This window comes from Typha latifolia, chromosome 1, assembly GCF_019914945.1.
Source record: "Typha latifolia isolate L0001 chromosome 1, TyphaL0001v2, whole genome shotgun sequence".
NCBI lineage: Eukaryota > Viridiplantae > Streptophyta > Magnoliopsida > Poales > Typhaceae > Typha > Typha latifolia.
Window position 1 is genome coordinate 14,240,943 of NC_133086.1, and position 72,089 is coordinate 14,313,031.

The 72,089-nt window shown below is 37.0% G+C and overlaps 3 protein-coding genes and 1 long non-coding RNA gene across 5 annotated transcripts; 1 reads left to right on the top strand and 3 right to left on the bottom strand.

The window, feature by feature from the left end:
• Positions 1-24,328: 24,328 nt before the first annotated feature.
• On the bottom strand, positions 24,329-25,263 carry LOC140795743 (uncharacterized). Its single transcript, XR_012110349.1, has 2 exons — positions 24,875-25,263; positions 24,329-24,783 (listed from the first exon to the last, which is right to left on the bottom strand). It is a non-coding gene; the product is annotated as an uncharacterized lncRNA (long non-coding RNA).
• An 11,738-nt stretch (positions 25,264-37,001) lies between these two features.
• On the top strand, positions 37,002-37,463 carry LOC140791757 (uncharacterized mitochondrial protein AtMg00860-like). The gene has a single exon (XM_073142438.1). It carries the CDS (start codon positions 37,002-37,004, stop codon positions 37,461-37,463), a length of 462 nt encoding a protein of 153 aa, XP_072998539.1.
• A 3,388-nt stretch (positions 37,464-40,851) lies between these two features.
• LOC140783871 (protein RER1B-like) lies at positions 40,852-45,141 on the bottom strand. 2 transcript variants are annotated; one of them, XM_073130974.1, is made up of 4 exons: positions 44,968-45,141; positions 44,478-44,862; positions 41,510-41,690; positions 40,852-41,142 (listed from the first exon to the last, which is right to left on the bottom strand). In XM_073130974.1, exons 2-4 carry the CDS (start codon positions 44,825-44,827, stop codon positions 41,092-41,094), a joined length of 582 nt encoding a protein of 193 aa, XP_072987075.1. In that variant the 5' UTR covers positions 44,828-44,862; positions 44,968-45,141; the 3' UTR covers positions 40,852-41,091. The 2 variants fall into 2 exon arrangements, with proteins under 2 accessions (XP_072987075.1, XP_072987067.1); XM_073130966.1 differs by having other exon boundaries at positions 44,948-45,141.
• Positions 45,142-46,122: 981 nt separating this feature from the next.
• LOC140783884 (proteasome subunit alpha type-1-like) lies at positions 46,123-55,908 on the bottom strand. Its single transcript, XM_073130986.1, has 2 exons — positions 55,406-55,908; positions 46,123-46,739 (listed from the first exon to the last, which is right to left on the bottom strand). Exons 1-2 carry the CDS (start codon positions 55,754-55,756, stop codon positions 46,311-46,313), a joined length of 780 nt encoding a protein of 259 aa, XP_072987087.1. The 5' UTR covers positions 55,757-55,908; the 3' UTR covers positions 46,123-46,310.
• Between the last annotated feature and the right edge of the window lie 16,181 nt (positions 55,909-72,089).

Sequence of the window (72,089 nt, forward strand, 5' to 3'; positions counted from 1 at the left end):
TTTTTCTGCGCCTCGTCGCGTGCCGGAGAGGGAGAGGGGAGGGGCTACATGTGCAGAGAACATGCACCCTCCTCTCTCAACCCCTAATTAATTTTTTTTTCTCTGGTTCTGACAGATATGGCCTTAGGTTTGGTGGTGTAGCCTCCGCTTTTAAGTGTATATGGTGGTCTTGAGTTCTATGTGGAGGTAATTGAGTCGTTTCAGTGAAGACGTCTGAGTACTGAGAAAGAAGCTCTCTAAAGGGCTTTTTGATATGTGAATCTCTATTTGTGGTCCAAAATTCAAAGCAAATAGTTGCACAATGTAGGCACAATGCCCCTTCTGAATTATTTTGTGAATAGAAGACCCAGACACTACTTGACAAGGGAATTTTGTTTCACTATTAATGTGACCTCTTGTCCATCTTTGTGAAAAGAGAGCTTGAGCCGGTTGAAATCAAATATGTTGGGAATATAAGTCTTTATCCAATCCACCCCCAACACCACATCGCAACACCCAAGCTGTAGAACCCTCACATCTGCATTGAATTTGTGTCCTTGCATAGTCCAAGGTAGGCTAGTACACAGTGAGGAGCTGACCAGCCTTTGTCCATTTGCCACTGTAACAAAAAGTGTTGTTGTCAGTTCTTGAATGCATTGTCCTTCTCTTATTGCAAGTGGATCAATAAAGCTATGTGAACTCCCACTGTCCACTAGGATACACAATTCCCTCTTGTTAATGAATCCATGAATTCTTATGGTATTTAGTGAAGACAACCCTTCCAATACATGTAAGGATATGCCCATCTCCAAGTCAGTTGGTTCTAGACTCTCGAGGTCAGCAATTTCGGGGGTTTTTCTTGCATCTAGTTCTTCATCCTGCAAGTTAATCATATAATGTTGTTATTTGTTGCAGCGGTGGCCCCTCCTATAGACTTCATCACAGTTATAGCATAGCCTTTTGTCCCTTCTTGCTTTTATCTCTGCTTGTGTCAACCGATTAATAGAAAGTCCTAAAACTGCTAGAGAGCTAGCCTTTGATTGTGATGTCGGTAGGTGTTTGCTGGAAACCGAGTCTGCTGATGAATGTTGAGTAAACAGTGGAGTTGAAAGTCCTTTATTAGTTGAATATCCTGAAGAACTTGAGCTTGGGTTGTTCACATCATGGCTGAAAGATGATACAATTAGTTTAGCAAGTGCTGAAACCCATGTCGACATTCTTCGCTTCTTATTAGTTGACTCCACCACATTCTAGTTCGTATTAGTCGACTCCACCATATTTTCCTGCATTTTAGCAATGAATACAGTATGCTGAAAAGTTTGAGGGTGGAACATGCATACCATTGGTCTTATATCCTCGATCTTATATCCTCCCTTAGCCTACTAATAAAACTTTGGATGAAGTACTCCTCCGTGAAGAACTTGTTTTTCAGTAACATTAGCAATTTAAGCTCCTCAAAGCGCTCTTGGTATGCTGTCGCGATGTTGTCCTATTTCAATTTATCGAATTCACCAATAATACTTTCATATCCCTAGTCATCAAATCGCAGGCATAGATCTTCTTCAAATTCCTCTAATAGGGCGCTACAGATCGATTCCATCAAGATCTGAATTTATTGCAAGAAGCAGTCCGCACAATTGAGGGAAAATATTTACCAAATATTCTTCCATAGTCGAAAAATTACAAGACTAAGTGGGATCGATCTATATCTTCCTCATCTACGTTTTTTATATTTATGCCCTTCGCATATTTGAACTACAACTGGGATGAAATCATGATATAATGGGGATGAAGGTGGTGGTGACGGGTGGAGTGGATGTTAGGGTTATGGATGATAATGGAGATGAGGGTGGATAGTTGGTGTTGTTTAAGGGATAAAGACGAAATGGAAGAAGTGGTCGAGATCCCAAGGAAGAGGGAGGATTCGATAGATGAGGGAGATTAGAAGTTAGGAGAGACCTTGCCAATGGTAGAGGTGGCTGAATGGTGAAGAGGGAGGAGGGAGATTATGGTAGAGAGACTAGAGAGAGAATAGAGAATGCAAGAAACTAATATTCATTCTGCATTATGATTTTGGCTACCATCCACACCTTTATAGAGGCAAGCCAACAAGCCAAAATAACAATTATTAACCCTAATTCTAGTGGACTCTCGCCAATCGTGTTCAAATGCGCCCAACCACGTTTGAAAGCACATAAGGCGTTCTCTATCGATGCGAACCTGATACAGACATTCGAACGCGCCCGACAGCATTCAAACACACATTTTGTGTTCTCTGTTTTTGTGAACTTGATGTAGGCATTCGCAAGAGCATTCAAATGCGCCCTTTTTTTGCGTTCGAACACGACCTGTAGAAAATTTATTTTAATAAAAATAAATAACTAATACAATGAGAAAATACTCTAACAAGGTGTATCAGTCTACCACGCTTCCCCAACCTTGTCCTTAAGGTGTAAAGTCGGAAAAATGCTCCAAGATGTCTGTCTCCAACTCCCATGTCGCCTTATCGGATGGTACCATGACGTCGTCGGTGCCTAGCAAGTACACAAACTAGCTCTATGATTTCTGTCTCCTCCAATGGCACTGGTAGAACTGATCCAACGACCTCATGATCTCCAATCAGCTCTATCATCAATAAAACATGGAAGACATGATGCACTATCGAACCCTCAGGCAGCTCCAAATAATACGCAACTGGATCGATATGCTCTAACACCCGAAACGGACTGAAGTAGCGATGTGCTAACTTCTTGTTTCGCATCGGACGCAAGGCCACCTGTCGATACGGTTGCACCCTCATGAACACCCAATTGTCGATGTCGAACTCCTGCTCCCCATGGCTGCGATCATAAACTTACTTTATGTGGTTTTGAGCAAGTTTAAGATGGGCACGCAACCTCCTTAGTATGGCGTCTCTATCCTTCAAAGCTAGGTCCACCTTAATTCAATCTGCAGATGCCACTAGGTCATAAGCGCGTAATGTCAGAGCTGTGCGCCCAGACACCACCTGAATAGAGTCATGCCGATGCTGCTGTGGCGGGTGGTGTTGTAAGACCACTCCACTCATAATAAGAACTCCAACCATCGTCTTAGCATCTCTCCAATAAAGACACCGCAAGTAGTGCTCAATGTCTCGATTGACCATCTCAGTTTGGTTGTCCATCTGTGGATGATAGGCTGAACTGAAGTTCAATCGAGTCCCTTGTAATATGAAAAATCTATCCAAAAGTCGCTTAGAAATACACGATTACGATACGAGACAATCATGCGTGGCATGCCATGCAATCGATCAATATCTCTAATAAAAATTTCAACCACTGACTTGGCTGAAAATGGATGTGACAATGTAGAAAAGTGTGCATACTTGCTTAATTTATCAACTACCACAAAAATAACAGAATAACCACGTATTAGTGGAAGACCTTCTATGAAATTCATAGAAATGTCTTTCCAAATATGGTCCGGTATTAGTAGCGGAGGAAAGTGACGTTGAAGAATCATCAACAAAGAGTCAAGGACAGTCCCCTAACGAGCTTGCTCAGCTCATAAAACATTCACGGTCGAATGGAGATCCTACACTTGAGTACTAAGCTGATCAAAACGGTCAGAGTACTGTGGTAACTCCCCCTCAGAGTGAGATGTGTCACCGTCAGAGCTATCATCAGAACTGTCGAGGTGCGATGAGCGACCAGCGGCGGAAGATGACGGCTTGAGAGGAGACAACTAGTTGTGAGCTTGACTCCGCTTAAGTGTAATTCGATCCAATGGTTTATGCGAAGTAAGGGAAGGTTCCGAAGCATCCACACGCATCCCACTCTAAGTGCACAAATTTGTAATAAAGATGCCAAATGGTAACCCCTCATGAGGTGCTTCTTTCTAGGCAGCTGTGAGAATCGAGTCATAGATCACCGCAGCCAAATCAACAGAGACTCCAGTTAACATTGCATGAAGAAGGAATGCACGATCCAGACTAATACCGGAATGTCGAGTCTTGGGGGTGACGTTGTACAGACAAAACAGGTGAAGCATGCGAGCCACTAGTGTCAGCTTCGCATGCGGCATCATGTTTCCCTTCCAATGTTCCCCTTTGATCAGTACAGTGCCAGCATATTCATCGACATCAGGAAGTGGAGCAGACGTGGGGTACTAGAATTCACCATCAGGAAGACGAAGTTCAGTGCGAATAGCATTTGAGTCCAACTATACAGACACCCCACGAATAGTAGAATGAATACATCGTTCTAAAACCGTGGCATTACAAAAAAATTTCCGAACAACTTCCACATAAGCAATCCCGCTCATCCGACACACCGATAACCATCCTCGCTCAATAAATATCTGTTCTATCCCCAAAGAAGAAAAATCAGAAATTACCACGGGTCATTCACAGATAATAGGACGGGTCCCAAATTTATGTTTGTATCGCCCGGCAGCCGTTGAAGTAGAAAACTTTGGAGCCGAAGTAGGTGACGATGGCGGCCTAGGTTTCTTGGAAAATGCAGCTTTTCTAGGCATTCCTGAGAAAGAAACAAGATGCAAGATTCAATACATGCCCAAAGCAAACAAAAACATAGCAAGAAATAAAAAAAATTCAAGAAACCATGAAGGCCCTCATCCACTTGAAAACGCTAAGATATCACGTTCAATCACACAAGAAACATCAAGATAGTAACTTTAACGTGATCAAAACTCGAAAACGCACGAAATCAATCAAGATCAAGAGACTTAATTGAATAAAAAACAAGAAAATTGATGGATGATCATACCTTGCAAAAGTGAATAAAAACTAAGAAATTCGGCCGAAAGATGCTAGATCCGGAGGAGAACGACCCTTTAAAAGGGTTTGTAGTGAGAAATTTGATGAAAAATACTAAGATCTTGAAGATTTGAGAGGGAGAAAATGAAGGGTTTCTAGTGTAACACCCCAATTAAAAAAAAAAAAAAAAAAAAAAAAACCCTGACTGACGCATGTGCCGATCACGTGCGTCAGTCTGTCAACCTGCCACCCTGCCCTTCCCTTTCTTCTTCTTCTTCCCTTCCTTTGCCGTGCACGCCACCCATCTCCCTCATCTCTTCTTTCCCTCACCGCAGCCCCTCCGTTCTCCTCTCTCTCCCTCGTGGTTGCCGCCAGCCGCCGAAGCCGCCGAGCTCGCCGACCCCCCCCCCCTCCGGTAAGCTTTCCTTCCCCTCCTTCCTTTCTTCCCTTCTTCCTTCCCCTCCTTGGCCTCGTGCTGTGCCGAACCCATGCCGTCGCCGTCCCCGCGCTGCGCCGCCGGCCTCGTGCCGCGCCGCTGCAGCCCATCAGCCTCTCCGCCTTCCCTTCGTCTCCTCCCTCGGATGGGGAATACCGAGGGGTGGGGGGGTTGTTTAACCCCCCGTGATCCCTTTCCCCCTTTTCTTTTGTGGGCTGCGGTCATACGCAGCCCACCGGGCTCCAGGTGGGCTGCGGTCGACGCAGCCCCATCGAGCCCGGTGGGGCTGCGGTCCGACGCAGCCCACCGAGCCCCTTGGTGGGATGCGGTCCGGACCCCCGGCCCACAGGCTTGGGTTGGGTGGGCTGCGGCCAGCCCCACCAACCAAGCCTCTCGTGGGCTGTGGTTGGACCCAGCCCACTTCGGCCAACCTTGTGGGTCATGCAGCCCAGTGCGGCCCACCTTGGCCCCTTGCCTGTTAGGTTAGGTTTGAGCCTAACCCAATACCCCTAGCCCAGCCCTTTGGGGACCATTTGGACCCTATAACCCCGTTTACTTTTTTGCACCTGATTTAATTAGCCTGATCCAGTATCATGTGAATTGTAGGATGACATAAGACCCGCCCTAGGGCACCCTTGACTCATGTAATTGCCAACCATAATTACGCTAATAAGATAATTGATTCTATTAGTTGGCTAATCTTACATATGACTTTACTTGCGTGAATTAATAGGATTGACACCGCGTGAGGAAGATTTTGGGATTCCAGACTAGCTGACGAGTTTTACCATACCGTGGAGACCCCCCAGGCGAGTAGAGTTATACAAATCTAGAATAACATAATTACAGTCATTATACCTGTCATGATATTGTAGAAAATGTCGGTATTAATGCATGCAGTTGGTACTCCCTATTATATCTTTTGCATACGTAGTTATTTATAACCTGTTCATCATAGTATTATGAGAATGTTAATGTGACATCAACATTAATATGATAATGCTTTACATGTGTCCGGTATGGTATACCATTGCATAGATGTATGATTGCCAGAACGTAGAATGTAATGATCATGATGACTATAACATGCTTTATGCACTCATAAACACCGCACCACTTCCACCTATCATTAGTAGTCGAATTCGACTAGGCGGTACCCTACTCACTCGGCCCGGGGTTAAGGGTAGAGTGTATCTTATATGACTATACTATTAGCGGCCTACACCCGAGGTCGGGAAGCACGTGTGGCATTCGGTAGTTATACCGCATAGTTAGGACTAGATTATGATGATAGAAGAACATGATTGTGAGGCGGGGATATATCTCTAGCGGTACCCGACGACGTAGGGTTAGGGCGTTCGTTGATGAGCCGAGGGCTCCCGATTCTCCGCCGAAGGCGGTAATGATTTAGAGAGAGTGAGATATGGGCTTACGACCGGGGTCCTGAGTCCGATGGCCACGTACAACCGGTCACATGTAGTGTCGCCATACACGTGTAGGTGACATTACCGCTAGATGTGTATATATCCCCCCTCGATGTATGAGATGATGGATGATTGTTTCTTAAGAGTATTTACCCTATGTGGTGAATAGCTCGGTGAGCGATGATAAGTATGATTATTGCCTTAGTAGACATGAGATGACTAAACTGCTATTTTATTGCTATGCATAACATGTAAAACCTATGATTGAGATGTGTATGAAAAGAGATTGTCTCAAGCTTTATATCTGTATGAACTTATCATAATACGTTTAGGAACTAGCATGTTCCAGGATAGTGATTGGTAATCTTTATCAATTGCATTGACTTAGTAAATTGTGGTAAGTCATTTCAATAAGCATATCGTTATCGTTAGCAAATATGGGCATACATTGGATATATACATGCGATGTCATTAATTTAGATTGTATGGATCCTACTCGCTGGGCTGTAAGATCACCCCTCGTGGCGGTATTATTTCAGAGCTAGGGAACGTAGGTGCGGGTAGCGAGGAGTAGCCGCTTTTCTTTCCAGTACGTATATTAGTGTATTAAGCCCCTGCGAGGGTGTGATGATGACGTTGTATTTTTTGGACTTTAGCATTGTATTTTGGATGTATATTTGGAAGGCTTGTTGTGGCCTGTGGACTTGTATCCGGACTCTTATAATTGAGTTTATTTATGGTGAAATTGTACTGTTGTGTGCCTTGTGAAATCCTTGTACTGATAGGTCATGTGATACACCGCGTGGGGGGATTTACCCACGCGGTTTACACGTGTATTTGGAGGTTTGGGTGTTTCATCTAGGGTTTGGAAGATAGAAGATGAAAACCCTTGGGTTCGGACGTAATATATAAATAATCCTCGAGTGCGTTCGAACGCACCAGTCTGCGCGTTTGAACGCGCCAGTCACCGCATTCGAACTCAAAAATTTGCGTTCGAACGCCTTTTTTTTTAAGTAAAAAATCTAAGAAAAAATCAAAAAAATCTTTTTGGAGATCTACCTCTAAAAATTCAAAATAGATTCAAGACATAGAATATGACAATCGAATGAAATAAGTCATACACAGATCAATCAAATCATCAAAAACATATTATAATCAATTCTAATACATCACTCAAAAAATTAAATTAATCTTGATTGATCATAACAATATACATATAAAAGGTGAGCATAGATAACATGAAACATTCTTCTTAAATAAACTTTCCTATTTAAACAATGATACAACATAGTAGTCAAACCGACTTAGTATTTAAATTTGCACTTTTCGACTTATTCTCCATAACCAACAGGAATTTTTCCTATAATATTTTTTATACATAAACCATATAGGTGCAATGATGACTTTCACATATGAGTAGGTAGCCCTTTTCTTGTAGTACATATCAAACAATGTGCAAGAAGATATCCACAAACATCAAAAATTTTATTTAATTTCAAGCAATGTACTGAGTCAAACTGGACTCTAAACAAGATGGCTTTCACACAAACTCATTGTAGCCCTTTTCATTGATATTTTATGAACACATTTGTGATGACTAAGCATGAGGTCAAACTGTGCAAATCAACGTCAATAGTGAGCTATTTAAAAAAAAATTTCATGATGTCATGCTCACACAAGAATATACACACGTTATGAGTGCATTAATTTCAGTATAATTATCATAGAAGTTGAGAGAGTGAATAAATCAGAAATGATACAATATACTAAAAGATGACAAAATTGACTATAATAACTCATAATCAAGAGAAAAATTATATTTATATGTCAAGAGAATATTGTTGAATCTAGGAGTGCATCAAATTTTTTTTATATGACAAAAACTCTCAAGAAATCTGAAACTAAAACAAAAGAAAATTTCAGAGTAAAGAAAACCTAAAAAGAAACGAAAAGAAATAATAAAAAAAACACGCAAACCAAACAAAAAAAATCAATCCAAAGCACAAATCCCTAAAGAAGTACGAAGATACTCAAATTTCTGTAAATCCAAAGGTTTTGTAAATAGATCACCCAACTATTTCTCTGTCTCAACATGTTCTAGTGCTATTGTTTTGTTTTCAACTAACTCGCGTATAAAATGATGTTGGATATCAATATGCTTTGTACGCGAGTGTTGAACAGGATTTTTCGAAATATTAATAGCACTCATGTTGTCACAATAAAGCACCATAGTATCTTGTTCAATACCGTAACCTTTGACCATCTGTTTCATCCATAGTAACTGAGAACAACAACTTCCCGTTGTAATGTACTCGGCCTCCGCAGTAGATAAAGATATCGAGTTTTGTTTCTTACTGTGCCAACCAACCAAGTTGTTTCCAATATAAAAACATCCACCAGAGGTACTTTTTCTATCATCACATGAACCTACCCAATCAGAATCGCAAAATATGGAAAAATTTTCATTTTTAAATTCTCTACCATGATCAGAACGAATTATAACTGAGGTAATAGATTTTTCATTCTGCAATTTTAAGCATAGTGATTAAAAAATTTCAAAGGTTTCAGACTTCTCACGTAGAAAGGCAACCCAGGTATATCTGGAGTAATCATCGACCATTAAGAATATATAGCGTTTACCTCCAAGACTTTCCATTTTTGTTGGACCCATCAAGTCCATGTGAACTAATTGGAGCACACGGTCGGTGGTAGCTACATTTACCTTATTGTGTGAAATCCTACTTTGGTAGCTACATTTACCTTATTGCGTGAAATCCGTGTATCTAGATATGATAGCTCCCAAGTAATACGTAAACCAGATATCTAAGTCAACTGTGCCACCAACATATTTTATAATACGTTTCACAGCAAACAAATGTGTCTCCTTATGTTCAGACTGAAACCTAGCACACACACCGACACTAAATGCAATGTCTGGTCTACTAGCAGTTAAGTACAAAAGACTACCAATCATGCTCCTATACAGTGTCTGATCGACACTCGTGTTCATCACTTTTATTCTTGTAAATCCATTTTGTTCCGATGACGTTCACATTCTTAGGTCTAGGAACTAAATACCAAACATCATTCCTAGAAAATTGCTCTAATTCCTCATGCATAGCATTAACCCAAGACTCGTCTAACAATGCTTCCTTCACATTTTTAGGTTTAAAAGAAGATGTATAGCAAGTAAATGATACCTCACTTTGGATTTGTCGTCGTCTTAATTGGTTCATTTACGTCTCCGATCACTTGTGACAGTGGATGATCTGATTTCACTCTGGCAGATGGTTTCGATACGTTGCAGTCATCTTTGTTCATTTCAACTTTGTCCTCGTCCTGATTCTCAATTTCCAGATCAAGCTTATTTTCTATTTCTTCGTCATATGTATCTGCAAAAACAGAAATAGAAGTAGCTTTAGTTAAATCAGTAGTGGATTCATCTATCATAACATTAGCAGATTCCATAACAGTAGAAGTGTCAAGATTAAATACTCTGTAGGCTCTGCTATTATTCGAATACCCTAAGATGATGCCTTTGTTACTTCTAGTGTCAAATTTAGTCAAATATTCGTTACTTCGTTACTTCTTGTTAGTTCACAAATGCATTCGAACGTGGGTACTGCGTTCACACAGACAGAGAGCTGCGTTCACAAATGCGTTCGAACGCGGGTACTGTGTTCACACAGACCGAGAGCTGCGTTCACAAACGCGTTCGAACGCAACCTGAAGAATTCAAATTGTCGCGTTAGAACGCACTCAGGCCCGTTCGAACGCACCTGAGATCAAGTCATGCCGTTCGAATGCACCCGGGCCGCGTTCAAACGCACCAATGAAGTTTGATAAAATTAGACTTTCGTGAGTACGGATAAGACTTGGATTTGGCTCTATCTTGGAGATCATATATAAGGATTGTGATGCCCTATCTCTAAGGAGGTTGAAGAAGCATTATTGAAGGAGACTTCTTGAGGCTACATCGGTTCTTCAACTATCAAGGTTCCACTCATCTACAAAACTTAATCTTTCGAATATAGGTGTGAGCAATAACAGTGTCAAATAGAAAAAAAAGAATTCTGAGAATAAAGTTCAATATTTTGAATGTTCTAGTTTTGGACACATAGCACAAGAATACCCTAATCGCCTTAAGAAGAAGGGTAAAGCTATGAAAGTTACTTGAGATGACTCAGATGAATCTGATGATGATTCTGGAAAAGACGAAGAAAACTTTGTTGTTTTTGCCTCTTCTCTACTTAATAGCGATTTTGTTATTGATACTGATAGTACAGATGATCAGGATATGTTACCAGCTGAGGAAGATGAATCTAAAATTCAAAAGGCATATAATGACCTGTACCTGGAGTCGTTTAAACTCAAGAAAAACAATCTTAGACTACTTCAACGACTCAAGGTAATCGAACTAGAAAGAATTCAATTTGAGGAGAAGTACAAATTGGAACTTGAACGTGTCAAAGACCTTTCTGAACAACTTGACAATGCAAAAAATAAAATGAAGGCTGATGAAATTGAACTAGAGCGACTGAATAAGGAAGTGACATTTCTAAAAGGGAAGAACAAACTTGACGAGATTCTAAAGGCTCAGATCTCTGGAAAAGATAGGTATGATGTTGGATACACTAGTAATTCAAATAATAATAAAACTGTCTTCGTTTCTGCACATATACAAAAGGAAGAATATCTGAAGTCATCAACCGCATTTACAAAGCAATCCTGGATGAATGCTTCTAAACTGAAGGTGAATCTACAAATTGGTGAATCGTCAACGGCACCAAAGGTAAACTTTAGTCACACTCCTCGACAAAAGGTGAGTAGAAAAGGGTTTATTCTGACATGCTATAATTGCGGCATTTTAGGGCATATTCGACCTCATTGCAAATGTTTGCAAAAACCTAGAACTGCTTTCATTCATGGGATAAAAACAAAGGCCATATGGGTCAAGAAAAGTGATTTGAAATGTTATGTTGTGCATACAGCCTTGAAAGCTTTAAAGAAAAGTCATTATTCTCTAATCTTGAAAAACATGAAGGGGGAGTTGTGACATTCGGAGATGGTAATTCATCTAAGGTAATAGGTAAAGGAAAGGTAAGTTCTCCGGGGGTTCCTATTCTTGAAAATGTTCTTTATGTTAAGGGCTTGAAAGCAAATCTTCTAAGTATCACTCAATTTTGTGATGAAGATTATGAGGTAAAATTCTCCAAAAATGATTGTACTATTCTAGATCATGGTGGTAATGTTATATGTTATGGATCTAGAACATCTGATAATTGTTATATTGTTGGAATGTCACATAAACTGAAATGTAACAGTGCCTCTTTCGACATTGCAGATCTTTGGCATCAACGTCTTGGACATGTAAATCACAAGTAATTATTTACTCTGTCCAAACAAGAAGTGGTAAGAGGAATACCTAAGATGAAAGAAATGTCAAAAAGGGTGTGCGGTTCGTGGCAAATTAGAAAACAAATTCAGATCTCACACAAGAAGATAAATGCAGCTACCACCGACCGTATGCTTCAATTAGTTCACATGGACTTGATGGGTCCAACAAAAATAGAAAGTCTTGGAGGTAAACGTTATATATTCTTAATGGTCGATGATTACTCCAGATATACCTGGGTTGCCTTTCTACGTGAGAAGTCTGAAACCTTTGAAGTTTTTAAATCACTATGCTTAAAATTGTAGAATGAAAAATCTACAACACTAGTTAGGATTCGTTCTGATCATGGTAGAGAATTTGAAAATTAAAATTTTTCTATATTTTGTGATTCTCTTGATATTCAACATAAGTTTTCAGCTCCTATAACTCCACAACAGAACGGGATTATTGAAAAAAAGAACTGAGTTGTGCAGGAAATGGCTAGGGTTATGCTTCATGCTAAAAAGGTTACTCAAAGGTTTTGGGCGGAGGCGGTCAATACAGCGGTACATGTGATAAATCATGTTTATCTAAGACCAGGTACAAATATGACTACTTATGAAATCTGAAAAGGTAAGAAACCTAGTGTTAAATATTTTTGAGTTTTTGGTAGTAAATGTTATATCTTGCGTGATCGAGAATATTTGACTAAATTTGACACTAGAAGTAGCGAAGGTATTTTCTTGGGGTACTCGAATAATAGTAGAGCCTACAAAGTATTTAATCTTGACACTTTCTACTGTTATGGAATCTGCTAATGTTATGATACATGAATCCACTACTGATTTAACTGATGCTACTCCTATTTCTGTTTCTGCAGATAAATATGACGAAAAAATAGGAAATAAGCTTGATTTGGAAATTGAGAATCAGGATGAGGACAAAGTTAAAATGAACAAAGATGACTGCAACGTACCGGAACCATCTGCTAGAGTAAAATCAAATCATCCACTATCACAAGTGATTGGAGACGTGAATGAACCAATTAAGACAAGACAACAAATCCAAAGTGAGGTATCATTTACTTGTTAAACATCTTCTTCTGAACCTAAAAATGTGAAGGAAGCATTGTTAGACGAGTCTTGGGTTAATGCTATGCATGAGGAATTAGAGCAATTTTCTAGCAATGATATTTGGTATTTAGTTCCTAGACCTAAGAATGTGAATGTCATTGGAACAAAATGGATTTACAAGAATAAAAGTAATGAACATGGCAATATAGTTTGAAATAAAGCTAGACTCGTAGCACAGGGATATACTCAGGTTGAGGGTATAGATTTTGATGAGACATTTGCTCCTGTTGTTAGATCAGAATCTATTCGTATACTGCTTGCTATTACTTGTCACTTAAAGTTTAAATTGTTTTAAATGGATGTGAAAAGTGTTTTCTTGAATGGTACTCTGAATGAAGATGTTTATGTGGAACAACCGAAAGGGTTCGAAGATCAAAAATTTTCTTCTCGTGTGTTTAAACTGAAAAAGGCCCTCTATGGGCTAAAACAAGCTCCAAGAGCTTGGTATAAAAAGTTGACCACTTTTTTAGTGGATGCGGGGTTCACTCGAGGGGGAGTGGACAAGACATTGTTCATTAGACGGTCAAACAAAAATTTAGTTGTGGCACAAATATATGTGGATGACATTGTCTTCGCGACAACTAGTCGATCATTAGCTAAGGAGTTTGTAGATCTTATGCATAGTCATTTTGAGATGAGCATGATGGGTGAGTTGAAGTTCTTTTTGGGACTTCAAATTACTCAGTTGGAAAGAGGGATATTTATCGCTCAAACCAAGTATGCTAAGGATCTTGTGACTAAATTCGGTTTAGAAAATGCAAAACATGCTAGAACTCATATGAGTACAACTACTCAACTAGGTAAGGATATTTCAGGAAAAAGTGTCGATCAGACACTATATAGGAGCATGATTGGTAGTCTTTTGTACTTAACTGCTAGTAGACCAGACATTGCATTTAGTGTCGGTGTGTGTGCTAGGTTTTCGTCTGAACCTAAGGAGACACATTTATTTGCTGTGAAACGTATTATAAAATATATTGGTGGCACAGTTGACTTAGGTATCTGGTTTACGTATTACTCGGGAGCTGTCATATTTGGATACACGGATTCTGATTGGGCAGGTTCATGTAATGATAGAAAAAGTACCTCAGGTGGATGTTTTTATATTGGAAACAATCTAGTTGCTTGGCACAGTAAGAAACAAAACTCGATATCTTTATCTACTATGGAGGCCGAGTATATTACAGCGGGAAGATGTTGTTCTCAGTTACTATGGATGAAACAGATGGTCAAAGATTACGGTATTGAACAAGATACTATGGTGCTTTATTGTGACAATATGAGTGCTATTAATATTTCGAAAAATCCTATTCAACACTCGCATACAAAGCATATTGATATCCGACATCATTTTATACGCGAGTTAGTTGAAGACAAAACAATAACACTAGAACATGTTGAGACGGAGAAACAGTTGAGTGATTTATTTACAAAACCTTTGGATTTACAGAGATTTGAGTATCTTCATACTTCTTTAGGGATTTGTATTTTGGATTGATTTTTTTTGTTTGGTTTGCGTGTTTCTTTTTTATTATTTCTTTTCGTTTCTTTTTAGGTTTTCTTTACTCTGAACTTTTCCTTGGTTTTAGTTTTAAATTTGTCAAGAGTTTTTGTCATAAAAAAAATTTTAATGCACTCCTAGATTCAATAATATACTCTTGACATATAAATATGATTTTTCTCTTGATTATGAGTTATGATAGTCAATTCTGTCATCTTGCAATATATTATATCATTTCTGATTTGTTCACTCTCTCGACTTCTATGATAATTAAACTAAATTTAATGCACTCATAACGTGTGTATATTATTGAGTGAGCATGACATCATAAAATTGTTTTTAAATAGCTCACTATTGACGTTGATTTGCACAGTTTGACCTCATGCTTAGTCATCACAAATGTGTTCATAAAATATCAATGAAAAGAGCTACAATGAGTTTGTGTGAAAGCCATCTTGTTTAGAGTCCAGTTTAACTTAGTACATTGCTTACAAATTAAATAAAATTTTTGATGTTTGTGAATATCTTCTTGCACATTGTTTGATATGTACTACAAGAAAAGGGCTATCTACTCATGTGTGAAAGCCATCATTGCACCTATATGGTTTATGTATAAAAAATATTACAGGAAAAATTCATGTTCGGTTATGGAAAATAAGTCGAAAAGTGTAAATTTAAATACTAAATTGGTTTGACTACTGTGTTGTATCATTGTTTAAATAGGAAAGTTTATTTAAGAAGAATGTTTCATGTTATCTATGCTCACATTGCATATGTATATTGTTATGATCAATCAAGATTAATTAAATTTTGAGTGATGCATTAGAATTGATTTTAATATGCTTTTGATTATTTGATTGATTTGTGTATGACTTATTTCATTCGATTGTCATATTCTATGTCTTGAATCTATTTTGAATGTTTAGAGGTGCATCTCCAAAAATATATTTTGATTTTTTCTTAGAGTTTTTATTTTAAAAAAAAGGGGCGTTCGAACGCAAATTTTTGAGTTCGAACGCGGTGACTGGCGCGTTCGAACGCGCAGACTGGTGCGTTCGAACGCACTCAAGGATTCTTTATATATTGCGTCTGAACCCAAGGGTTTTCATCTTTCATCTTCCAAACCCTAAAAATCCTTCATTTTCTCTCTCTCTAATCTTCAAGATCTTGGTATTTTTCATCAAATTTCTCACTACAAACCCTTTTAAAGGGTCGTTCTCCTCTGGATCTAGCATCTTTCGGTCGAATTTCTTAGTTTTTCTTCACTTTTGTGAGGTATGATCATCCATCAATTTTCCTATTTTTTATTCAATTAAGTCTCTTGATCTTGATTAATTTCTTGCGGTTTCGAGTTTTGATCACGTTAAAGTTACTATCTTGATATTTCTTGTGTGATTGAACGTGATATCTTAGCATTTTCAAGTGGATGATGGATTTCATTTAGGGCCTTCATGATTTCTTGGATTTTTTTATTTCTTGCTATCTTTTTGTTTGCTTTGGGCATGTATTGAATCTTGCATCTTGTTTCTTTCTCAAGAATGCCTAGAAAAGCTGCAGTTTCAAGAAACCTAGGCCGCTTTCCTCACCTACTTTGGCTCCCAAGTTTTCAACATCTACGGCTGCAGGGCGTTACAAACATAATTTTGGCACCCGTCCTGTTATCTGTGAACGACCCGTGGTCATTTCCGATTTTTCTTCTTTGGGGATAGAACAGATATTTACTGAGCGAGGATGGTTATCGGTGTGTAGGATGATCGGGACTGCTTATGTGGAAGTTGTTTGGGAATTTTTTAGTAATGCCACGGTTTTAGACCACTGTATACGTTCTACTATTCGTGGGGGTGTCTGTATACCTGGACTCAGATGTTATTCGCGCTGAGCTTCGTCTTCCTGATGGTGAGTTCCAGTATCCAACGTCTGCTCCACTTCCAGATGTCGATGTATATGCTGGCACTGTACTGATCAAAGGGGAACGTTGGAAGGGAAACATGATGCCGCATGCGAAGCTGACGTCCGTGGCTCGCATGCTTCACCTGTTTTGTCTGTACAATGTCACCCCCAAGACTCGACATTCAAGTATTAGTCTGGATCGTGCATTCCTTCTTCATGCAATGTTATCTGGAGTCTCAGTTGATTTGGCTGCGGTGATCTATGATTCAATACTCACAGCTGCACAGAAAGAAGCACCTCGTGAGGGGTTATCCTTTGGCATCTTTCTTACAAATTTGTGCACTCAGAGTGGGGTGCGTGTGGATGCTTCGGAACCTTCTCTTACTTCGCACAAACAGTTGGATCGAATTACTCTTAAGCAGAGTCAAGCTCATGACCAGTCGTCTCCTCTCAAGCCGTCCTCTTCTGCCGCTGGTCGCTCCTCGCACCTCGACAGCTCTGACGATAGCTCTGACGGTGACACATCTCACTCTGAGGGGGAGTTACCACAGTACTCTGACCGTTTCGATCAGCTTAGTACTCAAGTGCAGGATCTCCATTCTGCAGTGCATGATTTACGAGCTGAGCAAGCTCGTCAGGGGACTATACTTGACTCTGTGTTGACGATTCTTCAATGTCAGTTTCCTCCGAGTTCCTAGTCTTTGGCATTTGTGTCAAAAAGGGGGAGAGTGTCTAGGTGTCTAGGTGTGTAGGGGGAGCATGGTAATAGGGGGAGTTTATTAGAGTATTTCTGTCTTTCTAATCTTGCTTATAACTTTGCTTGGAGGAATTGTGAACTTTGTTTGTTTAAGTATTTTTGAACTTATGCTCCATTGATAACTTGTGTTTGGATTGTTTATTCATTTCAAGTTATTTTCACTTGATCTTGGATTGGTATATGTTTATTTGCAGGGATTAATATGCAAAATATTCTAGTCTTGTTGATTGCTCAATTTGAAGTCTTTGTAATATCTTGTAACCTACGTGTTTGTCACAAATTGCCAAAGGGGGAGATTATTAGGTTTTTATTTGTTGGCAATTGTGTACAAAATATTCTAAGTGTATTTTGTCATGTATATGAGCTTTACACAAGTCTAGAATATCTCTGGTTTGAAGAATTGCAAGATTATTAGAGAAAAGCCGTTGAGTTCACACCGCGTTCACAAACGCGTTCGAACACGGAATCTGCGTTCACATAGACAGAGAGCTGCGTTCACAAACGCGTTCGAACGCAACCTGAAGAATTCAAGTTGTCGCGTTCGAATGCACTCGGGCCCGTTCGAACGCACCTGAGTTCAAGTCATGCCCGTTCGAACGCACCCGGGCAGCGTTCGAACGCACCAACGAAGTTTGATAAAATTGGACTTTCGTGAGTACAGATAAGACTTGGATTTGGCTCTATCTTGGAGATCATATATAAGGATTTTGATGCCTTATATTGAGGGTGGTTGAAGAAGCATTATTGAAGGAGACTTCTTGAGGCTATATCAGTTCTTCAACTAACAAGGTTCCACTCATCTACAAAACTTAATCTTTCGTCTTAAGGGCTATCTAGACGAAAGATCAATCTCGAGGGTTACTGAGATTGGACTTCAATCACGAGAAGCAGTGAATCGTGGGTTCTAGCCAGCAAGACTGAGAAGAACAAAATCGTTTGGATCGACGAGTTATTTTGTGAGTCAGTCTTGTAACTGCTACTATTCTAGTGATTGGTTTTGATCCGAGTTTGGATCCGTGATTTTTTTCCGTTTGTGTTTTTCCACATTAAAATCTTGGCGTTCATCTCTGCTTTCGTTCTTAATATTTCTACGAACTTTTACTTAAGCGAACGAGTGTTATCATTGCCTAGTATTTAGATACATACTTGTGTCTATGGGTTTTTCAAATATAATAGGGTTTTAACTCTAATTGGAGTTTAGCATAGCCAATTATAATTTTGGGTTAGATTAGTTTTATCAAAGGAGTCGGTAATTTGAGTGTATCTGTATTAATTGTTCATATCAGAGAATTAATATAGATCAGTGTAGGGAAATGGTAGTAAGCAAATTGCCCTATTAAATGAAGTTGATTAATTAAATATTGACTATGTTATTTACTGTAAATCAATAATAATGATATGAACGATAATTTGAGGTAAGTTATTTTAATTATGTTTAATAATGCGTTAGGCCTTGGCAAAGTCATGCCAGTCCTACCTAGCTGATTAAATAAGAGAATTCTTAAATAGACCTGCCCAAGCCTATATCGGACGTCAATAGGATTATTTAATTAATTAGTGGTAGTTATTTGTGCTTATATTTTTTATTACTTTCCTTATCGAGGTGGACTCCATACCTTATGAGGATAATCTCATGGCACAGTCGCAGCTAGTATTAGGAAAATAACATCACGCAAGTGAAACTTCTATAAATAGGAGTAGTGTAGAGAATGAAATAAGTTACCTTATGATATCATTGCATTCATATTATACATGTGCATACGTTTTCTTTACTATTATTACTGCATGTCATGCATGTTAATTTTATTTTGTTATTCAGTAAGATTTTGTGTATTATGATTTCTACGCATATTTATTAGCATGAACGTGTATGTTAGCACGCAAAATATAATAATGATGTGTATTCTATTATGCTTGTTGTGTTGTATAATATTATACCACTTGTATACATGCATGACCATAAAGGGGGTGGTTGTTGCATCTTGATAGTACTTGACACCTCTCAATCAGGGTTAGAGGCAAGAGATATTATTATAGTTATATATTAGGGCATATGCTTGATGTCTCAGTTTGTTGATTATAGATAATTAGGCAGCCGTTTCGTCGGGTGATAGGTTGTTTATAGTCGATCGATGAGAGTCATACCCTGTAGGGTATTTAAGATAGAGAGAGAGAGAGAGGGGTATGATGATGTAGACTTAGCAGTACCCGATGACGTAGGGTGAGGGTGTTTGTGAGTGATGACTCATAATTTTCGCATAGTGATGCGATGATGTAGAGTCGAGGCTCGAATGGTAGTATTGATATGCGATACTGATCTATGTGATGGGCTTATGATTGAGGTCCTTGTTCTGTGGTGATGAACAATTGGTCATGCTATTTGCCGGGTGACGGACTGGCGAGTTACCGCTAGGATCTATCCTCCCTTTGAGTTTTTGTGGCCAGTTATGAGTGTTGATATGGCCTACGGGCGTAACTCTACATGAGCCTATATTATAGATTTGGTAGTTTGAGATGATACATATCATGTGGTGTAGGCTTATAAGCGGAGCTTAGTATGAGCTCAAGCTTGAGGACTCGATAGTTCAGATTGATGCACGGTAGGTTATTGGTTGCTAATGCATGTGCGCATTAGATGAATATGTTAAGTATGGTTTACGGATGCATTGATTTGATTATGAAACACATATTCATATTTGCTTAATATTGCATCATTTATTAGACTATAGTAGTAAATATTTACTTGATTTTATGCTCATCACTTTCTGGTGGAAATATTTTTATATTGGTGGATGGACTCGAGCTCGTGGAAGATTTGGCAAAGACTAGTTTTCATTTTTTTTCATTTATTTTTATTTTTGTAACGTAAGTTAGATAGCTTGTAGCCCTTGTTTGGATATTAGGATCTATCTATGGTTTGTATTTTGGAGCTTGTTGTGTTTTATGGTATTTTAGGCTTTCTTCTAGTTTATATTATTTGTGAAAGTATTATCTTTCCTCCTATTTATTGTATTGAAACATTGATCAATATGTTACGTGGACATCACTACCCACATAAGAGGCATCTGTATTTAGTGGGGAATGTTATATATATAGCTAGAGTTACCAAATTTTTGCTCTAAAAATTTAATATTGTGATTATACTCTGATTTTTCTTTATTTCAAATTGACTTATAAAAAAAGTCACACTATGCTCTTCATATTGAGGCCATATCGATTCTTTATAGACTCAAAGAACTTATGAAGGTCATCTCAACTCTAATCAGGCTGGGCTTTTTAGTGACTCCCTCACGATAGTCAAATCAGCTAATAGGGTTGGCAAAGTCATTGGACTAGACTGTGCTCTTGTTGATACAAAGAAGCATCTTAGTTGCTATCTCTAAACCCTTCCATTTATATCTGCTTAACCAATAGAGGTAGCAATTTGGCCGCTCACAATCTCACCAAATACATCATCTCAAATCAAGTTTGTAAATTTTGGTCTGATCCTCTATGGAAGGGTCTTTGCAATCTTGTTATCTATTATAATATGGTCAATTAGGCGTGAAAATAGGCTAGACTAATTTACAATTTGAGAATAGCTCATTCAAGGCTTAATGAGAGCTAGGTTCAAATTGAGGCACATGAACAACTTAGTCTTGTCTATGACTTGAATCGAGCTGAATCTAGATAGAAATTCCAACTCGAAGTCAAGCCTGAGTGAAAGTCGGCTCACTAAGACTCGGCTCCCTAGTTCAGGTGAACCCACAAAAATACCAGCTAGGAAATTCACTAGTAATATAGACCAGTTCCATAAATTTGAACAATAATCAAAGGTCTAAAAGCCTAGAGGCTATCCAAAAGTAGGCAAAATGGGTTTTGGATGAAGTGTTACTTTGAAAACAAAAACATCATCATTTGGCTTGGTAAAAAAAAAGGAAGGAAAAGAAAAGTTCCTTTATTTTGACTAAGATGCCCTAAGAAACTTTTGCTTCTGCTAGTATTGCCGACACAATTCCATACCACACCCAACCAATGTTGGGTTCCATTAAAGGATGTTCTCCAACTCTAATTTAATTATTTCATGAGCTTTCACTGTTTCTATAAGGCTTCAACAACTTAAATTTTAGCCCTACTTCTCAAGTTAAGAAGCAAAGAGAGAATAATCCAAAGCTACAATTTGCTCATTGTATTTATGCTTATAATCAAATTGTAACTTTTATTTGTATCACTTTGGCCTGATGTGATTTAGTCTAATATAAAACTATTAATTTTTACATCCAAAAGTAATAAAGAAAGTGGGACGAATTTTATTTTTAAATTACTAGGAAGAATTTTCCAATCGCAATAAATATTAAAATATCAAAATTGTCCCTCATCTTCTATTAAATTTACTAGCTTTATCCTATTTCTTCAAATTTAAATTAAAATGCCCGTTATTTCCCTATGGTTTATACTAATAATATTATTAACTTTTCCATACAAAATAACAATGAGAGTGTAGCTCAAAAAATAAAAAACTTATTAGAGAGATTTTTTTGCACCATAATAAATATTAAAATATCATAATTGTCCTTCTTCTTCCATTAGATTTCTATCGTATTTCTTCAAATTTAAAATAAAATACACTTTCAACATCTTGTGTCTTCTCCAATCTAATAATTAGAAGCATCAAATCTTTGTCAATATCTTTTTATCATATTATATCCCCTTAATATACAATCATGGAAGAAAAAATTTCATTCATCTTAAAAATATGAGTAAAAAATTCATAATACCGTATTGCATTATGGTAATTTAAATTTTCTCCAATAGCTTGCACGAAAAGGTTAACAGTTTTGATTAGTCTAAACTCATGGGGCAAAATAATATAAATGAAAGTTGATAAGATAGTTTAATTTAAACATAACTAGAAGGGAGTAATCTGTAATTTATCCATGATAATATTATACTGAATTCGAGCTCCACTAAAATTTTTGACTATTTTTTATTGTACTACGATATTAGATATAACATTAGATTAGATAGCTTTTATACTATTTTTAATAGTTTAAGCAAGTATGAGATAATCTTTTTTGAATCTAAGTTGTGTTTACTCATGATTAATTAGATTTAATTAATAGAAGAATAATTTTAAAGTACAGAATGATTTTCATGGTAAAGAATGCAGTTGTAATTATAATATTCTAAAATATTTTAGTGGCAATTATATAAAAATCCCTTTAATTTAATAGATTATAAATTAATCAATTAACGAATCTCTCTTCAAAAGAGGCAGCTGGCCAGCCATATCTATTTGCCGACAAGTTGCAAAGTTAGCAAATAATAATAATAATAATAATAATAATAATTGCTCCTGCTGTAGGTTATCTTATTTCTGCATGAAAACACGAAAATCCCTTTAATTTAATAGATTATAAATTAATCAATTAACGAATCTCTCTTCAAAAGAGGCAGCTGGCCCAGCCATATCTATTTGCCGACAAGTTGCAAAGTTAGCAAATAATAATAATAATAATAATAATAATAATAATTGCTCGTGCTGTAGGTTATCTTATTTCTGCATGAAAACACGACTCATTTGCCTCTTCGTATAAAAAAATTGATTTGCTTGTCAAATAGTCCTTTCTTAATCTAGATTCAATTGAATTATATTAGTTAGGTATAGTTATATTTAGTTCCCTAAATATCAAACTTTTTTATATACACCCTGAATTTTTATTATTCATATAGAACTCCTAAATTAAGAAATATTATATTAACTCCTCAACTAAGAAATAAATTCTTTGAACTAATAATTTTTTTAGGTCAGAAAAAAAGTTCAAAATGTATAAAAGACAGTAATAGTTCAAAAGCCTAAGTGTAATTCACTATTAATTATAATAGTGAATCTACTATCAAATCGATTTAGTTTGGTTATAGTTCTGGAGAATCAATTGACCCATTAAAAATTAGCTAAACCGATAGTTCAACCGATCGAACCGTGCAATTTGGATAGATTTTTTGCAAATCGACAAGGTTGCTCATTATTTTCATAATTACCTAATTATCCTTATTATTTGAATATTCCAGTTTTTATTACCCTAAGAGTAATTTATTTCTAGAATTAAAGTAATATTGCTTTAAAATTTTAAAAGTGTAATTTCGATATGATTTTATATAAGTACTGTGATTTTATGTACTTATAACTAAATATTATTATAGCTAAAATAATAGAATAAATACAATTATATTGCTTTTTTTTTAGTTTTTAGAATTGTTTAGAACTATAAATATATTACTTAAATGTATAAAATACGTTTAGATAAATTAGCAGTCCAGATTTGGTGACTCATTAATTGAATCAATAACCTAGTAGCCCAAACTGTAATTAGGTCAACATCCGGTCCGGTTTTGATATTATGAATATACTTGGCGGACATTTGAGAATTTTCCAATGGCCATAACGTAAATTTCCATTTTTTTTTTAAATTCATTCTCTGAGTAAATGCCATTAAATCTGCGCCTGTGAGCATTTATTAATTATTATTAGATCACTACATTCGTGGTGTTTTATTTACCTACTCATCCTCATGCAATGGGGCCCAAATAAATACAAGTGGAGAGAAAGCTCATTTGGGCCATACCTGTACGACATATTAATTAATTCAACAGAATATTTGTAGGACAAAATTACAAATAATGCATGTATCTACTTGCATCTTTTTGCCACATACTAAATAATTTAGATGGTAGAATGCCTGAGAAAATAATTATTATTATTACGACTAATTTTATACTTAGAAAGTTATAAGTTTCTCGAATTAAAATATAAAATATAAAAATTATTATATTTAAGCTTTAGAAAAATTGGTGAGTTCATATCGCTATCTTTATTGATGCAAATGAAACAACCGGAAAAAAATAGATTGATTTCACAAAAAGTAAGCGACTTTTAATTGTTGCAATAAATTGCTCATTACCTTCCACAACTTCTACGTGCAATTGCTTATATTTGTCTCAGAATTGTAGGAGAAAAGTGTGACAAGATAAAAGAAATTCCTAAGGATTTCTCTTTCTAATGTTTACGTGTTACAAGCTAAAGAAGAAAAGATCAAAGGACAAAGAATTTTTTTCCTTTTTCTTTGAATTTGAATCGTAGTTATAGCAATCGACTATAATGAAACTTTACAAACTTTACAAGCAAAATTTACTCCAAAATGAAGAACTGAAAGGATAAAAAAAAAAAACAAAAACAAAAACAAAGAACAAATCTCCTCCTCCCCAATGGTCTATGCATAAGATCTATGCTCCTGTTCTTGTGTATTATCCATCTCCGAAAAAAAATCTCATCTTCCTATAAAGAGTTAATTAAAAATAAATAAAAAAGAAATTCTCTCTGCTACCTCACTGTATCAATCCCTGTCATCGGTGGCGGTGCCGGGGCCGAAGCCGGCGCTGGCAGCGGCAGCGACAACGCCAATGCTTGTGTTGCTCTTCTTGTTCTATTTCTCATCTGAACATTCTCCGCCGAGCTCATCATTCTCCTAGATCTTATCTCTTTTGGAGCCTCACCTATCACAATAAACAGAGCAAATTAGCATTTAGCCAATCAAAAAGAAAAAAGAAACAGAAGAAGAAGAAGAAATGGCCTCAATTGCTCTACCTAGAGAACCCAGATTGGGTTTTGCAGACGCTGACCAAAAGATGAGGGTTGGAGTGATGATGGTGAGGAGAGCCCAGAAGACAAAGATGAGAACATAAGCTCTCGGAGGCATCTCCTTCTACTGCTAGCTCTTACCCCCTGTGCAGAGCTGTGTTCCACAGTGATGGAAGAAAATGGAAGAGAGGAAGGAAACAAAGAGGAGAAGACCAACAGGGGAATCTTGCAGATAATAGAGCCGAGAGAGAGAGAGAGAGAGAGAGAGAGAGAGGAGAAGAGGGAACAAAAGAAAAGAGCTAATTGGAGCTCCAGAACTGCTCTCATTTTTTATGACTAGTCTTAGAAAAAAAAAACAAGCTCCAGAACTGCTCTCATTTTTTATGACTAGTCTTAGAAAAAAAAACAATTAGTATTAAGTTAAGAGAGAGAGAGAGAGAGAGAGAGAGAGAGAGAGAGAGAGAGAGAGAGAGAGAGAGAGAGAGAGGGTTTTGCTAATTGCCAACTAAGTAGTAGTAGGTGAGATGTTGTTGTGATTGAGAGAGAACCTCAAGTCCCACACCTCTCATGGCATGTGGTGGGTTGGACGTACGTGGATGGTTATTTATTGGATGCATGACCATACGATTTTGTACAAAAATTGATATGTTATTTTGTACATTATTTTATTTGAGTTGATAGAATCATTATCAATTTCCTACCAAATTAAAACATCTCTAATGTTTCAATATTACATCTGTGTGCAAGAGTGGGAAGCACTTCCCATTAGCTTGTCCTTGTCCTAAAACTGCAATTGATGAGGAATGTGATTTGGCAAACAATATGAAGAGAAGAGAACTTATTATATGTCCATTGGCTAGAATTTTGGGCCTAGCTTCGCACGTTAGAAACCAAACAAAATGAAAAAGAAAAAGGAAATAAAAAGCTTGTCACGTTAACAACCTGGCATATGTATTGCTTCCTTACACAATATATATATATATATATATATATATATATATATATATATATATATATATATATATATCTCAAACAATACAATAAGGTTTTATATACCATGCCCTCTTTATAATATACGTTAGCTAGGCTGAGCACTACAGCCCAGAAGTCATATTTAGTGAATTTTCTACTGTAGAGTTATATATGCATGATTTAAGTTTATTATAGTGTGTTTCTTAACTGAGTTAGCTCAGTTATCTACTATAAATAGCCTACAAATATATTATCTATGATAATAATAATAATTGGACTATAGTGAGATTAGTGGTGGTCCATTATTTGATTTAGGGTTAGGGTTCATATAGGAAAGAGAAAGGCACTATAGCGTGTGTGAGTTGGGAAGAAAGGAAGAGGCCATTGCAGGAGGCTTTGGTAGGAGGTACCTTTCATGTCACCTATCTTCTAAGACCAAGCAAGAAAGAGAATTGAAGAGAATACTACAAAAGTTGTGTGGGCTTTTAAATAGAGAGAGAGGTAGGAGCCCCATGAGAGGAAGAGAGAGAAAGATTTTCTCTGTATATTTGATATAAAGATAAAAGAAATTTGGATTAAGAAAAAAAAGTAATTATACAGACCTCTAAATAATAAAAAATAGATCTATGGTAAAAAAAAGTTAAGAAAATACATACAGAAAATAATGATAATTAATAAATTAGATTTCTATTTTAGTAGGTGGAGTTAGGTTAGTATGAGAACAAGAACAACAGTAATGAAGTGAACGTTTACTTCTCAACTGTTTCTGTGCTCAAGTCTTTTTCAGTACCTCCCTGAATCCTTTTCCAGAAAAAAAGTGACTGTCTGAAATTATTGCAGCAATTATCTAGGAAACAGACTGGAAATTTCAGCTACTTTGCTATATGCATGTGTTCTACTCTCATCAGTCTAGAAGGTTAGTTAAAATTAAATACAAAAGAGTGTTAAAACTCTGGTGCATTGAAGTTATCATAATTATTTTGCAAGGATCTGATGATGAAGTAATATCACACATACATATACTAAAAGGTATCATGTATTAAGACACAAATATATATTTAAAAAGAGGGAGATTTATGAAAATTTTATTACCTTTATTTTTATTATCATTTATAGTGTACCATATGAGATTATTAGGCTTAATGACATCTTCATTAAATCTAATAACCTCATTAGATCGTAATACCCTCTGAGTAAATAAATTGCTCCATTCAACTATACGACAGTTTTGTTGTCCTCTTTGGTAGACAATTTTGTTGAGTATCTAGGTAATTTTGCTTTTTATTTCCCAAATTAATAAAATATTTTTTATTCTGCTAGCAACTATTAAGTTATATTAAACTGTCTTTTTTTCTCCCACTCGCATTTGGAGGTTGACAGACTTATATATCAAAGGGAAGTCCTTTTTATTTCTATTCTTCAGATCTCCCTCTCGGAGAATTGGAAGCAGCTTTTCTTCCCCGTCACTCTAAGATAACCTTTGATGAGTTTTTTGCCTAATTGCCTTGTAAAGCCTTTATGCCTTACCCTTCCACTTTTCTACCTCTTGTTTTTTTTCCTGTCACATTTTCTTTGAACAAATAAAAGCAAAATACAGTGTTTGAAAGTAAGAAAACAATATATTTTACATTCACCTATATGGTAGGCACCGAATGAGAATAAAAGAAAAATATAAATGTCGAGTTGCAGGTCTCTTATGGAGTCCAAAATATGGTGGGGTTGTGGTGGATGATTCAGTTGGTAATGAGAGTGGTCTAGGGTGAGTGAGTGGTGGTGGAAGATAGAGAAAGAACAAGGATAGAGATAGAGATGGCGGTGGTGCTTGCGGCTTGGTAGTGGTGATCAGCTTGATAGAGAGAAGGAAGAGGAGAGAAAGGTGGTCGATGTCCAAGGGAGTCCAACTAAGGAAGGGAGGGAGGAGGCAACGCCTAATAATGGCTTTATGGTGAGGGCGAGGGAGAGCTTAGGTCTTGAGGGGAGAAGAGAGATAAGGAAACTTGATCAATTCATCATTATATGATTAATCCAAATTGCTCTCTATAATTTATATTGGAGACTAATCGGTTAACTCAAACCATAATTATTAACCAAACCACAAATTCATCAATAAAATGACTCGACTAACATAAGCTGAAAATAATTTAAACTAAATACTGAAATTAAGCCTCTAACTAGATAAGTGCTCAAGCCATAAGCATAATGTTTACAAGGTAGTCCAGCCTGACTTGAATCACATCATAAGCACATTTTTCACCAAGAAGGAAAAAAATTAAAATAATTTAGGATGTTTTTAAGACAGTAAAAACAAAGCAGTGTTCAAGAGTAAAAAAACATTATATTTTTCACTCACCTACCATATATGCTAGAGTGCAAATAAGAATAAAAACAAAATATATAATTATTCTCATAAAATTAAATAAAACTATTTAAATAATATTTTAATGGATATATTTAATTAAGAAATTTTATAAATCACACCCTATATTTTATCTATTTTGTGATTCACACTCCATCTTTAAAGTTTTTGTAATCAGATCCTTACTTTTTTCTTATAATTCTCATTTAACATTCTCTGTTAATTTAAATGGTACCAACAAAGAAATATTCCGTTATAATATATAAAATAATCTATAAATGCCTAATATGATAAAGGTATATTAGTAATTTGATTAATATCAGCTAATTAAAATAATTTAAGGTGTTAAATGAGAATTAAAGAGAAACACGAGGAGTCGGGTTATAAAATCGTCCGAAATGAAGTGTGAATTATAAAATAAATAAAATATAGAGTATGATTTATAAAATACCAATCAATTAATTGTTCCATACAACAACTATGCCTGCGAGTCAATGCAAAAAAAACTCTAGGATAACAAAAGACAAATGATAAAAACTGGCCTCATATAGTTACTCGTGCAATCAAGATTAGTTTGAATTAAAAAGAAAAAGGAATAGTATGTTTGCTTTCTTGTCCTAGTCGATATTATATGTCTGTTTTTGTCTGTGTGCTAAAACAGCTAGAATATTCCCGTGCCAGTTTGAACCACTATGCGGCCTTCACTTCCTCGCAAGGTTCACTTATTAGAATATTGCAACTGGATGTTATGTAAATTCCTTTCATTTGCTGAGGGAAAATTATGATTTATCTCCCTATAGTCTGGCTTAATTTTATCTCACCCTTATATTTCTTTTAAACCTAAATACTTATCATAATAAGAATATAGTCTAATTTAATTATGGTAGGAGGAATTTGGTTGTTTTGCAACTTACTAATGACTATAAAATATTAGCGCTAATGAGGTACTGTTAGTTCTGGATGGCAAGTATAATATTTGAATTTGATCTTAACCATATGGGATTAAGTGCCTAAGTTTAAAGTACATATAGATAAGTTGAAATTGAGACAAATCATATGGAGTTTCGTTATAATTTATCTTTGCTAAAAAAATATAACAAGATTTAATGAAAAATCTATAGGCAAATAAATCTATTAGTTTAAATAAGTTTTTGTAAGATTTATAAGCATTTGAAAGGGGAGATAGAATGAAACAGCTCCATTATCGGCACCATAAGAATAAATAAGTATCAGACCTAGAGGGCGTATAAGATTTTAAATGATATAACACCGAAAATGTATAAGTATAAGCTAATTATAGCTTATCATGATTGGCCATAGATCTTAAAGCAATATAGTGATTTTGGCTCCTACAAAATGCTAAAGAGGAGACAAATAAATAAAGATAAAAGCCTGACGGCTACTAAAATCACCTCTGGCGTCTTATTACCTTTCTATAGAAGATGATCCTAGTAAGGGGGGGAGGAGTAGCCACAAAAATTTCATCACCACCTAAATTGATTGAGCCCCCTGGTGCTATTATGAAAAATACTTTGAGCAAGCTGAGGGGGGTGGCGACTAGCCACCTCGTACAATGAGAGGCTACTCAAGATGGGAGATCCGAGAGGACGGTGCTCCTCGGGCTAAGGCACCTCATTGAGAAGCAGTAAGACTAATTTATCAACTGAAAGATGAGAAGCGTCGTAAAGGGAGGCGAAAGAAGCCTGAGACAACTTTAGATTTACCATTGGCATTGGTAGAAAGGTAAAAAAATCAAGTAGAAAAAAAAAATCTAATAATGAGAGAGACATCCTCCCCTCCCTCAGTCAAGAAAAAAGAAGAGGAAATCCTAGTTCTTGGCCAAAGATTTATAAGGTTTCTATTAACTCCTCTCTTTTGCTACCATCTTGAAAAATGTTAATATCAAAATTTCCTGGCACAAAGACAATAATGAAATTAAAAAGATTTGAGATTTGAGCTCTAGCTTCGGAATTAGAAAAAAAAAAAAACTTCCCTAACATCTATAAATTAAAACTTTTCTGCAATTACTTCTAGAAAGTAATGTGGCAGCAGTTAAGCAAATGTTCAAGATCTCATAATCTCTCAAATCTCGAAAAATAAATAAATAAAATGATTTGCAGCAATAATACCAAGTAAAATAACCTTATAATACAAACTCGAATGAATTCAAGCCAATTGTGTTCATATGTTCTAAGATTCTCCTAGATGCTAAGGTTTGCATTAATTGAGCACATGGTTGTGAGCCCCAGCCCTATTCCAAGTCCACACTAAGGAAAGGTTGCAATTATTGTCCATGGGATTAGTTTGGTGAGTTTGGTCCACAGATCTGCAACATTAGAAATTATTCTAAACAAGCAAGTCAATGCCTTGGGATATATGCTTTTCTTTTTTCTTTTTCTTGTTTTTCTTTTTGTTTAGGAGCTCCAGATGCCTTAATTTAGTCTTTCTATCATTAAATGAGACATTGCAATTTGTGTTTTCTAAGTCGTTCTTAATTATGAAGCTGAGTTTTCTAATTATATAATTACCGCTGAAAAACTCTTAAAATATTATTATCGCTATTAAAATATTTTGACTCTTTTAGAATTATCATTAGATCAATTTTTAAACAGAAACTTTCTAGCCGCTTATAGTTAAAGTTAATAAATAAATATACATAACTGAAATACTCTTCTTTCTTAAAATTTAGAATAGAAAATTTTTATAAATAATTTTAGTCACGCATAAAAGAAGATATTTTTTTTTTGTTATAGTATGATAACGGGTGAAATATTGGATAGCTTTAAAACCATTTTAAAATAATTTAGGCGAGGGCAAAATAGTCTTTTTTGAATCTAAATTTGGTTTTAATATATTTAACTAATGGAATATAGTGGTAATTATATATGATAGTTTGAAAGTCTTAAGTGGTAATTATGCCGAAAATCCCATTGATAAATAGAGATATATACATGAGTAATTGGTGAGTCGTCACTAATTGCTTTAGTTACTATCAAAAGTAAATAAATGTGAATAGGGTTAAATATATTCTATCCTACTGTGCTTTGGATTTGGATGGAAATTCTGTCTAGATTCCAACTGTTACATTTTTTTTTTATCTAAAGTTAACCGCGAACGTGCTTTTTTTAATAGAAAAAAATACTTTATGAACTTCTCTCAGAATATATATTTTATTTTAAAAAATAAGAGTTATTTATTTCATTTCACTATCTCAGCGTTTATATAGTTACACAAATAAAAGTTACAGTGGTACAAAGATGAGTCCTCAAGCATAATATACCTTAGAGCTAATGACTATAATTCCACTAACTGGCTGGGATAAAAATGAAAGAATATATTAAAAATATCCTGCAATATTTTTTATTATCGTTTACACTTTACCCTATCAGTACTTACCATTCAACCCTTATTTATAGTTTTAATCCTCAAAATACTTTGAGTTAAACTTAATTTGACGGCAGCTATTGGAATGGAGCACATTTTATTAATTTTAATAATAAAAAATTTAAATATCTAAATTATCTCTCATTTATATTAAAACTGTTGGTCTCGAAAGAAAAGAGGAGTAAATTATACAAGAGCATTTGGTTATTTTTTTCGTAAATTAATATATATGGTTACTTTCGGTAAACAAAAATAATGTTGGGTTGTTTTTTAGAATTAAACCCATAATTTAGGGGTTGAAATAAAAAAACAAAATGTAAGATATTTTTGATTAATTCCAAAAAAAAGAGTGCATCTTGCTACTAATTTACACTTGCGTTTTCTTGTTAATATGCAAGTTGGCCTAACAGCCTCTTGTCTGGTTTTGCAAGAACACAGATTATTTTGCCCTCCAAACCTGGTATCATTTGTAAGAGATTAGAGTCGTTATTTATTTTGAAAATTTTGAGTTCTAATGATTCCATTTTCCTTGGATCTTTCTTTCTCTAATAGGTGGGACCTAAAAGTTGGGCATTCTCTTCTGTAGCAATGTAGTTTGAGAAGATTATGGACGTTAGTATGCAAAAAGCAACATGGGGGTTGAAAGAAGCTTAAGCATGTGCTGATGTTTGTGTTATTTTCTTAAGAAATTAGTACATATGAGGTTGGTACATGTTTTCAAATTTGATTTTAATTTTTCTAATCCATGTGGATGGATGATCACACTTCAGATCCATGGGGTTTAATTACATACTTGCCTCCTTAATTATAACTCGATATTAATTGCATGCTTTTATTATTCATTAATGATGATCTAATATACAATTTGAGAGGAGAGATTAAAATATTAATCCTTCTACACACAAGCCTAAAACTTAATTACTATATTTATTGCGAGATATCAAGCCCTAGGGCAATAGGAAGCATAACCTAGTAGATACACATGTAAAAGAAATTTCTGCATCTGGCTTTGTTGTGATCATAGTTAGATGTATGTCTTCCTGTGAATCTTCAAAATGCTGGTGAAAAATCTTTAACCAACAATAAAAATTTATATGAAAATAGAAAAAGACAAAACACACAAATGAGTCAGGAAAATAAAAGAGACGAACACCCTAAGACCATAGGTGGGAAGAGTAAAACTAATATTGATGATGGAGGAGATGAGATAACTGGGTTGATCTTGGAGGTAAGAGATTGATCAAAGGAAATAAAGCCATCTAAGGTCAAGCAGGGATTTCTAACAGAGATAATGTGATATTAGCTCATAGTGTGATGAGTGATTTTTTTTTTTTTTTTTGAGAGAAAAGACCGTAGTTATATCATTAAATTATAATAAACCAAAGTTACAAAGATGGAACGCTCTCTACCAAAGAGATCTTTTTTAGGAGAGCAATGAAAGCTAGTTCATGCGCACGACTAGTATATATGTAACAACCTTTGGGTACAAAGGGTCTTCAAAAGGGCACTATAGTACATTTGTTCTTAATTTTATTAAAAGAAATTTCCGAGGGACAATATAAGATCCCAAGTATAAAAACAATCAAAAATAATTTCATGAAATTTGGAGAGATTGACAAAGCTAGGTAGTCTGACATGATTGTGCAACTAGAGACAACCAATGGTCGGTCAATTTGCAAAACATTTCTGAGACTGAAGGCGCGTTCCTTCCATATGAATTAAGGCTCAACAACACAGACAGTAGTGACCTTTTGTTGATCCAGATTGTGCCAAAACTTTTGGTTATAGCTTTCTAGCCCAACTAGTACCACGTCATTGGATAAGAGGAGGCCATGACTCCTATATGACCTGGTAGAATCACATGACTATTTACATTTAGGGGATGACAATTTTTGACCAAAAGTTTTTCTAATGAGTTTGGATTTCATATAATTATTTTGAGTCGTATATCTCAAATAATTAAATCGATTGTGATGGTGTTTATTATCTGATATGATTCGATCCATATTGGCTCCACGTGTAACATTGGGTTCATTGGAATAAGCCTATTTATCTAATTGAGTTTGTTATAAGCAATAAAATTATTTTTGTCAGGATGCGTTAGAACGTAGGGACTATGTTCGAATGAGGGTGCAAACGCCTGCATCACGTTCACAAAAATAAAGAACGCAAATGGCGCGTTCGAACGGAATCGGGTCATTCGAACACCTGCACAACGTTCGCATCAACAAAGAATAGAAATTTTGCATTTGAATACGATCAGGCGCGTTGGAACGCACCGCGGCGAAAATGTGGGTTTTGTTAGGATTTGATAGGGTTGTTTGGAGTTGTTTAACTTAGTTGAGGAGTTCTGAGAGTGAACCTCTATATATATGTAGAGGAAACCCTAATTGGAGTATTATGATGATATTGAAATTGGCGTTGGCTTTTATCTCTTTCTCTACTTATCTCTAGCCATTGGCGCCTTCTCTCACCTCCCTTCTTCAATTGCCGAAGTCTTTGGTCGGCATCTTTCAGCTTCTAACCACCCTCTTCTATATCAACTTCACCCCATTCACATCAAGGAGTAAACCTAGCATCTATCTAGTCATTGGTGGGCTATCAAGCTAGGATCTAATTGACCTTCGACCATTGTTTAGTCGATATCTTAAAATCTAATTGATCTTGGATTCATTGGAAAGCTCTCTCCAAGAACTGGTGGGTTATCAAGCTAGGATCTGCTAGTTAGATTGTTCGTAGATTCCTTCAAAATTTATGAGCTTTACCGAGTCTAGAACCGTTGCAGATCGTATTAGGCCGGTTCGTAACGACTGGTATCAGAGCCAACTTTCCTCGATCCATTATGGCTACCACAAGATCCAAGGCAGCTAAGCAAGTAAGTGATCAAGGTGTGGAGACGGACCACATGGCTATATCAAGATCTCCATCCCCTTAGAGTTCACGAGGACGGACAAAAGGCTTGCTTGATCTCGCGCAAACCATAGCACTTATGGCACAAACATTGTTGGAGATTAAGACCACCCTTGCTGATAGGAATGAATACCCTCCAAGGTATACCCCTGAGCGTCATCGAAGACATGAAGAACTCCCCTTACATAGAGAGGGGAACCGATGAGGACCAATCCTGGAGGCACCATGGCAACAGCGCGACGAATCGCACGGGCACACACCGACTTACCTCCCTTGCACCCGAGGGAACCTATGGCCCTACATCCATAGGAGGAGCCTTGGAATGAATGGGAGGAGCCCCCACATTAGCCAAGGGTCCAACAACAAGAGCTGCTTCACCGAGGACTTGAGAACGGACACGACCAAATGTTACAACCCCGCACCGTTTGAATCGATTTTCCTAAGTTCAGCAGTGGTGACCCATTGGATTGGATTTATACGGTGGAGCAATTCTTCACTTATCAAAGGACACCTAATCACCAAAAGGTGTTTCTGGCCTCATTCCACCTTGAAGACGTAGAGGTGAGATAGTATCAAGCAACGCATTGCGCACGCCCTTCGCCACTTGGGAGGAGTTCGCCGATGCGCTTTGTGTGCATTTCGGACCTTCTGACTATGAAGACTTTCAAGCCACCTTGACGAAACTAACCCAAAAGATTTCTGTAAGAACCTATCAAGAGGAGTTTGAAAGAATCGCCAATAGAGTTCACAGGTGGTCGGACTTAGTCCTCAAAAGTACTTTCATCTCTGGGCTTCGTCGTGATATCCAAGCGGAAGTCAAAGCTACTCATCCTACCACCTTGCTAGAGGCCTTCTTAGTGGCTCAAATGATGAAAGAAAAGATAAAAGAATTGAAGGCTACTCACCGTCCCACTTGGAGCATTACCGACCCACATGTTAACCCTAGACCACCGATCTCGGGCGTGGCACGTTCGGGGTGGGTATGGCCAAACCTTAATCGGCCAAACCCACCACGAATAGGCCCTGACCCTAGGGGACAACCAGGGGTGATAAGGCGACGCCTCACACCAGCAGAGGTCGAAGATCGGCATTCAAAGGGTTTATGCTTCTATTACCGAGCCACAAATGTGCCAAACAGCCTGCAACCACCATGCTCATGGAAGAGATGATAGAGGATGTGAGCCACATAGAAGATGACAAACCGCTTGAAGTTCAAGCCGAACTCTCCTTTCATTCGCTTGTCGGCGAATCGACTCAAAAAACTCTTCGGGTCGAAGGTGTGATTAAGAAGAAAAAGATACTAATTCTTATTAATTCAGAAAACACCCACAATTTTATAGATTTACGGATGGTGAGGCGGTTGGGATTAGAGTTATAGCCTTCTAATGGCTTTGATGTGATCATTAGAGATGGCACCATGTTGAGAACTGAGGTCATATGTCGCAAGGTCCAGCTGCAAATTCAGGGCCATGACTTCCGAATTGACCTTTACCCATTGGCTCTTCGAGGAGCCGACTTGGTGCTTGGGGTGCAATGGCTTCGGAATCTTAGACCGGTCACCTTCAACTTCACCATCATAGCGATGGAGTTCAATTATGAAGGCAAACTGATCCAGTTAACGGCTGCATCAAATGTGGAAATATTTGGAGCTCTGCAGTCCCTAGAAGGGTTGCCGAAGCTCGGGTGCCACAGGTTCCTCATGCAACTCATCGAAGGGGCCCAAGACATGGATAATCCAACACCCTTATCTGCTGATTTAAAGGCTGTTTTGTAGAAATTTGAAGATGTATTCCAGCAACCTCATAGACTGCCACCACCTAGGGCACAAGACCATCGCATCGAGATCATGCCCGGGACGAGTCCAGCCAATGTGGGGTCATACCGATATCCATTCATCCAAAAGAAGGCTATAACAAAGATAGTCCAAGAGATGTCCAACGGGGTGATAAGGCCAAGTAGAAGCTCCTATTCTTCACTGGTCTTACTCGTGCGAAAGAAGGATGGGTCATGGCAGTTTTGTGTAAACTATCGAGCTCTCAATTCCATCACCGACAAATACTGGTATCCCATTTCGGTGATTGAAGAGTTGCTGGATGAATTGGCGGGTGCATGTTATTTTTCAAAACTAAATTTTAGGGCTGGGTACCATCAAATTAGAGTCGAACCATCCGATGTGCACAAGACGACTTTTAGAACTCATGATGGACACTACGAGTTCCTCATTATGCCTTTCGGTCTTACCAATGCTCCCGCCACCTTTTAAAGCTTAATGAATGATATCTTTAGGCCTCATCTGATGCAATATGCGCTGATATTCTTTGATGATATATTGGTATACAGCCGGACATGGGAGGAACACTTGGGGCATCTTCGAACGGTACTTGACCTCTTCGGCAACATGAGTTAAAAGCAAAGGACTCCAAGTGTTCATGGGGGCAACAAAGGGTCGACTACCTAGGTTACATCATAACTAAAGATGGCGTGAAAGCTGACCCTAAGAAGATCCAAAGCATGGTGGATTGCCCGTTGCCAAAGACTACTAAGGAGCTATGTGGTTTCCTTGGTTTAACTAGCTACTATCGCCGGTTTGTAGTGAACTCTGGCAAGGTTGCGGCTCCCCTCACATCATTGCTACGAAAGGGTGCATTCTCATGGACGGACAAAGCAAGGGGAGCACTTGAAGCCTTGAAGAAGGCAATGATCTCAGCTCCGGTCCTTGCTTTAGTAGATTTTATCAAACCATTTACCATTGAATATGATGCATCCGAAGTCGGTGTGGGGGTTGTTTTAATGCAAGAGGGTAGACCTGTGGCCTACATGAGCAAGGCTTTTTTCGAAAGATCACAGCTACTATCTACCTATGAAAGAGAGATGCTTGCCATCATTCATGCTATCACCAAGTGGATGCCTTATCTCATCGAGCGATGCTTCACGATCCGCATGGATCAAAGGAGTTTGCCATACTTTCTTTAGCAACGCATACACACACCATCCCAGCAGAGGTGGGTGTTTAAGCTACTTGGATATGACTATGAGATCGTTTATAAAATAGGGACTACAAATAGCGCCGCCGACGCCTTATCCAGATGCCCGAATCCACCAGCCGAGTTGACAGCAATTTCAGCACTAGTTTTTCCCTTCTTTTAGCAGTTGTGGGAGGCCTACAAGAATGATCCAGATACCACGAAGATAATGGACGACCTTGCTGCAGATCCCAGCTGTAGACAAGGAGTGTTGGTGAAGGACGGACTCTTGATAGACAAGGGTAAAATCATTGTTCCAACTGACCGTCAATTGTGCTTGGAGTTGATGCGCCACTTCCATGACTCCCCTATGGCTGGACATGAAGGGTGTTGCGCACCTACAAAAAGTTGAGTTAGAGTTGCATATAGGTTGGGATGAAGAAAGATGTATAGGCCTATGTCAAGGCTTGTAAAGTGTGCCAAAGAGCAAAGATGAAGTCGGCAAAACCTGCTAGATTACTTTAACCACTTCCGATTCTAATGAAGGTTTGGGAGGATGTCGCCATAGATTTTATTGACGGTCTATCCAAGGCCAAAGGATATTTTGTTATATTGGTGGTGGTAAATTGTCTCAGCAAGTATGCGCATTTTTCAGCTTTAGTGCATCCTTACACAGCAAAAGGGTTGCCAGAGGTTTATGTGCGCGACGTGGCCAAGATGCATGGTATGCCAAAATCGATTGTTTCAGATTGTGATCATATATTTGTGAGTCAATTTTGATAGGAATTCTTTGCGCTCCAAGGGACTACCTTCCAGATGAGTTCAGCCTATCATCCTCAAACTGACGGCCAATCTGAGGTGTTGAACCGTTGCTTAGAGCAGTACTTGAGGTGTTTTGTTGGCGAGAGACCGCGATAGTGGATATCTTATTTGCCATGGGCTGAGTGGTCATACAATACAGCTTTTCATTTGGCCATTGGCATGACTCTATTTGAGGCCAGTAGCCACCTTCCACCTTGCATACATACTTACCATCGGCCTGAACTGATCAAACCGAAGTGGATGCAACTTTGCGAGATCGTGATGAGGTGTTGAGGAGACTTAAGATACACTTAGTGACTGCCCAAAATAGGATGAAGCAAGTCTATGACCAGAGGCACCAAGAAAGGTCCTTTTCGATTGGGGATTGGGTCTACATCAAGCTCCAACCATATCGGCAAAGCTCGGTTAGACCTATTCCCAATCAAAAGTTAGCTCCAAAATTTTATGGACCGTACCAGGTGATTGAGAGGATTGGGCTTGCAGCATACCGCCTAGATTTACATGAGGAGGTGCGAATACACTTAGTATTTCATGTCTTAAATCTCAAGACTCGAGTTCCCCCTATCGAGCCCATTGGAGTTCTTCCACCCGAGCCAATGATGACGGAAGTCGATGAGTCTGAATCTGAACCAAGTACTCCTACTTCAGTTCGAATCCTAGCTTGCTGACGCACTCGAGTCTAGGACAAGTGGGTGATTGAGATTTTGGTGGAGTGGCAAGGACGCACAGTGGATGAGGCGACATGGATGCCTGAAGCCGACTTCATGGACCGATATCCCGAGCTGACACCTTGAGGGCAAGGTGAACGGAAGCGTGGTGGAGTAATACGATTCGATCCATATTAGCTCCACACGTGACATTAGGTTCACTGGAATGAGCATATTTATCTAGTTGAGTTTGTTAGAAGCAATAAAATCATTTTTGCCAGGGTGCGTTCGAATGCAGGGACAACATTCAAACAAGGGGTGTGAACGCCAACATCACATTCGCAAAAACAAAGAACGCAAATGGCGCGTTTGAACGGAATCGGGTCATTCGAACGCCTACACAACATTCGCATCGATAGAGAACAGAAATTCCGTGTTCGAACGCGATCGGGCGCGTTCGAACGCATCGCAGCGAAAGTGTGGGTTTTGTTAAGATTGTTTGGAGTTGTTTAACTTAGTTGAGAAGTTCTTAGGGTGAGCCTCTGTATATATGTGGAGGAAACCCTAATTGGAGTCTTATGGTGATATTGGAATTGGCTTTGGCATTTATCTCCTTCTCTATTTGTCTCTAGCCATTGGTGCCTTCTCCCACCTCCCTTCTTCTACTGCCCAAGTCTTTGGTCAGCCTCTTCCAGCTTCTAACTACCCTCTTCTACATCAACTTCTCCCCCTTCACACCAAGGAGTAAACCTAGCATCTATGATCTATCTAGCCATTGGTGGACTATCAAGCTAGGATCTAATTGACCTTCAACCACCATTGGTCGATATCTTGAGATCTAACCGTCTGAATCCTGTGATATTGGATTCGTCGGAAAGCTCTCTCCAAGAGCAACAATATATTCAAAATTCAGGAGAATCTATTGGTTAGATTGTTTGCAGATCCCTTCGGAAGTTACAAGCTTTACCGAGCCCAGAACGGTTGCGGATTGGATTAAGCCGGTTCATAACATTATCTCAACTCATTTATCTCGTTTAAATTTACTCTGTTTATTGATGACGTAACAACCCATTTATAACATAATAATTTATTTATCAAATCTATTTATAATCTAAATAATTTATATAAACACAAATAAATTTGTGTAACGCTATAAGTCATTTATGATCCCTGTAACGACACAATTGTGATTTGCAGCAAGAGAACTCCTTGAAAATGATAACCATGGCCGCACTCTGGGAAACAGATGAAGGATCTACTCTTCCAACTCGCTCATACATCATTCCAGGCAAAAATTTCACTACATTCAGTATCATTTGATACAACCCAACCAAACACCAAAATAAGTAAATATATGCATTACCAGACTCCGGGCACTGCACGGCCAGAAGAGGCAATAGCTGATTGGGCAGCCCACCGGGGTAGATATGGATCCAATTTATGTATGCTTGGGCCTGATGGTCCATTCCCACCAGACCAATGTAATATTTTGTTCCTAGACTCCGAACACTGCACCGCAGATCCGGAGGCTATTTCAGCGTAATACAAGCTCTATTTATCCAAGAAAAAAAAGACTCCGGGCACTGCACTGCAGGAATGGAGGCTATTTAAGCTTAATACAAGCTCTAATTCATCAAAAATAAATAAATAAATAACTGTATCAGATAATACACTTCATACCAACAAACACCAACCTGCCCCTCTCGAATCCCCCCATCCCTTTCCCTCTTTATCCCCCTCTCTTTTTCTCTTTTCTCCATGCTAAGAGTTGACAGGTCGATACACGGTACTTTTCAATTGTCTATTGAGGCTATTATCAACAGCTTGAGAAGTTATTTAAATTCCGATAGCTAGGTAGTCAGCTTGTATAGAAAATTTCATAAAAGTGAATCATTTGATATTAGGTCATAGTTCAAAGAGGAGAACAAGTAATGAAAAAAGATATATCTAATTTAAATGATTGGAAAAGATTCACAACATATAAGCACCGATAAAGGCGTGCTAATACGACAAATACTCAAGAAGAAAGCAAAACGAATTAACAATAGAAGTAATATTCTTCCAATTCTAAACTAAAAATAAGTATGTCTCACTTCAATATTTGACAACATCAAATATGAAATGCCTCCTCATGCCCATCATTCTCCTGTGTGAAACAGGGGCTGGAGACTAATCTTTGGATAAACTGCTACCTGCTGCATTTTTCTTCCCACCATACCTCTGGCAACAGAGTATCAATGATTAAAATCGCAAGCAAATGCTATGTGGTGACAATATGATATTTGAAGCAATACAAGTCATAATTAGCTAATGTCAACAAAATGAAGTCATAGGATGATGCATCATCTAATTATGGGGAAACACCAGTTGACACTGGTCATGTGGAGCCAGCAAACAACTTGTCCTGCAGCCTGAGCTGCCAACTATAATTGTAGCGCAAGAAGCTAATAATAGCCACGCGCTGAATTTGCATTTGCCAATAATTTTCATCACTTTTAATGCTTAATTATACGCATGGGAAGTTTAGCATAGCTATAGTGGGCATTTTCTTGAATATAATATCAATGTAGTAAAATTTGGTACTCACCTGCTTCCCAATGTTCAATGGCACATACTTGTATTTGATCATGTGTAGAATTTGACGCTTCATTGTTAGGAAGAAGAGAACAATCCAGTAGCATAGCAATATGGGCCAGAATACCGGAACATCGAACACTGAGAAGAATGTCATAACAAAGGCAACACAGAAAGCTTTTGTGATGGCATACCTGAAAATATGGAAAGTTTAAAAAGTACATGTTAGTATATTGATCCATTTTATCACATTCTTCTAGAAGGCTAAAACAAGAAGAAACTAACCATCTCCAAAAGCAAACACTTCCTCGAGCTATGCAATAAAATTTAACAAAAAATTCTTTAATGTGTATGCATGCATAAAAAAGCAATTAATATGTGTGCTCAATTAGAGGTTAACAAAAGAATCTTCAAACTGTACAATATAAAATGACTGACAAAAATCCAAGCTGATATGCTTGGTATATACACAAAAAGACAAAAGAACAAAGCATTGCTTATCTGAATGGATTAGAATGGAGCAAAAAAAAAAATCATGTCTAGCAAAAATAAAATCTTGTAATTCTGGATATGATCACTATACTACAAAATAATTGGTATCAATATGAACAAACCACTCTTCCCAAGTACCATTATGGAAATAAGAGTTTGAAGATATGAAAACAGAATACTGCTTACTAGGGGATTCATCTGTATTTGGTCCAAAAGCCATGCCTACCCAACATTGATGGCTTAAAACTTAGTTTTTAACTTTAACGTGTAAAAGTACATCACTAGTTATTCCAAAGTTATTAGCAGAAGTGTACAATACTGCCTAAATAATCATTGGCGGTCAAACTTCATAACAAAAACACAAGCTACAAATGGATCATTAGAGAAACAAAGGAATCATATATTTTGGGCGCCTTTTGGATGAGGTAGAACAATAGAAGTTGCTTGTAGAAAACCGATATAGTGAAAAAAAAGTAAGCAAAGCTTGATTATTATATATACACGTAAGATTCTATGCTGAGGGAATGACATAGTGGGGCTCATTTCTATGGGTTTCACTTAGTAAATATTAACAGAATAAGGCAAAGATCCTAAAGGACGAAAATGTAAATTATCAAAGTCAACAGTTCTCCAATTATACTTATGTACCACAAACCTAATTAATAAATTTCATGGTTTGCAGAAAGGAAAGATGAAAATGGTTGAATATGACAACAACCATTTTGGTTTTTCATGCAAATAACCCAAACTAGTAATGTATAATTAACTATTATCAGGAAAAATGTCTAGGAGCATGAATGGCTTTTATGTCCAAATGAAAATTATGAATCACCGTGAACCAAGATACAATCATAAAATTTTGTTTCCAAGTTGACAAGGACATCATTTCTAATTCAAATATTTTTTCCCCTGCCAATCCACTTTCATTTATAAAGTTTTCCATTCTTTCAATGGGCAAAACTGCTACCTAACACCAGCAAAAGAACACGGTTTGGAAGTTTGAGCTGAAACTATTCTATTTAAATGGAGCCACATCTGTCTGTAGTAGTCGATCCGAAAACACAAAAAGAAAGAAAGATATAAGTAAGTAAAAAATGACAACATATTGTATTAAGGCTTATTCAGCTCTGTTTCAACTAAAACTTACTGTTTCGGCACAAATTGAGCCCTTTAGTCTCATTACAGCTAAGGATTTTGTGTTTCTACATAAGCACATGCACATGAACGTGCCAAAGAATTCTCACTTGAGTCAAACTATCATGAGCTCGAGTCTTATTTGATTTATGTTTATATTCCAAATTCGATATTTTGGTTCATTTATAACCCTATTTAAGTCAAACCATGTAAGATAGTCCTATTGTACTAATAAGATAGATTTAAGCCAAATTACATTTAGACCCCTGAACTATGACTCAGTATCACTTATAGCCCCTAAAGAAATAAAATGAAACACTAAATCTCCTAAACTATTCAAATATTTCAAAATGCCCCTTTTGTTAGCCTATAGCTTGCTTTTCTCTAGAATTGATATGTGAATAATATGTGCCCAAATTTTGCTCTCATTTGTGCCGAAATTGTCTTCATCTTCCTCCCTAAACCTATACAAATACATCTACTCTTTTTCCTAATCTTTGTCAATCCTTTCCCTCTCTTCTTCTTCCAACATTTTCCTCTCCTAATAGTGGCCTCCATGATTTCTTTTACTCTCCTCCCTCTCAAATTTTCAATCCCTCTCAACTTCTCTCTCCATCCGTTTGGGCTCATTTCTTTCTCAAACCCTACCCAACCCCAAGTTCTAATGTGATATTATTTCTAATTTCTCTTCTTCTCAATCTCTTCCAATCTCTACCAAACTGTCCCTTCTCCTACATCCGAAATGTCTAGAAGAATAGAGGATATTTTTGTAAAATCAACTTTTCCACCAATCGTGTAAACCCCATGAAATTATGACAGTTAAGGGGGATCTTAGTTCTTTTTTTTTTAATTTAGGGGGTATAAGTTATACAGAGACATAATTAAAGGATCCAGGTGTACTTTAGCCTTAGATTTACAAATAGCTTCACATTTCACGCTTGCCTTTGAGGAATGTGGAATGCCTATATGTCCACCATACAAAGTAAATGAATCATAAATATAAGAATCCTTAAATATTAAGAAAGAAACTACTTTTCAACTAAAGCATAAAAACATCCCCATCAATTGGCAACTCAAATAAGCTAAGACAATTGCAAGAGAAAAGAGAAATTCCAATTATCCACAGTACGAGAACATACAGATTGTAGCCAAAGTACTGCGAACTCAAATATCAAGATACAGAGATCATTACCAGAACTTTGAAGAAAGTCAAACCAAACGCATTAAAACCAAATCAATCATGAATTTTGAAGAAAGTCAAACCAGTAAAAATTAAGACTCACTCCAAGTAACTCTAAAAAGCTCAAATTACCAAACGCATTAAAACACAGTAGATTAATGCCGCAAGAAATTACCAGAACTTGAACTCAGGAAGACGTCGAATGAAGGGCTTGAACTCATCGGACCCCCTCGTCGGAAGCGCCGGCCCATCGGTCACTTCCAGCTCCGGATCCACCATCGGCGATAGGAATCCGATCAGGAGATTCAACAAATAGATCCCGAGGCCGTAAGTGACGATGTAGAAACCCTGAACGAAATAAACACGGAGAACATAGATCGCCGCCACCGCGAGAGTCCCGAGCCATCTCCCAACCGTGTGGGGCGTAGATCGATCCAGATAGTACTGGAACGCCCTCGAGAAGTCGCTCCTCCACTTGGCCAACGGCACGGAGCCGGAAGAGTCATCCGAAGCAGCTCCCTCCATTAGAAACTACTTCCGCAAAACGCCTCCTTCAGATCCTGGGAAAGATTTAGGAGATTTGAGATCTGAGATCTGAGGAGCAAACCCAACAAATCCGGAATAGGAGGAGGGAGGAGAGCAAACTTTAGATCCGCCGGCGATACCTTCTCCGGCAAGATAAGGGTTTCGGGGGTCTGCGTAGGGTTAGGGTTTCCTGTTTCACGAGAGAGAAATGGTTGTTGGGAGACCAAGAGGGAGAGACGAAAGGCTTCTTTCTGCTGACGGAAATTGAAGAATTGTCTATCTGAGGAGGTCGTGTGAATAGTTAGCTGACACGTAAGTTTGAAAATTGAAAGCGAACTACGTGGATTAAAATTTTGGGGTTCGGATGGGTTTCGTGCAATGCAACGAGCAATAGATAATTTGTGTGTTGGGCAACTGGAGAACCGAGATGGGGAAGCCGTAATGAGTCAACTCGCTAATTTGGACGAGTCAGATGAGTCGGAGCTAATCTGTCGGTGACTCGTGTTGCACAGTTGGCATAATACGGGTCTTCCTCAGATAAGTAATAAGCCGATTAAGCCCAATTTTCTACATTAATGACAAAGTTAAGGATTGGTAGGTACTGAAACATTGTTATAATATATACTGGATGACTACCACCTAGCATTCACTCCAGATGAAAGCCCTTTAGAGCATTTTTCTAGTTATGCTTATTAGGGCCTTAATCCCATGGAGGACATAGGAGTTTCGCCTACTAGGGCACTTTCATAGTATGCCAAAAAGACAGGATTTAGCAACATCCAGTAATAGCATATGAAAATGCCAATGCATCGACATGGAGTCGCCCTTAGTTAGGAGGGGGTCAAGACTTCGAGAGTCCGAGGTGAAGCAACGCTCACACAGATGAAAGAAGCATTTCTAACGATCTGCATGGGACATGCAATAATTTGTCTAAAAAGTTTGGAATTTCAAGCCTTTCAAATTTCTCATATGACAGAGGAACCAAACAGCCCTAGACAAAAAGCTAAGGATGAGATGACAAATAGTTTCAAGTTGAACCATGGGGGAATACATATTTCTTGCAATGGGCTGGGAAGGATAAGCCTGCCCTAGATCATAATTCGGTTCCCACATACTGAAATTTATGGAAGTGGTGATAGAAACATAACTAACATCTCCCTCGAGGAATATTAGTAGATAAATTGAAGATCTCATGCATGAGCTTTTTCCATGTAACTGACCAATCTGAGTAGTAATTTAATTCTCTTGGTGGTCCTTTCACATGTTCAAAGCAGTGTTACTTTTGCTAAGGATAATTTTAGGAAAATGAGAACTGCAGTAGCATATCTGAAGTTATCCAACATGAAAGATCAACAAAATCTCTAAGTGAATTCGTACACCGCTGAAGCATACCATGTGAAACAGCAAAACTACATCTTTTTTCAAAGTACAGAAAGTCACATATTGCCTCAGTTTCTAACCTTGATGATGGAGTTTGAACGATCTAAATATCCATGGGTGCAGCTTCTGCCTCCTCTTGCACGGCATCAGGCTCCGCAGGAGCTTCTTCAGCAATCTCCATTGAATCAATCATTTCCTGTATCGTTTTCTGATCAATTATGTGAAATGATTCTCCTACTCCCACAACAGCGACAGTGCAGATGGAGCAGGTCAGTTTCTCGCCTTGTAGAGTCTCCTTGATGGCAAAAAGGGCATCCTTAATCAAATCATCACGACTGTGATTGTTGAAGGCCTCAAATCTACGCTCCAAGTAAGTTTTTGCTGCTTGAGAGCGGGATCCTATAGCAAATGCCTGGTACTCAAAGTAGTTCCCACTGGGACAATTGTAATAGAGATGAGCTCCAGTCTCATCCAGTCCAGCAACTAGGAGGCCGACACCGTAGGGCCTTTTCCAAGAACGCTGTGTGCAGACCTGTCATGACATCATATGCAGCAGCAGAGCATATTACTTGGAAGAATTTCTATCCCTAAAAACAAAATAAGTCTCTAAATCTTCATAGAAGCTGCAGTAGCCCATAGAGCACAAAAAAGGAGCAGGGTAAATTCTATGAAGCATAGACACTGATGCAGGATATGAATGAACAAGACATGGAAACGCGAACATAACAATCTTGAAAATAGAGGATACAAGACAACAAGGAAAAGAGTAAGGAAAATGCATCAGGATTTATTCATTCAGCTATGTGAAACTCACATCCACCATGCCAAAATGAAGTGAATCTCCATTTTTTGTCCATATCTTTGGAAACACTACCCTACACCACAAAACCTTCGCATTGAACTGCAGTGCTGCTTCTTGATGTCTTACTAAGCAGTGGAAGGTGCACAGTTGGACATAGAAGCCCTATCACCCTCTAGACTTCTTCAGGTCACAGGACCTCCAGATTGAAAACTCCTGTTATGAGGGAATAGGAAGGACTTCTCTTAGTGTCCAAAAGGTTTAGAATAATCTATCTTTTATATTAGATTTCAATACAGTCCTAAACCTAGCAAACACAATAAGTCATTGGGAGCTACATCTCTTTCTACAACTCTCTAATCTCATCCTAGTCTAAATTAGTTCATGATCAAGTGTCTAGATATGTATTTCAACTGAGGTACAAATATATAAGAATTAGGATCGGGATTGGTCGCTTGAAAATTTATTACGTGTTACTCATTTCGGCCATTTTGGCCGCCAATATCGAATTTTAGTATCAAACTATTTTTAATTACATAAAATTCTAAAAATTATTTTAAATATAGAAATTTTTTTCAAAATTTTAGAAATTAATAATAGATAAATATAGATAACTTTCATATAATATCTAAAAAATAAAAAAGGTACTACCTTCTCCACCTCTCCCGCTCACTCTCTTTCTCACAAATAACATAATTCTCTCCCTATTGCCACGTCTCCCTCCTATTTCTTTTTCTTTCTTTCAGTCACAGCCTCCCTCTATTCTCTCTCTACCCTCTTCCCTCCTCTCTTTCTTCCTCCTTTCTCAGAACAGCCCCTCTCTCTCTCTCTATTACTATAGCAAAAAGATTACTGCAATAGCAAAGTCCTTAAGGGAGGGAGAACGTAAATGAAAGAATGAGAGAGAAGAATGAGAGAGAAGAAAGAGAGAAAAAGAGAGTCTAGAGAGAGAGAGAGGGAATGGAGAAGTTGGATAAAAAAGAGGGAGGAAAGAAAAAAAAATACATACTCAAGCCTGTCGGAGATGGTTGTGGTAGCTGGAACTTTGTCAGAGAAGCTCATGGGATGTTGACTGAGGCCGGATCTTCATCGAAAGAGCTCATCGTACATCGATCGAGGCCTGATCTGGTTGGATGGCTTAGGAGAAAAAGATAAAGAAGCTCTCTATCTCATGCTACGTCTCGAATCCGAATCGAAATTGGTCGATACTGCGATCCATGATTTCAACACTATTCCAATATTGTTTCTCTTCCTAATTAGTTCCATTTTCACAAATCTAATCCTGCATCCTTTAATTATCTAGAAATATTGATCCAAGTCAATATGTCAATCTAAAAAGCTTTTGAGTCAGGTCTAATATCCACTATCGCTGCAATGGCAGCTAGCATAACCAAGATAAACATCATCAACAATGAAGCACAAAGTCATATAATGAGATGGTAGGTGACATTAGAGAAAGTCAATCAACTACGTCAACCTGTCACACACTAACCATTCTAGTGCCAAAAAAGATCTAAGAATACTTTTTATTCTTAACAATGGTGAGGCTATGATTGTAGTTAGTTTATTCATGTGGACTAACTAGTTCCATAATTTTCTCTCTTCGGCTTATATCTTACTAATCTGGAAAGAGAGGACAAAATGAGTTGTATTTATCTGCCAAACTCTATCCCGTTCTCTTCGCCTGGTTTAAAGTGTTAGTTTTGGTCCATAGGGGAAAATAAAAGTTTTAGAATTTTGGATGGTGTCAACCATCTCTACTGTAATTTCTAAGATATTATCATATAAGAAGCTTGTAAAGAAGTTCCAAATAGTAGCACAAAAATCTGAAAATTCATAAAATAGAAAAAAATTAGTCAAAATAATTGTAGATCATGAATAATAGTGATCATCAATCGTAATCATTGTGTGGAGATGAGATGGAGTTTTGTGTACGTGGAAAAGAGAGATATTAGGATTGCACTATTGAATTCCCGAATGGTGTGACAATAAGGCTTGCCCAACAAAAGCTTTTGTTTTCGTTTTGACCCCTAGAAAATACAAAATACAAAAAAAGAATTCAGGAAAAAAGATCAGCTCAATCAATATGGTCAAAACCAAGATCAAATTAACAAACATGCTAGTTTCAGTATGGACAATAAGTAACACAACCATATAAAAGTAAATGTAAGTATGTAACACTATGAGCTTGTGGGCAATTGAGGGAGATTTTATGCTTATATTTAGTCATCTTTTCTCACCATCTAATGTAGGAGCTGTTAAGCATAGATACGACTACGGGATACAGGGATATGAAGATATAGATATAGGGATGCAATAAATTCTTAAAAGTATGATACGGATACGATATAGATACGCCAATAAATAAATAAATATATTTTTAATTTATTGTCAACCAATATAACATATGATAAAAAATGATTATCCCATAAATGATAAGATAAAAGGAAAGAAAGCTACATATTTTAAATCTCCATGCCTAAAATTTTAGTATAATATTGTAATAGAAACTGATATGAAACTCAAAATATTAGTGAAACATTGAAATCTAATTCAACTATTAGTCTTTAAGTAGGTTTCAAGTTATATGTTTAATTCATTATCAAATAAACAAAGCCTTAAAATATAATGAAGAATTAGACAATCATATATACATATAAGTATATATTTTATATCATCTTTTAGCATAAAAAGAAAAAAGAAAAAAGATTGGATGATCAAGAAATGTATCGGAGCCGTATTAAACCGTATCCCGCCGTATCAAAAAATTAAAAATATTTTTTTTTTAATTTGGATACTTCTCCAGCCGTATCAGTATCCAATACGTATCGGTTACCGGTACAGAGGGTCAAACAAAGTATCCATGCTTCATAGTGTAGGAGCATAAAGACTAAATACATATTTCAGATTAGAGAGTTGATAGTTGTTCTTTAGGTGTCTTTATTAAGCCAAGTCTTAGTTAAGATTAGTTTAATTGTGCTATTCTCTCATTTTCGTCATTTATTTGATATCTTTCTGTGCATTTTCGTAACTTTTATATTTGGGTCTTATTGGGGCTCAATTTGAGGCCTTTTGAGTCAATAAGTTAGTATTTAGTTAGGTTTATTGGTACCAATATTGGTAAGGTCTCTTTTAAATTAATTCAACTAGGAATTTGAGCACGTTTAGGGTTTCTTATCTATTCCTAATTAAAAATAGGATAGAAATCTTTTCTAGCAATAGTGATGCTTTTGTTTCAAAGAAACAAATAAAAGATGTGGTCTTCCTTCGCATGTAGTGTAGATTGATGTGACGCCAAACCTTTGATGTAATTCCGATAAGCCAAAGTGAGTCTTTAGTTATTCTCCTTCTTGTTAGTAGTCTTGTATTTTTTTTTTTGTACAATTTCTTCTCTATAGTTGTTTAGTTTTGTTTGACCACAGAAAATCAAACTAAAATAATACAACTTTTGGGATTTTTACATACTTGTCATTGAAAAGTTTTAAAATATCATAATTACTACTATATTCTTCAAAATATCATATTGCCACTAAAATCATTGTGCTTTGTCATTCCGCTAGTTAAATCTAACTAATCACAATTAGAACTGAATTTAGATTAAAAAAATAGACTATTTTGCCATTGTATAATTTGTTTAAAATGGTTCAAAACCTATCCAATATTGCCCTAATATCAGAGCAAGAAAAAAAATCTTATTATGCAAGATAAGAATCATTGATAAATATTTTATAGGGATAATTATATTTAGCCCCCTTAAACTATCATAGTTTTTTACATACACTCTCTAGACATTTTTATTATTCACATAAAATCTTTGAACTAAGAAAAATATTCTTATAGGCCCCTGAACTAAGGAAAAAAAAAGTACCTACATGAAATCTCTAAACTAAACTTTTTTTTAAAAGTAAGTCTATGTGGTACAAAAAATTTTAGGCGGTATGCTTCCAAATGTAATTCAAAATATAATGTAATTAAATATGATCCGAAATTGATTTTAATCTGATTAGATTTGTATAATCTATAGTCTAATTCATTTACTTTCAAATTCAAATCTATCTGATTATATATATTTGTGACTTAATCTTTCCCTAATATGAACCTCTCCCTCCTCTGTAATTTTCTCCATAAGTTGAAAGCAGTACCAGCAAACTAGTACTGGGCATAAATAAAAAAAGGAATACTAGCTAAAATGGCAATCACAACCTTTAGATCGAGATCAGTAATTTAAGAGGGGTATGAAAGTTTTTGCCTAAAATTGTTAATAGATATTTTATATTTTAAACTTCAAGAAAGGAGGTATTAGTCATTCACATGTGTTTGTTAAATTTAATAACAATCTCATAGAAATATTCTACAAATATTCCACTAAAAATTAATCATAATGATAATCCTAAAAATTCAAAATATTTCAGTGACAATTATAATATTTTAAATAATGTAGTGGTAATTATGATATTTTTAGGTTTTGGTACTGTAGCAACATCACTATTGACATTGTAGCAACCTAACAGCCAATATTGTAGCTATCTGTACAAAAACTTCTCTTTCAATCAGATTTCATATATGATAGTTTTTGAGTTAATTTCACTTAGACTCATTCGAACTATCACTAATTTTCACACTCTATGAACTATTTTAATACTCACAAATATCCCATAAACTAAGAAACATATTTACATATACCCCTTCAAACCAAGAAAAAAAAAACTATACATTAAACCAAAAAAAATTTTAGTTCAAGAGATGCATGTGGCAAAAAAAATTCAACAAGTGTATGTGAAAACGGTAATAGTTTTGGGAGTCTAAATAAAATTATCCCTAGTTTTTTTGTTTCCTTTTTCCCTTTTTCCCTTTTGTTCTTTTCTCTTTTTTCTAGTCTAATTTTGGTTTTTCTATTGATCTCTATCTTTGTTTCTCTCATCATTGGTCTTCTTCTTTGAATACCTAGGGGTTATAGGCACGCTGCGGATACTGACATGCTAGGGATATGCTCCAACACATGTCAGATATGCAAAAAGTATTCGATATTATAAAATAAATAAAATTTAATTCAGACATGCCCGAGGGGACATGCCGATGCTTTTCAGGTTTATAGGTGCAGGTTTCCAAATTTTTAATTAAATACTTGATCCATTAACCTATTAAACTAAAACTTAAAGCCATAAATCCCTTAGCCCACCCAAAATTCCCAAATCTAACTTGTATTGTGTGTCATCCCCTCTCTTCTAGTCTTCCCCTTGTCGCTATGCGACAAGGTGTGATAAGAGAGTTGTGCGATGACATATGATCAAAGATTTGTGCAAAGTGTGCAATCTCACTTCCGATCTTCCCTTTGTGCTTGCGCAATGACTATGCAATACCTCTCTCCTCACAGATGGAGAAGAACTGGAGAAGTTGTTCCCTCTTTTCTCTCTCTCTTTCCGGAGAAGAATTCCAATTGTTTTACTTTTATAACAGTGAGTTTTGGTCTTTTGGATGAAGCACAAACACTTGTTAATTTCAAACAGTATTCAATAACTTGTTAATTTAGAAAAGTGACAAGAAATTCAAAAAATAAACAATTAGTACAGTGAAAATTATTAATTTATAGGGAATTGATCATGTATTTCTATTATAGGCTGGCAATTTATAAATATGCATTTATTAATAAACTGCATATATGTGTTTTATTTATTGATTTATTTACTGTCATATTCTAGACATGTTTGTCTCCTATTTTTTTTAAGATTTGTCATATCACCGTGTCTATATCAAGGTTCCCAATATTGGCCGTATTAGCCGCTCGTATCGGATTGGACTAATTTTTAATTACGTAAAATTCTAAATATTATTTTAAAATGCAAGATTTTTTAAAAAATTTAGAAAAAATGATAGGACAATAATAAAATAAAAATTACTCACATATAAAGCTTAAAAACTTAAAAAATGTATTAACTTATTCAATATTTAAAACTTTAATAAATACCGCTGCTGCTTCACTATAGGAAGAGAAAGAGAGAGGGAATGCGAGAGAGGTGAGAAAGAAGAGAAAAGGAGAAAAAGAGAAAGAAAGAAAAAAAAAGAGGGAGAGAAAGGAGAAAGAGAGAAAAAAGCAAGAAAGAGAGGCAGATAGTAGGGGACATTAATTATTGATATCCCCTGACTATAATCCATTCCCATCCATTTCGGGCAAGATCGGCTGAAATGGCCGATCAGCCGATCCAATCTGAATGGTTTCGGCTAAGATCGGGATCGGCTGGAATTGAAAACTCATGTCTGTATTTCATTATTGAATACTTTGTTCTTCTATATTTAGCCTACATTATTATTTGCGTCCCCCAAATATAGGAGATATCTACCTCGCTACCTTGTAATTAAAAGTCCAAGTTTTGCTCAAGTATCATCCTATCTTGTTGATTTGAACTTACCAAGACTATATTAGTTTTCAAATGGTTAATCCCTATAAGTTAGGACCTTGAGAAACACAACCATGAGGTGAAAAGAAAGTATAATATCAGCATGGGTGAAAGAACAATAAGAACAAGCAATAAATCCAATAATTAAGCTTAAGAAATTAAAAGTTTTTAAATTAAGATCAATCTACAAAAATTATATATAGCATTTTCACATCACATTGCAAAATTCTTCAAAACCTACTAGTCTATGAATCCGTTAATACAACATAGAGCAATAAACATCCAAAAGGGCTTACTTATTTCACCTATGGGTGTGTTTATTTAGAGGTTGGGTTAATGGGGAACTGCACATCCCTGTTGTTTTTTATTGAGATGAGTAGTTCATTGGGATTAGTAATACCAACCCTATTGTTCAACTCCATGTTTGGTTTGGGGTGGACTACATATAAGATTAATAAATAAAGAGAATATAAAGTTAGGAAATTACATTTCACCCTCATAACCCAATAACACTGACCAACCACTCCTACTCTTGTGAAGCTCTTAGTGATATTGTCAACTATGTCATCGTGGAAGGAAATTGCGATGTTGCTATGGCAGCGATAATGACTCCCCATTAAATTCACCATTACCCACTCCTTGTTCCCAACCCCACCTCATCCCTTCCTCAAAAGCAGCCTAGTGACAAAACCATGAATTTCGAGAACACCAAGACACAGGAGACCATGGCAGTGGACTTGGTGGGTTTGAATCCACCATGACAAGATCAAACCCACCACCTAGTCAGAGAAACGGTTGCTAGAGAAAGAGATTCAAAGGAAGACACGAGATGGGGAAAAGAGGAATAGGAAGAGAAAAAATATCGTCTTAATGCCTAATTCCCTCCAACCGGATATAGCATCCTAAATCCCTTGGGATAGTATATCCTCGACATTAGGATATTCACTACTGGTTTTAGTTCAACAACCTGCTGGATTTTTCCTTACCAAACACAGTAAATATGTGTGTCGCACAGGATAGCTAATCCATCCCCTTCCTCCATCCCCTAAACAAACATAAGCTGAGTTACATGAGAGTCCTACATGTGACCTGTGACTTGTGACTGGTAAAACTTAACAGACAAAAAAACTGAGTGAGACATAAGGACAGATGCATTCCAGATAAGACCTGAGATATCATTTTGACATCCCCCACCCCTGCATCCCCCCTTTCTTGGTTGATTTCTAGTATTCTTAATTTCTTATATAGGTGATTGTATGCAGTGCAAGTGAGGAAAAAGAACATCACTTACAAGCATCAATTTATTAATTGGAAAACGTGAGAAGATCGAAAATAAGCAAATCGAGCATTAACAGGTACACTGGGCTGCAATCCTTCTTCCTCAGTTTGACACCCTTAAATGTATAGACTGTGTCATTAAATGAGGTAGACTTCTAGTAAGCAATTAGCTAAATTGCAAAAATAGGACCCCCTTTGCTCCTATGCAGAATTGCATTCCTAACGACTAACCGTACTGCTAAATTAAGCAAAGAAGCTCAACTAATCCACTTCATAAATAACCATGATACGCAAAAGAAGTCCCCCATTTTCCTCCTCTGTGGCATGATAAATTTATCTTTAGTCCTAATCACAAAAGTACGGCAAGAAAAAGAGAGATTGCAACTAAAAAATAATTCCGATACTCCACCGCACGGCATCCTAAGCTAATCAGAAAACAACAACAAACAGAACCACAAACTAGTAAAACCCGATCCAGAACCGATCTCCAAAACACCATTTTAACCAAGAAAACCCAAATCGGAGAAGCCCAATAAGAAAAATTGGGACTCAAAATTAATCATAGTGTACTTAAAGATCCCTCAAATTTACTCCATGGCAAGATATCCTAAACCGTACATCAAAAAGAAATGAATGTAAAACAAAGCAAAACCCAATTCCGAGCCAAAACCTACTCCCCCAACAAAACCAACAAAATCCAAAACAGTCAAATGACAGAAGCCTAACCTGAGCCTTGTCGGCGAGCTGGACGACAAGACGGGGGACGGGGAGCGGCGACTCGTAGACGAAGGCGTGGTTGATGCACTCGTTGCGGAGGAAGCGGGAGAGGACGCGGCCGTCGGCTGTGAGGCCAGCGATGGCGATGCCAACGTGGTCGTCCACCTTGAACACCTTCTTCTGGTGGGAGGAGAGCTCGGAGGCAGTCTTGTTCACGGCGGCGAGCACCACGTGGGTCGCCGACCGGAGCCCAATTGCCGCCGAGCCCTGCTTCACCGCCTCCATCGCGTACTCCACCTGGAACAGCCGCCCCGCCGGGCTCCACGTCGTTACGTCCGTGTCATATTGGTTCCGAAACATCTCGCTTCTCTTCTGCTCCTCTGCGACTATCTCCTTCCTCTCTTGGTTTGATTTGGGGATTTTACTCTACATTCGGCCTAAGGCTAAAGCAGGTTTTTATTTCTTTCTTCTCGCCCAAGGATAGGGAAATAGGAGATAGATAATTTACTATTAACATTAAACTTTTGATTATTTTGGCCTTTGTATTATCTCTTTTATGAATTTTTTCAATGTGTAAACTATAAAAGTGAGAGATATTGAGATGAAAGAACCATAAAACAAAATATATTTTCTAAAAAGTAATACTTTTCTAATTAGTTGATTTAAAATAAAAAAAGGTATTTTGATAATTTTATATTAAAAATAACGTTTGTAAGATAATTATGTATAATTTATAATTATCAGGGGTTAAGTGACTTAAACATGATACTTTTGTCCTATAAATTTGAGATAGGTTTCATATTAGAGTTTCCTTTCGTATGTTTCTATTGTAAATCTCTCTATTTTATTAATTTCTAACCAATTTGTTTTTGTCTTGCTTTTAAAAAGATTTTGACAACCACATATGTGAGGGAATGAAATAATTATATTATCTTGATTTAAGAGTTGTTTCAGATTATACAGAATAGAATAGAAGAAAAGATAAAAGATAAAAGATAAAAGAAATAGAAGGTCTATAAGTAATTCTCAGTGTCATATTCTCATATTCTTCTTTTTACCAGCATTTTATCTAAACAAACTTATCATTATTATTTTTATAAACCATACACGAGCTCACAAGCCTACTAATTAGCATTTTTAAAATAAAAGTAATCTATTATTAAATGACGGAATTAACTTTGGTTCACTCAGTTTACTCATCTTTGTCATATAAACTCCAATGGATATTATTTTATATGCACTGGAAAGATAATTTAGTCTTTTATAATTTTATATCGCACAAGAATCTTCAAATTGGACCATTTCGATGGCTTAAAATTCAAATTTAATAATCTAAATAATAGAATTAACTTTCTTTTACTCTTTTTCTCGTATCTTTCTTATATAAATTCTAATCAATAATATTTTATATGTATTAAAAAACTGATTTAATTCTCTAAAATTTAATCTTTCATGGGTTTACATGTAAATGCTTACTTCTAAGAGCTCCTATAATTTTCATAGATACGTTAACCCAGCAATGTAGCAGCATTCCATATAATAATAGTGACCTCCCTAATCTTCATATGAAATGTGTGTTTCTAGTCGCCAACGGTCTTGTTAACACACCATACTAAGTTATAAAAAATTAAAAAAAATCTTGTGCACGTGCCCGCGCATGTGCCCCACTCCCCCATGCCGTCGTCTTCCCTGTCTTCTTCTCTTTTCCTCTCTTCTCTCTCTCGTAACCACCACCGTAACCTCCTCTCTCTCTCTCGCCACGTTGGAGAGTTGCTGGAGGACGTCGACCCTATGGAACGATGCGTCGGAACTTCCTCTTCAACTAGGTTATGAGTATTTTTTAGATTTAATAAAATATTTAATATTTTTCTCAATTTTTCTTTCTCTTAGTTTTGCTGAAAATTTGGCTGGCCAGTGGCCTCCCCTGATATGAACCAACTTGGGGTCGATTCGAATCGCAGATAGTTCTGCACAGTTGTGGGAGAATATTTGCCGAATATTCTCTAGATGCTAGAAAATTACGAAACTAATTGAAATAGTTTTGTAACTTCCAGATCTAGGTTTTTTATATTCAGACCCTTCTTAGATTAGGACGATATTAGGGCCTAATCTAGATGACAATCCGATAGTGGTGTAGGTGGCGGGTGTGGATCAGCTTGTAGATTATAATGGAGATGGTGTCGATGTGGATGATGATGGTGGTGGTTAGAAGATTGATAGTTCAAAAGAAAAAGAAAAGGGGAGAGAGGAGGGAGATTATAACTTGCGACTAAGATGAGAGGGGAGATACTAGGATGAAAGACAAAAGACAATTTATTTTTCATTCATGGGTACCTAAGATACAAGTTATAAAGCCTTATTGATATAGATTAATTTAACTAAATTAGTCTTTCTTATCTTCTCAGATTAGTCTTTCGTTTCGTCATAGATATATTCTAAATCTAGAGAACTTGTGAATACTAAAGTTTTAGATCTAGAGGTTGGTGATCTTATCCAACTAGTTTAATATTATTCTGGCATCTATAAAATATCCTATGAATATTTTTCCAAAATTACGTTGAGATGAATTTAGCTAATTAAATAAAATCCTAAACCAAATAAGCACATAAGATAACTAGACTCAATCCATTAAGCCCAATGTCCTTTTGATGTGATCCGATCTGATCCAGATTGCATTACCCGCCATCGGTCTCAATTGTTCTTTCTCGTCGTCCTCTTGCCGGTGATGCACTTGGTGGGTTGTTCCATTCCCAGTGGAGGCTACATGTGGTAGCATCCCCTCGTCGGCTTTGAGCCATTCTTTCTGGCCATCGCCGACACCTCTCCTTGGCCATTCGGGAAGCTTCCTCTCTACAAGGGGAAGCCAATGGCACGTTGCTTCGGGGCCCTCATAGCCTAAGAGACAATGTAGGCCAACTTCATGGCCGCTGGCCATGGAGGAGCCTTCCTCCTCGTTATCGACCACCTTGGTCATTCACCTTTGCGTCATGCACACTCCCCTCAACCTCATCTCCCTTCTAGCTTGGTTTTCCCTTCAATCTCCCGTGTTGCTCACTGGTTCACTTCCCTCGTTGCCGTTGAACTTCCTTCCTCTGGGTTGATCGGGCTTTGTCTCCGGTTGGCACCTCGTGTGCCCTTCCCCTGGTAGGAGAGGGGGGCCGACGGTTGTGTGGCTCAGTTGTCGACAATGGTGATAATTGATAGCCACTCATCTTTCTTCCTCTCAACTGGCATTTTGTCAAGGGTAAGGAAGGAGGGGGTGATAGTGTGTGGTTTGGGTTAGGCTAGGTGCGACCCAACCTAACCCAGGGTTATTGTGGGTTAAGCTGTAGGAAGCCTAGCACAAGGTTGTTGTGGGTTGAGCTGCGCTGCGACCTAGCCTAAGTGACTTTTAGGCTTAGTTGCATCAGGTTATTTGGACATTGAGCTAGCCCAAGTAGACTGATTACCTAATAATCTATTTCAATTTACTTTAACCATTTTATTTATTTATTCTTGTCAACTTGAGTCTCAATTATTAATCATTATGAGAGTAGTTTTGATTAGTTTTAATATTTTTTATAAATCAATATTAATAAATTATAATCATATTAAATGTAATTTAATATTCAATAAGTAAGTTAATTAATGCGTTCTATTTTAATTTACTTTTAATAGACAATTATTAGGAAAATGATGATCATAATGATAATTGTATTAATAACCCTTAATAGAACATCAAACTGTTATAATTAATATACCAACTCTACCTTATTAACAAATGTAAGGATTCTTAGGTGGACATACCCCAAACCGATAATAGCTAACCGTTTATTAATTAATTAATTAATTTAGGCAGACTTGTGTTTATGTATATTATCTTTATTATTGAGGTAGATTGATTATCGTACCAGGATGATTCGTGACGCAGTTAAAGTTGACTAACTTGGAAATGATATCACGCAAGTAAATTCATTATAGTCTAGGAATAGTGTAATATTAAAGTGATATTTTTTACTTTATGAGTTTATCACATTCATATCACACATAGGTATATATTTATTCACCATTTATTATAATTATATGTAATTTACTACTATATATAGTTATTTAGTGATAGACGTAACCTCGAGTTAGTGATGCGAAATAGAGAGTAAATCATGTACTGGATAATATGAATCAGAAAAAGTCTCATGACATAAATGAGTATATAGATGTATCATTCTCAATGATATATAAATATATAGTGGATATCATGTCCTAACTGATCAAATATATAATTTTTGATAATCTATAAATAAATCTCTATGTCATACCATCATAATAACTCTCAATATGACACATATGATGCATACTGACCATGACCATGTTATGATATTAAATGCAACCACATATGATGCATAATGACCACTCAATAATCAAGTATATCAGATGATAATAAAATCATATGCATTTCTCAATATCTCAGTCATAATCATACCATGCCATACGCTAAGGGTATATCAAGATCCATCCAGATAGAAATCATATAAGAGTAACTCGCCACACGTAGGCTCTAGCAAACAGTAGGTGTTCGATTATATATGCTCACAGACTCAACTAACCTCGGACATGGGCCACAAGATATCGCAAATTAGCGACCATAATCATCACATCAAGCACCCCTAACCCTAGTGCCTACTCGAATACTCTCATGCTTTTTTGATCAACTTTCCTATTAATGAGATTTATGCATTTCCATCTATATGATAGATCTCGTGCATATATCTAGTACTATAACAAGTCAATGTATATTAGAAATTTAGATGGAAGAGGAGTCAAAAGATACATAATGCGATGCATTCTCGAATCATACATCTATCACATGCATACTCATACTAGTTTATCACATGCATACTCATGCTAGAGATTATCTCGATATAAAGTTATAACAGTATAGTCATCTTCAATCATCTCTATATATTACCAGCATACTCATATACTAGATCAGTCTAATTAAATGCATGATAAAATATGCTCAGCCAAAATTATCTCTAAATAAGATTATATAATTATGTTGGAAGCCAAAACATGCATATACATAATTATATAATATATCATAATTAAAAAAGGCATCTAGGGGATAAGACTACTCACAACAACTATAATTACTAAACAACCACTCTTTTTCATTTGCTACAACAGGAATATGAAATTATTTATAACATATAATGTCAGTCTTTCCACTACTTAAAATTAGCTTGACTAAACGATAATTTCTTATTGTAATCTTATACTATTAATTCCTATATATTTTATTATTTATTAACCATAATTAAATTGTCCAATAATTTATATAAGACATAATTATCTGCCTATTATTCTCTTTGATAATTAAGAAAATAAGAATTAAATTAATACAAGTAATTACATATGTACATAACTCTAATAATTACTATACCTAGCTAGGATTAATATAGTAAATTATATTGCATGTATTTTGCTAATCCTGGTATAATTAGATTTATTTACTAATCATGATATAATTAGATTTAATTTATAGAAATTAAATACTTTATATTAACTATAATAATTAAATAACTAATAACATAATTTAGATAGTAATGCATAATTTAAAAAATATATATAATATACATAGTGCTAGGCTCAGCCCAGCACTACTAACAAGCGGGTGCTACGCTGAGCCCAGCACCACAGCCCTGCGGGTGTTGGGCCAAGCCCAGCACCATTGCATCCAAGGGGTGCCCGAGAGAGAAGAGATGGAGGAGAAGGAGGAGAAGAAGAAGAGGAAGAAAGAAGAAGAAGAAGAAAGGGGGAGGAGGGGGGTCGGGCCGCAAGGGAGGGGGATGACCACTGGTGGCCACTCAGCAGCCAGACTCTCGCTGGCGGCTCGGTCCTCCGGTGGCCCCGAGAAGAAATAAGAGAGGTAGAGTACTAAAGGGAGAGAGAGAGAGAGAAAGAAAGAGAGAAGGAATGAGAGAGAGAGAGGGGCTCACTAGCGGGTAAAAGGGCCGACAACGGCTCTTCTCGGCAGTTGGTGGTGGTTGTGGGACTAGAGGAGAGAGAAAGAGAGAAGTTGAGAGAATGAGAGGAAGAGAAAGAGAAAATTAAAGAGCAAGAGAGGAAGAGAGAGAGAGAGACCCAGGGATGGTCGCGTGGCGGCGACAGAGTGGCTAGTGGGCTTGATCCCACCTCCACACTTCATTGTGACGCCATGCGAGGAAGGCTCGGTGGAGGTGCATGGCATCTCCACTATTGCCATAGCATGCAAGGCATGCTGGGCACGAGGCCAGCCACAATGTGGTCGGTCGCATCGTGCCCAACTATAAATTCTTTTTCCTTTTTTTCATACTACTAGGGTGATTACAACAGATAACCGGTCATATGCAACATCGCTAGATATGTATAGGCAGCAGAGCCGCTAGATGTCTATTCTTTTTTGATGTTTAAGACGATGTATGAGCCTATGTTTATTATGTGGTGGATAGCTCTTTGAGCATGTTATGACAATTATGGTTATGACTTAGTGTGAGCTTAATATAAATTATTTGATAGTTTAAATGATATATATCATGTTTTTTTTATTAATACATGTGAGCTATTGATATAAATATGTTGCATGGACACTACATTACTATGTACCATATGACATCATTCTTCGTTATCTTATTTTTTGATTGTAGAGATGGATACTTGCTAGGCTTTATGCTCACAATCTTTTGGTAGAAATATTTTTTAGATCAGTAGATGACCCCGAGTCTATCGAGGAGCTGATGAAGATTTGATTATATTTTCTTTATTTGTTTTAGTGTTGTAAAATAAGTTATATGAATTGTAACCCTTACGCGGGTATTTATCTTTATGAGACGTATACATATGTATTTTGGGGTTTATTATGGTCTGTGGTAATTTAGACTTTATTTAACATATTTTATTTATAATAATACTAGGTTTTATCCAGTATATTATGTATAAACATTGACTAACGAATCACATGAAAATCATGTGGTAATTACCCATGTGAGGGGCACGTGTATCTCGAGGTGGGTGTTTTAATAGATATCAGAGCCTAGGTTTCACTAAATCCAGCAAACTTTATAAAATACTAATCCATACAAGTGACATGTAGAAAAGCTTAGAGACTGTGTATAATTAGATCTGTTTGACATTAGTGACGTCTAGGATTACTTAAAAATTCATAAATTGATTGAATATGAATTTGGGGATTGTTGTTGGTCAATAAATAATGTGTTATTACTTGTTTAAATCAGATAATTTGTTTATTACTGGATTGGAAAATAAAAGTTGAATAATTTATATTTTCGTCTTTCATGTGTGGTGATCCATGTAGAAAATGAGATCTTGCTATTAGTCAAAAAAAAAAAAAAAAAAAAAACAAATGTGAGTTAATGATGATTTCTTCTGTGATCATCATAGGTGTTGCTTTTATAGGTTCCTTTGGTAAGGTGTGTACCTTATTATGTTTTGGAGTCTATTTTGTAGTAAATAGATCTAATTATCTCGTGTTAGATTATATTATAGGAAGAAAACAAAATCATGGTTTCATACTATAATAATATAACAAAATCATAGTATGAAATATGAGATAATAAATATGCGAGTGAATCCATTACGAACTAGATCAGGATTGATATGGACATAAGAAAATTATGAAAATTTATCGGTAGCCTCTTGAGTTATGGTTCCAATAGTTCTAGTTTCACATGAATTTGATATTAGGATGAAAAGTTATAAATAAAACAGTGGAGGAATATCCGAATGGGCGGAATAGTAAATATCCGATGTTGTAGCGGTCATCGGAGGGTGGCAGACAGCCAAGGGTGGTGGTGGACGACCGTAAGATAGAGTGGTTGCTGGACGAAGGTGGTGGCTAGGGCTATGATATACTCCTATGAAGATAAAGATGATCTAATAGCTATAATAAAAGATAAAGATGAAAGAATAATTTTGGCTATTTATTCAACGACTATAATCAACACATATCCACTCCTATTTATAGAAGTAAAAACCCTAGCAGATTGGATCAACATGCGGATTATCTAATTTATTTAAAATTTAAAGCAATAAGATAAATCTAACTAACTAACTAACTTGACTTGACTTGACTTAACCTCATGTAGTTGGGTCATAACAATCTACCACCCTTCTGACACCTTGTCCTCAAGGTGACTAGCCCATCACGTTCTTATACTCATATAGCTTATTGTGTCAATCAATGGACTCAAGTTCATTCTCTTTGAGTCCGCCTAGTAACATAATGTGGGCTAGCTGACGCTTGCATTTATAACTAGGGATAAATCGGTTATCATAGTAAAAACACAACCTTTTATTTTGCCCTCCTCTAAGTCATTCGGTACAAAATAGTGTGAGATCATCTAGCAGTTGGGTTGAGCCATCTAGGTCGGGGTAGGTGCAGTCTCTAGTGGTTATGGGCTTTGGCTATTTTTTTTCTCTTATTCTTGCAAATCTAGTTCAAATAATCTAACTTGGACTCCATCAAAATAGCTAAGGAGAAGACCTCATTAGAAGTAGTGGGCCTCAAATTGTAACAACCCAACCTTAAAAAAATTAAAAAAATAAAAATAAATTAAATTTTGGGCACGACATGCCCGTGCAGCGCCACCCATGTAGCTTGATGCTGCATGGGGGTGCCATGCGTCACTTGCCCGGCCAGTTGGGTCGACCAGCTAGCCGCGACGGGCTCCACCCTGCCGCCACCACCGACTTCCCTCTCCCTATCGCCTCTCTTGCTCTCTTTTCCTTCTCTCCATTCTCCCTTTTGGTCTCTCTCTCACTCTCCTCTCTCTCTCAAACTCTCTTTCTCCCTCTCTCTAACTACTACCGTCGCCGCCTCGCTGGCCTGCCGGCCGGCACTACCTCCCTAGAACTGCCGCCGCCACCGGTGAGGCTTCTCACTTCCCCTCTTTTCTTTTCCCTTCTTCTCCTCCTGGAACTGCCCCCGCCACCGGTGAGGCCTCTCACGTCCCCTCTTTTCTTTTCCCTTCTTCTCCTCCCTGGAACTGCCGCCGCCACCGCTACCACCTGAAGGAGAAGCCCGGGTCTGCAACCCCCTCCATCCTCTCCTCCCTTCTTCTCCTCCTCCTCCTCTTCTTCTTCTTCTTCTTCTTCTTCTTCTTCTTCTTCTTCTTCTTCTTTCTTCTTTCGTTTTCTTCTTCTTCCTCGGCTTCTCCTTCTCTTTCTGCATAGTGCCCAGCACTGTAGCACGCAGTGCTGGGCCGAGCTCAGCACTGATGGCAGTATCTTAATTAATTAATTATTTTATTGATGTCATTTATTTAGACTTTTCCTTCTTAATTAATGCAAATAGATTATTTAGACATTAATTATTTTTAATAACAATATATATATTCTTCAATATGTTTATTATTAATTATAATTTGTATAATTAATGATTAATTAGGTATAAATATAGGTAATATTTATATTTATTTATTTATATCTCTATTAGATTTGTAAATTATTATTATCAAATTTGTAGAATAAGATACATGTTAAGTAATTCTAATAGTTTATTAAACATTATTATTTTGTAACAAATATACTATGCTTATGCATTTATTTATTTATTATTTTATAAAGTAATGACTACGTAGTCCCTAATTATTCAAGATATAATTTAATTATAATTATGTTTTTATCTATATTTATATTTTTATTTATAATTAAAAATCTAGCTAGTTATAAAGATAAGTAGAAATTCTAAAGCCTAATAAATCATCATATATTACATGAACAGATTTTAATTAGGTGAACGGCTAACTTTATGCTACTTAACTATTTTCGGATCCCGAACCCCTTATTTGAGGCCCCGTAGACCCTATTAGGACGAGTTGTCGCTCAGTTGCCAGATGCGATGGATATGTGAGTTGTGTCTTCTGATCAGAAGTGAGTAGTCTTATCCACTAGACACCTTTCTCAAATTATGTTATATTATATATTATGTACATGCATGTTTTGGCCTCCAGTATGATTATATGACTTTATCTAGAGATGATTACATATAATTAGACTGATCTTGAATATGAGTATGATGATGATAAATAGAGATGATGAGAGATGATTATACTGTTGTAAGGTTATGTCTAGTTGATCTATAGCATGAGTATGCATGTAATAAATTAGCATGAGTATGCATGTGTTAACTATATAGTTGGAGACTACATTGTATCATTTTTCTTTTGATTCCTATTCCACCTAAATTTCCTGTTATGTAGTGACTTGTTATTGTACTAGATATATGTATATGATCTGTTATTTAGAAGGAAAACATGAAATATGATTGATAAGATAGTTGATAGAAAGTGTGAGGATACCCGAGTGGGCACGAGGGTTAGGGCGTACTTGGAGATAATTGATCGCTTGCCATAGTTGCGATCCTGGTGGCCTTACATCCGAGGTCATTAGTGTGTATGCGTAGCAGACATTTGGACACATGCCGTTCACTAGGGCATATGTGGCGAGCTATCCTCATGAGGTTTCTATAAGCTAGGAAGGGTGCCTTGTCTGGATGGATGAAGATACCCTAGTGAGTGGCGGTGTATAGTTATATTTGAGATATTCTTACAAGTGATAGAGTATGCTCTAAGCCTTTGGACATGATGTTGAGACCGCGTATCGTGTGTTAACTGTGCATAGTGGTCTAATATGATGATGACATATAGAGCTGACATTGATGACTAAGATGTTGAGAAATGCATATGATTTTATTATCATTTGATTACCTGATTATCGAGTGGTCAATATACATTATATATGGTTGCATTTGATATCATAGCTGGTTATGGTCAGCATGCATCATGTGTCATATTTAAGAGAGAGCTATGATGATAGTATGATAAGGAGATTTTGAGGATTATATATTTTTATCAGTTATGACATATTATCTATATTTCAATTATATATTATTGAGGTTACATTCATACACTCGTTCATGACAGGATGCTCTTTTTGATTCATATTATCCAGTACATGATTTACTCTTTGTTTGGCTTCACTGATTTGGGGTAAGGTCTATTCACTGAGTATTTTGCTCATGACTCTCTTTATTTCTTTTCTAACCCCGACAGATAATATGGTACGTGATACCGACTTGAGATATCCCGAGGAGATATTTTAGAAAGACGAGGTGAGCTATAAACGTGAGATGGTATAGAAGATAGTTTAACCACATATTGAGTTGTACCATTATTTGATATTTGTACTTCATTGTATAGACGGTAATTGGTATAATACATATTAGATATAGTGTACTCGTGTATCAGTTGTTTAGTTGTATCTTGATAGTTTATCGTGGCCTGTGTGGGTCCTACCAGATTAATTAGTGGTCTAGTGTATATTATTGTGGACTTGGATATTCATATGTTAATAGGTTTATTTGGTTGGTAATATGTTTTATTTGGTGTTGGATTATGTGAGCATGGATACATTAGTAGGTAGTATTTGATGATGTCATGATTGTATGTGCACATGAGAGTATCTGTAAATGACAGGCCCCGCTCGACCTGTCGCGTGCCCCATATGTGCCATGTGGGCGCGTGGGCGTGCACTTGTCGGTACCGGGAGGGGGGCGTTACACACAACCTTGACCTTAGCCTAAATATCATTTCTGAGCCCACTAATGAATGTTCTCTTCATGGCTGAGTCTGACTAGTTAGTGACCTAATTGTAGATCCTATTCATTAATGCATGATTTAATACTATCTCTTCCTATTCATTAGTCGCTTAGATAAATTCTCAATATACCAATATCACAAATTATTTCTATCAATATCTTCAAGTATCAAAACTTAATAATCTCAACATCACCACCTAGATCTCTATCTCAACCAATTAATATCAAATTCATCGAGATTGACCACTAGGGTAACCCTAAAATAAACTGACAACTACTACATTTGATGGTTTGCTAGATCATCCTTAAACCTAAGCTCTGATACCACCTGAATTGTAACACCCCCGCCTGGCATGGGCACGTGCACGCCCACGTGCCCACATGACACGCGCAGCGCACGCGACAGGACGGGCGGGGCCCATCACGCACATATACTCTCCTGTGCACATATAATCATGACATCGCCAAATAAAACATACTATCAACCAAATAAACATGTTAACATATGAATATCCACAATAGTATACACTAGACCACTACATAATCTGGCAAGACCCACACAGGCCACAACAAACCATCAAGATATAACTAAAATGACTAATACAAGAGTACACTATGATTTGACCTATATTATACAAGTCATCGTCTAATACAAAAGAGTACAAATATCATGTACTGGTATAACTCGATTTCTATATAAACTATCATCTATATCATCTCACATCTATAGCTCATCTCATCATCGCTCTAAAATATCTTCTTAAGGTATCTCAAGTCGTTATCACGTACCACATATCTAAAAGGGTTCGAAAAGAAATAAAGAGAGTCACGAGCAAAAGGCTCAGTGAATAGACCTTACCCCGAATCAGTGATGCCAAATAGAGAGTAAATCATGTACTAGATAATATGAATCAGAAAGCAACATGATGCCATATAGAGAGCATGTATATATATATCATCAACGACTTATATATGAATGAAATCAATTCTCATGAATAACCATATTATATCCTCAACCAAAAATATATAACATGATGAAATTACCATATAACATCACCGAATATAACACCATATCATGTATAACAATTATGATCCAATGATACTAGTCACATCAATGATAATGCATGATGTATGCCAACCACTAGATAATTATATATGTTAGAAGCAAATATAATCCACATATCTCTCACTATCACAATCATCAATCTCAACTTTGAATATCATCCACCATGCTTGACTATGGTACCCGGCCCCAAACTCGATACACATCATGTCACAAGCTCAAAGCATACCCTATCATACGCTAAGAATATCTCTTTAAATAAATTATACCTTGCCATATGCTAAGGGTATCTCTGTAGATAAATGATACCCTGCCATATGCTAAAGGTATCTCAGAAGAAAGTACTCATACCCTGTCATACTCTAAGGGTATATCCATGATAGTTGTACCCTGTCATACGCTAAGAGTACAACCATCAGCCATCACCATACTCTGCCATACGCTAAGAGTATGTCCAGTACCAGTCCGAACCATATACCGTTCCAGCCATCACATCATATCACATCACATCACATACACATGTACTTTTATGATTTCCTATACATGATAGATTATATGGATATATCCAGTACTGTAACAGATTATGCAACTCAGAAATTTAGGTGGTAAAGAAGCCAAGAGGAAAATGATGTAATGTAGACTCCAACCATATATCTAACATATGCATACTCCTGCTAGTTCATCACATACACATTCATGATAGAGATCATCCCGACATAAAAACTATAATAGTATAATCATCTCTATATATCACCAATGTACTCATATCTCAGATCAGCCAAATCAAATGCATGATAAAATATGCTTGATTGAAATTATCTCTATATAAAGTTATATTATCATGTTGGAGGCCAAAATATGCGTGTACATAAGATATAATATATCCTAATTTGAGAAAGGCATCTAGGGGATAAGACTACTCACCACCACTACAAATACCAAACAACCACTCGTTCACGTTGATACGACAATGATCAAGCCTCAATAGCTAAGTCCACGGGGTCTTGAACACGGGGGTCGAAATATGAAATTATTTAAGTAGTATGATGTTAGCCATTTATCTGTTTAAAATCATTTCATGTCCTATATGATGATTTAGAAGGTTTTAGAATTTCTACTTATCTCTATAACTAGCTAGATTTTTAATTACAGATAAAAATATAAATATAAATATAAATGAAAAACTAACTATAAGTATATCTTGATTAATTAGAGATTACTTTATAAAATATAAATAAATACATAAGCCTAGTATTTTATTTGTTACAAAAATAACAATATATAATAAATTAATAGAATTACTTAAAATGTATATCATAAGAATATTAGAATATAAATCTAATAATTATAATTTACAAATCTATCTATTAATCTAATATATATATATATATAAGTAAATAAATAAATATAAGTATTACCTATATTTATGTGTAATAGTTTATAACCTAATTAATTATTAATTAATTATAATTAACAATAATCATAATGATGAATATGTATTAATATTAAAATAAATAATGTCTAAATCCATTTGCATTAATTAAGACAGAAAAACCTAAATCAAATAATAAATAAAAAAATTAATAAAAAAATGAGGGATTAGTATAGAGAGAGAGTAGAGTGAGAGGGTGGCCGAGAGAGAGAAAAAGAGAGAGAGAGAGAGAGAGAAGGCGGTGGAGGAGGAGTAGTGGCGGCGCCGGGGCCCGCCACGGCCGGCTGGTCGCAGCTAGTTGGCTGCGGTAGCGGCCGCGGGCGCGTGGCGCCCCACCATGCAAGCTGCATGGGCACGAGGCCGGCCACAATGTGGCCGGTTGCGTCGTGCCCATAATTAAATATATATATATATATATATATTATTTAAAGATTGGGTTGTTACAGTTTGAATTCCTCCTAATAAGCTTAAAATGTTGTCTAAGTTAGCTTAGTTAACTTGGCTTGAAAATCTTCATATTGGGTCCGACCGAATGGAGCACAAACCATATCCATAAAGTCCTATCAAGACTCGAATGGTCGAGTCCGCTTAGCCGACTAGTGCCACCTAATCAACCCACCCTATAAGAAGCTAGACCTTATGGTGGTCAAGCGTGCCATGGTATGTGAAAAATTGCTTCACTAAATAAGTCCAGTCAAGCAAGTGATACGATTTGGACTTCACCGATGTCATCTCGAGCATGGATACACTTTAGGGATGTTTTTGTCTTTTGTTTTAGTGTTTAATTCTAGAAAAAATAACTTTTCTATATGTCGCGTTCGAACGCGGGTGGAGTGCATTCAAATGCCTACATCAGGTTTGCACATTCAGAAAGTGTAAATTGTGCGTTCGAACGCCGAGTTCGAACGCGGCTACGAACGCCAGCATCGTGTTCACAAATCTAGAGAAGGGAGAAATGTGTGCGTTCGAACGCGATCGGGCGCGTTCGAACGCGGTCGGCGAAAATGCACTATTTAGGGTTAATTTTAAATTGTTGGTTAGCCTTTAAAGGGGTGGATGGCAACCATGGAGTCATTATTGAATGAATTGAGTTTTTGCCTTGTCTCCTTCGTCTTCTTTGCTCCTGTTCTCTCGATCCCCAGCGACGCTGCTTCTAGCCTCTCTCGACCGGCCAATCACCCTACTCTCTTAGGGGCGGCCCACTCCTCCCTCTTCTTCCAATCTATCCAACATTTGCCCTAACCCTTTCATCACCCATGCCTCTTCCACCACCACTTATTCACCGGTGCCACCCCATTAATGCCGGTCCACCACCATCCACCATCATCTAGGATCTCGTGCCTCCATCCATGAATTCTAAGATAGATTCCTTGATATTCATCCACTAATTAAATGATATCTCGAGATCCATATATTCGATTCACATGAATCTTAATTTATTGGAAAGATCTTTTCTGGGACTACGACATATCAAAATATCACATCCTTCCGACGGCGAGATATTTCGGGATCTATTTTTAAAGTTCCATATCAGATCTTGTCCAGATCTGAAAATCGGGATAGATCTAACCTTGGCCCAAGAGGAGATCGTATCAAGCTGGTATCAAAGCCATCGTTCCTCGGATATGATGACAACTAGAGCCATGGCTGCACGATGAGATGAGGAAGAAGAGATTCTCCTAACATAGGAGGGGGAAATGGTTACGGGGACTTCCACCCGTATAACCGCCCGATCTAATCGGAATATGGAAGAACCTAGTGTTCAAGCCGTGTTGGGGTATCTTTCCGAACAAATGGCCATCAACAACCAGATGATGATGGAGATGATGCGGGAATTACAGGTGACAAGGGAAGCCATGGTGAACGGGAACGCACTATCAAGCCCACGATGCGAGTCCACTCCCATGAAGTCGCCGCCACCGGATCAGAATTTGCCACCACAAGAGCCGCTGCTGCCACCACCCTATGGGCGAGGGCAAGCAAGGATGGTTCCACCAGGCCCAGTTGTAGGTGAACCCATCCGACGAGCGAACCACTATGGAGATCACCTTCGAGATCTAGATCCGTGGGCAGGGCAATACGAACCTGAACCACGGCGAGTTAATCAAAATCGAAGGGATCATCAACCATTCATGGTGCATCCTCCTCCGGTTAGACATGGACTTGGACATGATCCGGATCGAGACAATGACATTCGTGGGCAAATCGTGCGTCTCGAATTTCCCAAGTTCAAAGGTGATGATCCGATCGATTGGTTGTATGGGGCGGAGTAATTGTTCGCATACTAGGGTACAACAGAAGAATATAAGGCGACGCTTGTGAGCTTCCACCTTAAAGATGCGGCGCTTCATTGGCTTCGAGCAGCCAATACCAATGAGGCTATCGAAACTTGGGCTGACTTTTGCGCCGATATCACGTGACGATTTGGAGCGTTGGGATATGAAGACTTCGATGCTCTCCTTTCAAAGACGGTGCAAAAGACCACGGTTGGGGCATACCAAGAAGAATTTGAGAGGATAAGTAGCCGATGTCAACCCCCATGGACGGATCAGCAATTTCGTAGCAC

Bases quoted from the DNA above. Each gene is read 5' to 3' on its own strand.
- LOC140783884 (XM_073130986.1), bottom strand. From the start codon at position 55,756: ATGTTTCGGAACCAATATGACACGGACGTAACGACGTGGAGCCCGGCG. The intron at 46,740-55,405 runs GTTAGGCTTCTG...ATGTCATGACAG, and splicing joins AGCTCGCCGACAAGGCTCAG to GTCTGCACACAGCGTTCTTG.
- LOC140791757 (XM_073142438.1), top strand. From the start codon at position 37,002: ATGGTGGATTGCCCGTTGCCAAAGACTACTAAGGAGCTATGTGGTTTC.
- LOC140783871 (XM_073130974.1), bottom strand. From the start codon at position 44,827: ATGGAGGGAGCTGCTTCGGATGACTCTTCCGGCTCCGTGCCGTTGGCC. The intron at 41,691-44,477 runs GTAATTTCTTGC...CCATATTTTCAG, and splicing joins CTTCCTGAGTTCAAGTTCTG to GTATGCCATCACAAAAGCTT. The intron at 41,143-41,509 runs GTGAGTACCAAA...CTCTGTTGCCAG, and splicing joins CATTGAACATTGGGAAGCAG to AGGTATGGTGGGAAGAAAAA.